General features: G+C 37.1%; 3 protein-coding genes across 4 annotated transcripts; 1 reads left to right on the top strand and 2 right to left on the bottom strand.

Moving 5' to 3' along the window:
* Window positions 1–16,668: 16,668 nt before the first annotated feature.
* LOC145577409 (CBS domain-containing protein CBSX5-like) lies at window positions 16,669–20,023 on the top strand. The gene is made up of 2 exons (XM_081634828.1): window positions 16,669–17,101; window positions 19,069–20,023. Exons 1-2 carry the CDS (start codon window positions 16,779–16,781, stop codon window positions 19,889–19,891), a joined length of 1,146 nt encoding a protein of 381 aa, XP_081490954.1. The 5' UTR covers window positions 16,669–16,778; the 3' UTR covers window positions 19,892–20,023.
* Window positions 20,024–20,834: 811 nt separating this feature from the next.
* LOC145579424 (uncharacterized) lies at window positions 20,835–24,742 on the bottom strand. Of its 2 annotated transcripts, none has more exons than XM_081636671.1 (3): window positions 22,806–24,742; window positions 22,243–22,333; window positions 20,835–21,451 (listed from the first exon to the last, which is right to left on the bottom strand). In XM_081636671.1, exons 1-3 carry the CDS (start codon window positions 24,687–24,689, stop codon window positions 21,261–21,263), a joined length of 2,166 nt encoding a protein of 721 aa, XP_081492797.1. In that variant the 5' UTR covers window positions 24,690–24,742; the 3' UTR covers window positions 20,835–21,260. The 2 variants fall into 2 exon arrangements, with proteins under 2 accessions (XP_081492797.1, XP_081492798.1); XM_081636672.1 differs by lacking the exon at window positions 20,835–21,451 and adding an exon at window positions 21,498–21,818.
* Window positions 24,743–57,740: 32,998 nt separating this feature from the next.
* Window positions 57,741–61,448, bottom strand: LOC145578227 (uncharacterized). Its single transcript, XM_081635586.1, has 3 exons — window positions 60,911–61,448; window positions 60,494–60,690; window positions 57,741–57,794 (listed from the first exon to the last, which is right to left on the bottom strand). The coding sequence occupies exons 1-3, from the start codon at window positions 61,446–61,448 to the stop codon at window positions 57,741–57,743; spliced, it is 789 nt and encodes a 262-aa protein (XP_081491712.1).
* Window positions 61,449–72,089: the final 10,641 nt, after the last annotated feature.

Here is a 72,089-nt window from a genome sequence, read left to right as displayed (position 1 = left end):
CTACCATTTATGGTTCTTGGGAGTTGGGAGTAGCTTAGGATTACTTATCCTTCCCCTCATTTCCCAATGACTTGTATAACTAGGTTGATTTACTTAGCTTGTGAGAGGTTTCGATCAAGTAGGGTTGTTCTCCTTACCCGTCTTTGTGTTGGTCAGCAGTGTTCATTGTAAAATATACTCCCATAATATAGTGTTTATTTTTATTTACATGGTTTGCAATTAAGACGTATCTTTAGCCATCAATATATCTAAGGAAAAATTGTCAAAAATAATACAAACTTTGAGTGATCCACTAAAAACAAGTCAAACTTTAAATTATTTCTAAATAATACAAACTTTAAGGACTATCCGCTTTAAACAGGATATTTTACCTATAAGCTATATAACCGGTTAACTTTTTTTTTTTTTTTTTATAAATTCGTTTAAGAATTTAATTAACTCCTAAGTAAAGATTTAATCATAGTTAATTAACAAATAAAATAATTCAAAAAAAATTGAAAAAAAACACATCCCTGTCTTACTACTAGCCACCCTTCCTCCTCCATCGGCGGCTCCACCAACAGTTCTCCTCCCCCAGCCTCGGCGGCGCCTGCCCAGCTACCCCACCTGGTCGTCGACCACCGCCCTCCCCATCCCTCGAACCACTATCATCGAAACCCCATTCCCCTCGCCCCAAACCACCATCACTGAAACCCCATTCCCCATTCCCATTCCCCTTGCCCCAAACCACCATCACCGAAACCCCATTCCCCATTCCCCTCGCCCCAAACCACCATCACCGAAATCTCTCTCCCTTCCCACGAAAAACCCACAAACCTGCTCCCCCACCACCGAAACCCCCAAACACTCCTTCTCCGACCGTCGAAAACCCTAGTCGCTAGGTTTTTGGGGGTGGGAATAAGGCGGTTAGGGGTTTTGATAGGGGATTCGTGGGTTTTTCGTTTGCTTTAGGGGAGGGTATTTATGGGTGTTTCGTGGTGGTTGGAAGCCGCTAGGGTTTTGGCTGGTGTCGCCGGCACGGGGGAGGGGGGCTAGGGCGTAGACGTGGGGTCGCCGGAGGGCCGGGAAAGGTTGCTGATAGGGGAGGGGATTGGTTTTTTTTTTATATATAATAATAACAATAATAAAATATTATTTTATATATTTTAAAAATTATAACATTAATTAAATAAAAATAAATTCAAATTAAAATGTCAAACTAATAAAATTACGACACGTGTCCCATGTACCTGTTATTCTGAGTCACCAACCGGTTATGACTTGTTTAAAGCGGATACTGCATAAAGTTTGTATTATTTAAAAATAATCAAAAGATTGACTTATTTTGGACGGACCGCTCAAAATTTGTATTATTTTTGACAATTTTTCCTATATCTAATTTTACATTAACAAAAAATACTAAAAGTTAATTATATTACACATTGAAACAAATTTAACATTATATAACATGATTTTAACCACAAAAATAATACTGAGCATTATATAATAGAACGAAAGGAGTACTTTTTAGTCGCGAGTGGTATGGCTAAGTTGGAGAAGAGTCGGCCAAATGTTTTGGACTTTTGGGGCACTTACATAATTAAAATTATGATTAGTTCCACAGATTTCACTTTAAATGACCTTAATAAACTCCTTTCGTTGTACCAACTTAAATAGTAGTGTACCAAGTGCAAAGGTAAAGGAGGTCATTATTGATCCACAACTAGATCATTTCATCAATATAATCATCAACGTCAAGTATAGGGACTTAGGGAGGGGACAACTTTCTTGCCTTTCTCATCAAAATTATTTTTCACATTAAATACTCCGTATCATGCAGGGCTACTATTGGCCGTTATAAACTTGTAAATTATACTTGTATATAGTAATTGTTTAGATTATTTTAATTCTGAATTTTAGATCAATACTTTTCTGCCTTGCGTAAGGCTATCCCCTATTATTTGAATATAATTGAGTAAAGACTATCCTAATTATAGAGAGGATAAAGTATGAAACATATTCTCGGGCCTCAATCAAAAGGTTAAGCTTTGATGGTTGCTTAAGTTTTAATGGTTGAGGCCCAGGAATATGTTTAATACTCTATTAAGAGACTACATTCTACACACAAAGTTTTGCATGACCATATTGTGTAGACGGGGTTACTTATTTAGGGGCAATTCCTGACCGACTAATTAACCCCTAATCAATCGAGTAACATCTGACCGATTGAGTAACCCCTAAATAAGTAACCTTTGATCGAGTAACCCTTTAATAAGTAACCCCGATCATACAGAAAACGTGATGGTACAGAACATTATTCGAAAATAATAAAAATAGCTTATCTTCCAGTCCAAAAAAAAAAAAAAAAAAAAAAAAAACTGTGTGTGTTGTGTTACACAGATTATGTTAAAACTATAAATGGAGTATTGAATTCTTTTAGGGGGCTTGCCTCTCTTTTTCAAAAAAAAAAAAAAAAAAAAAAAAGAAAAGAAAAGAAAAAAAAAAAAAAGGTATTGATTTAGTCTAAAAAAATTGTCAAATTGGAATCAGTTGTCCAGCTTGTCCCCACGGATTAAAAATATGGGGTGCAGAGTGCAGACCGTGCAGTCAATTGAACGCAATAATCTTTCCACTATAGATTTGCAAAATTTCCACAAATATCATATCATTATATTGTTAGGTATCCTAACACATAAAATTCATCCACTTTTATTGGTTTACTAAGCTACATTTAAGCATATTCAAAAGTGTAGAATAAAGGGTGAAGTTGAATATTTAACACATAAATTGTGTAGTTTGAGCGATGCTCGGGTTGTTAGTTTGTACTTGTTTAATTTGCTAATTAAATTTGACTGTTTAGATAGTAAGACTTGTTGGTTTCGAGTTTAAGTATTGCTATAAACATTTTTTAGTTGTCAAATTCAATCATTACGTAATGAAAACAAATAGTATAATAAGACACAAATTAACTTATCTAAGTTAACTATAATTTTGTTGGATAAAAAAACACAATTAATAAATGGCTAAGATGGTAAGACTTTTAACTTAATACTTGTTGGTTTTGAGTTCAAGTCTTGTTATAATGTGGTGCATATTGCTGTCTGTTAGCTGACCTGAGCTGAACTGAAATGAAATTAAATTGAAATAAACAGGCCCTTAGACAAGCTCTCAATAGCTTTATCAGTATTTTTTTTAATTGATACCGAATATTCCGTATTAAGCTGAGGTAGCGTTTATTAAATGAGCAGTCTCATACTTCGTATTAAAATTTGTGATATTTCTAAGAGCCACCCTTTTTACATTGCCACCATTGAATTTGTTATTGAATAGTAGGCTAGTAGCTATCAGTCTAATACTACAAGACTACAACTAGTATCAACCACTTTTAATGGTGATCACTCGTCACCAAACAAATTACAGTACATAAATAACACGGGGCCTATTTTATTGGCTATATTTGCCAAATTATTATGTCCCATTCGACCAAATTCCATGGACCGTGCTCATACTACTACAAGACACATTACAATTCTGAGCTTACAAATGTGATTGATCAAAGTGCCAAATGTGTTCCCAATTAACGATCATTAGTTTGATTGGATGATTTTGTGTTCTCACACAAGTCAATCCACTATGAATAATTGAATAGTCCTTAAATGAGATTAAGAATGCAATGGCTAACGGCTTTCGGCTTTTTTTGTATTTGGTGGGATACTAAAGTCATCCATACAAAATTAACCTTGTATCTAGATTTGTATCTATTAACCCCCTTCCCACCCTAAACCCTAAATGATACCCCTTGGTATGTTAGCTGCATTTGGGGGAAATAATAAAAGAAGAGGTAGTTGGGGAAGGGGGTTAATTAGGTTGGGAAGGGGTTGGTTAATGGGGCTGGGAAACAAAAATGTGGGCCCCACAAACGGTGAAATTAGACGGAATCCGCTTGTAGGTGGTGATTCCCAAGCTTTTGCAAAAAATGGATAGTTGTTAACAAATTCCTTAAAAACGGATAGTTGTTCACAAAAAAGTCAAATAATAGGTAGTTGTATACAAATTTTCCTATCTTGCATTTAGATAAGTACGTTTTTATTTTTCACATTATTTAATTATAATCCTTCGAATGAGCAAGTATAACATGATTAGACGAGCTTAAAAAACCTGAATGGATCTAATTAAGGGTCTGTTCACATTTACTGAACCGAGCTGAACTAAACTGAACTGATTGGAGCTAAACTAAATTGAATAGTGTTGAAATGAATGTTTTATGAGAGAAAGAAATTAGGTGTTGAACTGAACTGAGTTAAAATAAATATTTTATGAAAGAAGGAAATTAGGAGCTGAACTGAACTAAACTGAACTAATTGGAACTGAACTGAATTGAAATTAAGCTGAAGTGAACAGGCCCTAACTCCCTAAGTGCACTGTGCACACTTGGTACTGTGGTTCTACTGTACCAGATTGATGATCTATAATCTAGCTAGTTAGTAATTCATTTTTCCGTTATCTTAGTAATTTTTTTTATTATTTATTTATTTATTTATTTTTGTTTTTTTTAAGAAACCGTTATCTTAGTAATTAGTGAATAGTATGATTAATAGTAGCATAAATAAGCTTTAATTTTCAAGTTTTGACAGAACATTAATAACATACTAGTAGTAAATACCATCGATACCTCCTTCTCATAACCTTAACATATTTTTGCTTGAGAAAATGAAAAGCTGGTAATCCATGCAGTTAGCTATTGGCTAACAATTGCATCATCTCATACTTAATTTGGTGTCTCTGAGTATCTAACAATCTTTCCTACAATCAAATGGGTCATATTCAACTAAGATATACAAAACACATGCACGTAGTTATCAATAGTGATTGTGAAATAATTGATGGATTTGAGATTTTACTTCATTATTAAGGATTAAATCAACAAAAATAAAATGAGTAACGAGCCTTATTATTATTATTATTATTTATTCATAACTAGTTAGGTCACCGCGTGCTACGCACAAGTCAACCAACTTTCAATGGTAATAAAAATTATTTTATTATATTTCATTGACCAAAATTGTAATTGTGTGAAACAAAATTAAGGTTATGTTCACTTCACCTCATTCAAATAATATTAAGCAAAAATAATTTATATTTAGTAAAATATATTTAAGTTTAGTAAACAAAAGCTAATTTTAGTAAAAAAAAAATGTATAATAATTTAGTTTAAATAAGTTTTAATCATTCATAATCATTAACAATAAATAAGAAAAAAAATAGAGGATTAGTAAAAAAAAAAAAAAAAGTTTTAATCAGTACAATTTTAGTTCGCTAACACTATAATTTTAAGCTCAGCGGAAATAAAGCTAAGACTTGAGAGAATAGGGCCTAAGTACATATTATAAAAAACATAATCACATAATATTACTTCCTCTGTTTTTTTTTTAAACTTGCAACACACCTTTTATCACGCTTTTCAAAGAGGTGATTAAACTAGGTAAATGAATAAATTAAGCTATGAAATTTAAATCGTAGCAACTTATCCCTTTCTTCTTATAGGTGGTAAACTTTTGTAAATTAATTTATCCGTTTACCTAGTCTAATATCTTCCTTAAAATGTGTGACGAAGGGGTGTGTTGCAACTAAATAAAAACGGAGGAAGTATAATAATGTACTTTTTTTTTTTGTTTTTTTATCTTTTCCTTATAAAGTTGTCTTCTGTTTTCTCAAATTTTTGTGTCATTACATACATAGTACATACATACCTTTGTCTTTTTTACCCTATTACTTTCTAAGCTTATTGAATAAAAGTATTACATTTTAAGAATATTACATCCTTTTTCATTACCCTTAATTCATATCCTATTTTCCTTTTTTTTTTTTTGACTTAAGCTTAATAGATTACATATAATTATTAAAAGACGAAAGACTACTGCTGGCTATACTAGCTAGGTCATGAGCTTTTTGTACCATGTCCCGTTGAACCTTATGGACACAACACTAATCAAAACCTGTTTTCAAGGTTAAAAAAAGCGTGTAATATATCTATAAATTTCATTTATCATTTTTTATCAATTTTGTTCTTGGTAAAAACAAAGTCATACCGTCATTTACAATTCTTCTCCCTCTATATTTAACGAAATTATAATTATTTAGCTTTTTAAAATATGACCAATATATATTCAGTGCATAACCATGAGTAACAATAGTTAGAAATGATTTGGAAAATTCCCTAAAATTGTAAATAATTGTAAAATTCCAATTAAATACTCTAATTTCCAATCATTACTCTCAAAATCTTCAAATTTCATAATTTATAAACTTTTGTTTCAAATTTTTTTCCCTTGGCCTCGATCTTTAACATAAATAAGGGTCTGTTCACATTTACTGAACTAAACTGATTGGAGCCGAACTGAATAAAGCTGAAATGAACTGAATTGAGTGGAGATGAATTGAAAATAAGCTGGAGTGAATAGGCCCTAAGTTAAATACCTTCCCACATAATTTCTTCTACGATAATGAGATTTATGTGTAATATAATATTATTTTTTCTAAGCGTAGATATTTTTCATGCATTAGCACATGTATACTCTATTGCTATTGAGATTTAAAGTTGATCACCTTAAACCAAAGATTATAATAAAAATCTAAAATCAATGCAAAATCAATAAAGCTTATGATATAAATAGTGTATATATAAACTATAAAGTCAAAACATGTCAACTAATAATAAAAAAGAGGAAATAAGTTAGAATAATTTAAAACAATCCTTCAATTTGTGGAAAGTCACAAAGATTCTTAATATATATAGGAACATAGAAAAATAAAAGAAATAACCAAAATTCCAATCAACTTTTGTTTTCATAGAGTTGTATCCACTTTTAAATTATTTGCATATTATTATTATTATTATTATTATTATTATTATTATCTCAAAAACAAAAGCCATACAACCTACAATAAATTAGTGGGAAGCCGAGATACAATCTGGGCCCCCACTCCTCTAGCTATTGCAAATCCTACCCTAGTGAAGATATGAGCTGCAGCACGAGCCCCAATGTCTTGCGTCGTCGAGAACCTTTGAATCCGCTTCAGTAACGCAACAGCCTCTTTCTCTAATTCCCCAAGAGAAGAAAAGGAGAAGGGAATGAAACCATATCCAATCGCCTGACATCGAGCTTCATACTTAACCCGCTTCCGATGAGCTGCATCAGCCACAACCCGCCCAGGAATGAAGTCAGATAGCCCTGACTGTGTCAAAGGAGAAGACCCTGTCAAATCAACACAGACATCGCGACCACGATCCCATGAATAAAGTAACACATCCGCGGGTCTGAGGGCCTCGTCGTTCCCTCCGGCCAACCCAATGTCAACCTCTTTTCTCGCTGAAATCCCAGAACGAAAGCAAACATCAACAAGGGTATCCCGAACAACATTATGCCGATGTTTAATACCCACAATACCAGCACAAGACACTGCGTGATCACCGAAAATATCTCCAGCAAAAACCCTCGAACAAGCAGAGCACAACGTCGAGATAGAGAACAATGGTACACCCAACCGATAGGACAACACACAACGATAAGTCTTGGCGTTCATCGTCTGACCCAACCCTGAAATAGGAACCGCTCGAAGCCAATCAGAGGCGTGATCACCTTGCTGTGATTTCCATAATGCTGATTGTCGAGGAGTTAAAGAATAAGCAGATTCTGCAGAAGCGGTAACCTTTGTGAAATATATATCTGCCAATTTCTTCATGAGTTTAGGGGCAGCGACATTATTATTATTATTATTATTATTATTATTATTATTATTATTATTATTATTATTATTATTATTATTATTATTATTATTATTATTATTATTATTATTATTATTATCTACTACCTCACCAGCATGAGTAATCTCATTCCTATTCAGAACATATATATACTGACATGAATGATCTCATTTTCACCTTTCCTTGTTTTTGTTACTATAAGGGCATTTATATACTAACATGAGTGATCTCACTCTCACCTTTCCTTGTTTTTGTTTCTACAACAACACACACGCACATATATAATTGCAGGCATAAATTTATTGACTTATAATATAATATTAATAGTATAAGCATTTATAAATTTATCCTTGACACACAAAATGATAATAATTTATAAAAGTGCTAAGTAAATTGTATAGTTGTTACCTCACACTTGGCAAGTAATTCAAGAGCGCTTCGGAAAAGCTTGTGCCCTTTTTTTTTTTTTTCCCCATAGGATTTTATATAATCATCATCTTATAGTAGTCTAATCACGCTATTGTTACTATTATTCATTTATCTAGCTATTTATGATTTAATTTTACGTATTTTTCAAGTTTCAACTATTTAATTTTATGTATGATATTCATTCATTAGTGGTTACTTTCCTAAGATACATGCATGTGTTATTATAAAGGTTATAGGATATCTCTAAACAATTTTGGATTTTATGTATCAATATGTAATACTAAATGTATACTCCCTTCGTATTTAAATAAGTGAAACGTTTTGACTTGTTGCACTATTCATCTAATTTAATTTGACTAATGATTGTGATTTATACATAAGAATAAATTTAGTTTTGTATAACTTGTTGGAATCGTATTAATGAATAGTTTATTAATATTCAATCGTTATAATTTTTACTTATTGATAATTAAAGATACTATAAGTCGAACTTTTACATTGGCATGAGATACGTGCGCAAATGTATATTAATATGAAGATACATGAGAAACGTACTCCCTTCGTGTTTTTTTTATAAGCTAGAGTTACTATTTTCGTCCTTTTTTTTATAAGCTGGAGTTCCATTTCTGAAAATTTCTTACAATTTAATGATATATTTTTACCCACTAATATCCCACTTTTTTTTTTTATTTTATCATTTTTCACTTCTCCAATGGTCCCCATTCCTTCTCACACCATTTTACTTTTCAATAAAATAATAACTTTATCTACCCACTAACATCTTATTTTATTAAACTTCCAAAAACTTTGTAATACCATCTCTAGCTTATACGGAGTAAAAAAAAAAAAAACGAAGGGAGAATAACTTATTTTATGGAGAGATTATATTAATACGAAGAGATTGTGCACAAGAGAACATTTCACTTATTTAAATACGAGAGATTATATTAATACGAAGGTACACGAGACAAATAATGTATGGTAGTTATATAAATTAACTACAGTATAAATTATATATGCTTTCTTCGTTTTTTTAGTTGACGCGTTTTGACTTTAGTACTATTCACACACTTCCCTTTGATGACCTTGTTTTGTGATTTATACGTAATGGAAAATATAGTCATGTGGGATATTGTTAGATTCGTCACGATATATATTTTCAATATACCAACTTGTTATAATTTTTGATTGCTTATTGGTAATTAAAAATATTAATAATTGATTTTGTGCATTAACAAATATAACAAAAGAAATGTGTCAATTAAAAAGAAACGAAAGTAATATACTCCGTATAATACAAATACAACCCGCCGCCTTTTTTAATTCTTACTTTGATTTTTTATGGTAATAAAATTAAAATTATTACTCCGTATAAACAAATGTGATTGTATTATGTGTTTAACCGAACAAAAATGTTGTTCACAACTGATTATCTATTTTGACAAGACAATATTATCTCAAAACTCATTTTAGCTCAGAATAACCTTGATATACAAAATGGGTTATATGTCGGTCAGTCGGTCATCACTATCTTTTACGTACAGATTTATACCAATAAAGGCCCCATATATTACTAAAATAAAAAAAGGACATAGAAGGAATTTTGTCAAAAGATATTACTGTACATATGCCCTTTTATCATAAACCATGAATTCTCTTTTTAGTATGTATAGATAACATAATCCGTTCACACTACTCAATCAATTTTTAACTCTGAAGCTTTAACTGCTGTTCTTAATTATCCGTGTTTAATTTTATTTTGAGACAGAAGAAGGTATGTATACGTTATACATTTTCAAACGCGGAAAAATGTATCGGATCGCCTTGTTTAATCGCTTCTGTCACCATGCGCAGCCATGCTACAGTAAATGCGCTTACTTAGGGTAAAAAGTAACATATGATAATAAATAATAATGCCTCATTCAACCTAGAATTGAAAATGTCGGCTCTTTGGACTAATCTGATACGAGTATAAACAATTCAATTCAATATTTTCTGCTTATCCAAAACAAATTATAAAATATAGTCAAGCTTGCTTTCTGGACCGAAACATGCCACGCTCTACCGCATCTTCGTACTAATTTGCATTATTAAGCTAATAAAATGACATATATATATATATATATATATATATATATATATATATATATATATATATATATATATATATATATATATATATATATATATTTATTTATATGGTGAATGACTAATATTATAACTCATCCATTTCCCTCCTCCAATCAACATTAATACAAAATTTGTATAAAATGATGGGGAGATGTGAGATCAAAACTAGCTAACTTAGATTATACTCATAATATCAATATATTGGTCAATATTAAAATATACAAAGTAATTACGGAGCTGTTTAGTTCAGTTTAATTTCAGTTCAGTTCAATTCAGTTCCAATCAATTCAGTTCAGTTCCTAATTTCTTTCTCTCATAAAATATTCATTTCATCTCTATTCAGTTCAGTTAAGTTCACTTCAATTCACTAAATGTGAACATGTCCTAAGATAATGGTCTGAGATCAAGGGGTAAGGGCCTTAGGGGTATGTAAATAGATTAATGAGCTAAATTTAACAAATGGAATAGTACATTAATGACCATCATACTATTTTAATGATAAACAATATGAGCAATTTATTTTTTCACACTATAAAATAAACACAATTCGTATTCTAATATCTACAATGCAAATATGATTTTTGAAATTTTTTATCTAATACTCCACATATATTTTTCAAGAAATTATAAAATAAAAATAAAAAAATTACTTAAATAAAACTAAAATATTAATAAATTAAAAAATATTAATAATAATATTTTATATTAAAAATAAAATAATATAATTAATTACTTGAAAAAAAAATACGATAATTATAAACTATATAATTATTAAAATAATAGAATAATCATATTTTAAATTTTAAATGACCACTCTGGAATTTTCGGTTTTTCGTGCTCCACAGTTTTGAAGCAAGATATACACAACGTGCACAATTTTGACGAGCTATCAGACATCGGAACTAGGGATGAGGGCAGCGTACTTCACAGTGTACGTGCTGTTACGGCCTCATGGGGTTCAAGCAGTGACTTATCCTTAAACTTTTGCCTTATCTAGCTATCTTATCCTTTTGTGTGATTCATCCATTACACAAGAATTTTACTACCGAGTATTTGCTTTTTCATGATCATTAGTGCACAAACACTATTTTAATTTGATTATAAAAAATTAACTACCGAGTACAAATTTAGTGGCACAACATAATCGGTACACAACTATACACACACATAAAAAAAAAAAAAAAAAAAAAAAATAGTACTCCGTACTTCATATGTAAAATTTAGTTTAGGCACCTAACTACTACCTCCGTTAAATGTTAAATGCAACTTTAAAATATTTTATATTTTATAAATAATACCTCAAATTTACACATAACATTTAACGGAAGTAATATATGTATACCTTTTAAAAAAAAAATAAAAAAAATGGCACATGGCCCGGGTTTGGACTTTACATATAACGTCTTTTTTAAAATTGTAGTGTGACATGAAGGGAGTGAGCTTAAACATAAGCATGGTCTGTACCATTGACACTCCCTCTTTTCTTTTCTTTCCTTCTTAGGGTATTTGAATACACATAGGAGGTAATATGTGTTTATTTATGGGGATATAAAAAGAAAATGGATAGAAAATGGATAGGAATAACATAATTATAATGTTTGTTTAGAGGGATCGAATAATGGAAATTACAGGTTGGATGAGAATAAAGGGATAATTCCCTCGTTATCTCATAGATCCTATACTTGTGGACTATGTGGAGAGGTCATGGATGTTATATGGAGGGATATGGATTGTGAATAAAAGGTCTTATTTGCCTTTAATGAAAAGTAAAGGAGGAAAGTAGGAATGAATTAAGGGTGAATTAATTATGGTATACTAGTGACTTTGCTACTTATCTCATTTTGTTAGAGCAAATGGTTGATAATTGAAGTAATTAGCAAAGAACAATTAAAAAACTTGATAGTAAAAGAGACAAGAAATTGGAAGGTGGGAAAATCCTTCAAGCAATTACTTGAAGACTATAAAACCCACCCAAGAACAAGGAGAATGTTGTATTGATTTTAATTAGTGTTTACAAGAGTAATCTCTCACTAATTTCCACTCTAAAGCACAAAGGTTTCAAGAACAAGAACCCTAACTCTAATTGTGTTTCACTCAATTTGGGGATAATGAACAAAATAACCCCAAATGGGTATTTATACCCACGACAGATCGGGACAGAGCATCAGGTAGGCACGGGTGTGCCAAGAATGGCACGAACGTGCTAGTCCAGATAAATCAGACCAGAAGCTATTGGTCGTCTGGAACTGCAGCTACACGGACGTGCCAAAATTGGCACGGACGTGCAGCCCCTGTTCAGGTTAGCACAGATAGCTCGTAGTAAAACAACTATAACTTCCTCGTTTCTCATTGGAATTAAGCTTATGACCTATCATTGGAAAGCTCTTGAAACAAGCTTTCACCTCCAACTTGAATCACTTCAAAACTCCAAGTAGTTTGAGAGATATGACTAGTTGAAGTTTACCCATCCAATGTTTCCTTGCTCAACACAAGTAATTCATCCCCTTAGCTTATATGCCAAGCCTTGATTGATTCTCGAGTCACATTCCAACACATTTTCATTCTTAACTCATATCAAACTTGAGATTTTTACTTTTTTTTTTTTTTTTGAGAAAAACACTTGAGATTTTTACTTATCCTTTGGATTTTTATCTTTATCTCACTCACCAATTTCCTATCTTTATTACACACGTTTATATATCTCTCTTGTAATTTTATACCTTTATGTCAAATGATTTGATGTATAATAAGTAGGTTGCCAAACAATACAAGGCCAAAATAAAGTTAATAATTAAAAAAAATAAGTTCATATATACTTAAATTGTACTCCTTCCGTCCCTCAATTAGATTTTTACTTCTCTCTATTATGTGAGGAATAAATGCTATAAGTAGGAATTTAATTAAGAGACGGAGGAAGTACATAACTACATACTTTCATAAAGACTAGATTAGTGCTGGGCACGTGCCGTGCCGGGCCTGCCGTGGGCCGTGCCTAGGCGGGCCTGGTACAGTGTCGTGCCGGGCCTGGCACGGCCCACGGTGGAGGCGGGCCGTGCCGTGCCGGGCCTGCCTTCAAGCATCCCTGTCCACGGCACGGCACGGCCCACCGTGCCGGTCGTGCCGTGCCGGGCCGCCCGTCGTGCCGGCCACCGTGCCGGCCCACGGTGGAGGCGGGCCGTGCCGGCCCACGGGCCACGGCTTACCCTTTTTTCTTTTTTTTTTTTAAAAAAAAAAATTAAAAAAAACTTTAAAAAAACTTGAATTTTTTTTATGAAAGAAAAAATTGAATTGAATAATTATACAATTTAATATTTGAATATAATAATTATTAAATTTTTTATGGAGTTAAGTTATATTAAATATTGTTTAAATTATATTAATATTTATTGTTCATTCATAATTTACTATATATCATATTATTCATATAACTATATAAGTATTAGACAAAAATTAAATAACAATATAACATATTCCATAAAATTAAAAGTTGAAAAAATTCATTCATAAAAATTTATTAAGTAAAAGATAATATGAAGTACAAGTGTACAACTAACAATAATTGATGAATAACTTATTTTGTTATTTTATTATACGGCTAATGTTAATAGAGTACATAGCCAACATAGGATATACTAACATTTTCACTAATTAATAGAGTACATAGGAAATACTAGAATTTTCGCTAATTAATATTAATTCTCGAGTTGTTGGTAATCTTCAATCAAGGTCTTCATTATCTTCTTCGTCTTCATCTTCGGCTTCATGTTCACTAGCTAATGCGGAGGAGCTAGTTGAACCAGAACGATCGGAACCATCGATGTTGTCGTTGGCCGTAAAAGTACGATCTTGGATGCGTTCTTGGGCATCCATCCAATCCTTCAAGCAAACACACATTTCTAGTGTTTCGGGCTTCAAACTTGTTCTTCTATCGTCTAGAACCCTTCCCGAAGCACTAAAAGCTCGTTCCGAGGCAACGGAGGAGGCTTGGATGCTGAAAATATCACGTGCCATTGCCGCCAAAATTGGATGCTTTGTGCTTTGGGATTTCCACCAATCTAGGATGTCCATCCCCAACCTCGAATCTTCGTCCAAGCCTTTCATGAAGTCGTAGTTTAAGTACATTTGCAACTCCGAAACATCGCTTTGTGTTCGCCTTGATGATGATCCACTACCTGAAAACTTAGATAACATGTTAGCAGCTTGGGCCGCCAAACTTTTGCCCGTTTTACTTACGCTTTTGGATGTTTGAGAAGGGGCAAAATGAGTGACGGTTCCATATTTAGATTCATAAACTCTATATAACTCAAAAAATTTATCTTTCACATGATTTTTATATTGTTCGACACCATCACCGAGTTGCATGCATTCATAGTAAATATCAATTAGCATAAATGTGCCATCATACTTTGATCTAGGATCTAAAATAGAAGCAAACATATAAACCATAGGAAGCTTAGTGTAATATTTACGCCATTTAGCCTCCATTTGTGGAACATAATCATTGTAATCTTGTTGTGATCGATGTTCATAAAGAAGTTGAGCAAATAAACATGCATTTTGAAGGAAAGAATGAATGCAAGGAACATAAACAGAAGAAAAACAGTGAGTCATACTATATAATAATTGTAAAAATTGCATATATTTTTCACAATTATCCCAATCGGAGTCTGCTATCATGAATTGTGGATACTTATTATTGTAAAACAATGAAAATGGAACTCTATACGAAAGTGCCTGACTCAACATGTCATAGGTGGAGTTCCACCTAGTTGGACAATCCGTTTTAATTCTAATAGGCTTTATCTTATTTTGCTTAAGATATCGCCTCCATTCCTGATACCTACTGCTAGAAGACATAATAGACAAAACAGCATTTCGAATTTTGGAATAGTATGGACCAATTGCTTCTTGTCCATCCTTAACACACAAGTTTAAAACATGACAAATGCATCTAATATGTAATGCATCTCCATCCATTATGACATTATGCAAGTTTGGTTTAATTAGATTAGCACTAGCTGTCATGGATGTTGCATTATCAAACGTCATGGACATGATTTTGTCCCTAAGACAATATTCATCAAGAGCACTCATAATACAATTAGAAATATTAAAGGCCGTATGGGGGTATTCAAGCAATTTGAAATAAAATAGAAATTAGTTTTTATGTAATTAAGTAGTTCCAAGTATACAATAATAATAATAATAATAATAATAATAATAATAATAATAATAATAATAATAATAATAACAACAATAATAATAACAATAACAATAACAAATTAAAATAAAGTTGAGTTAGATCTTACAACGACGCTTCAACGCTTTCCCAAATTTATAATTTCTCGAATTTATAATTTCCCGAAATTATAATTTCCCGAATGTAAATATAACAAAGTATTTTTTTTTTTTTTTGGTAGTAGACTAATAATATTAAAAATGTAAAATTTATAAGAGAATAAGAGATTAAGAAATATTAAGAGATTATAATTTATAAATTATAATATATGAGAATAATGAGATTATGAGAATAAGAGAGTAAGAGAATGAGATGAGAAGTTGAGTTGTGGAAAGAATTGGAAGTTTAGGGTGGTATTTATAGGTGAAAATATAGCCGTTTATAGCCGTTTATGGCCGTTTATGGCCGTTGGAGGGAAAACACAACCAGCCTTATAGCCGTTAGCCCGCGGGCCGTGCCTGCGGGCCGTGCCTGCGGGCCGTGCCTGCGGGCCGTGCCTGCGGGCCGTGCCTGCGGGCTATTGGCCGGGCTCGTGCCGTGCCGGGCTGTTTTTTGGTTTTTTTTAACCGCAGCCCGCACGAGGCACGAGGGGCGTGCCATCGTGCCGGGCCGGGCCTGCCGGCGGGCCGTGCCGTGCCGGGCCATCCTCGTGCCGTGCCCGGGCCGCCCGCGTGCTGACCCGGCCCACGCCCAGCTTTAGACTAGATCATAAAGAAAAGAGAACCAAACTTGTTCAAATCAATCTAACTTATAGTCATAAATAATTTAATTCTAATCAATTCAATTACAGTTTTTAAATTAAATTATCAACAAACAACCCTAGCAATAAAACCTGGATCCAAAACGCGTCTACTCCGTATAACACTATTACCATTTCCAAAACTTACAAGTAAAACGAAGGTGATTAGCATGAACACAACACATTAGTACATTAATTAAAATAAACAATAGTTAAAAATAATTTTAAAAAAATAGCCAAAAAAGATGTTTACAAGAAGAAGGGCCCACACCTTTGATGACCGTAGTACGTACCTGTCGTCCACCCTGTGACAAAAAAAAAACCCAAACATCCCTTTATAAATATCCTTCTTCATTTCTCCTCTAAATTCTCAAATCCTCTCAAAAAAAAACAAAAACAAAAAACTTCATCTTCAAGCTTTGTTTCCGTCATTAATCTCCATTAATCCTTCCTTCAAGCTTTCTCTCTCCTCTCACTTTCTCTCTCTTCTGTAGTGTATGGCAGTACAACTATTCTCTCATGAAATATCTGACCTCTGTCTCGGGAAGCCGCCGCTGAGGCCTCTCCCTGCCTCCGCCACCGTCGCCGACGCTCTTTCACTTTTCCGGAGATCGTCCGGCGATCCTTCGCTCAGCGTTTGGTCTTCTCCGGTCGCCGGAGAAGCTTCCAAGTGCATTGGCAAGATTTCGATTGTTGATGTTTTGTGCTTTCTTTGTAAGGAAGAGAACATCTCGACTCCTTTTGTTGCTTTGATTTCTCCAGTTTCTGTTCTTCTTCCTGACGGTCCTCCTCTCGTCAGGCAATTGGATCCTACATCTAGGTAATTTGCATTCTAATTCTCTTGTTAAATTGTTTTTTTTTTTTTTTTTTTTTTTTTTTTTTTTTTTTTTTAAATTGATTTGTGATTTTTGTTTTGAGATTTGTTAAGAGTTGAATTTGTTGGTGTTTAATTTTTGTGATTAAGATGTTAGATTTGATTTAATTGGATTTGATGCGATGCGTTTGATTTTTCAAAGTATTATGAATCAATATTAAATGCGTTGTACTTGTATAGTTGTATATAACATTGATCATTCTTGATTTTGTGTGATTTTGATATAATTTAATACTTGTATTGATTTAGGAAAGCAAGACAAAATCATAATGGTCGATTAGTGATTTAATATTTGATCTAGCTACTCCGTTTAACTAATTTGAAAAATGTGAACTACTCGTAGTTGTTTTACATGTCGAGGCCTATATTTTTATGTTGAAGATTACAATTATAGATTTAAGAAGTCATGAGTTTAGGCAAATCTTGTTGCTAATTGATTGATTGGTATTTTGAGATTTATTGGTGAATTCGGAATAGTGAGTCGATTATTAGATGGGATAATTGATTAGGCTTTTTATGGACGTAATTATACTACCTCTGTTACAAAATATGTGGCACAGTTACATTATTAGATTGTAGGGTTAAAATGGGGTTATCAAAGTAGCTTTAGACCTAATTGATAGTGATTTGATGGGTTATATCACTTTTATGTGCAAGCATGCAATGGATCACATAGAAGATTAGTTGTTCTAAATAAATGTCATTTTTAGCTTTAGTGCAAGTTTGATTCATATTTAAAGTACTTTTTAATTACAATGTTCTCGTATTAATTTTAACGATTCTATACTTTTTTTAAAGAGCTATTTAGATTCAAAGTTATTATGACACTTATTTGACTCAAAAATATTAGGACACTTATTTAGATTTACGATAGGATGTACCTACGCTCTAGGTACACCCACTTATTGTAACCTTATTATAAGTGATGGGGGATCAAGTTCAACCTTTTATACTTGTACATCTTTTAATTGGCTTTTCAAGGCTTTTTTGGGTCAAAATTATCACAATTTGAATTATTGTTGTTGTGGATCGCTTTTTCGTGACTTTTGGGTCAAATTAGTGATAAATATTGTAATTTGGATGTCGTACCACATAAAATAAAGTTCACATGATGGAACAGAAAAGAAAAAAGGACATGCATTCTCAAAAAAATCAGTGACCTTGTCTTATGAACATGAATGCATCATGTTCCCTGTCAACTGTCTCCCAAGTTTCATAAAAAGTCCATAATGACAGCTGTGTATCATACCAGAAGATGACAATTCTTTGATGTTTGATTTGAAATTTTGCAACATTTGTGGCTGTGAAAAACAAAATTTCATTTCATCTTTTTATATGGAAGATTTATGCTAGCTTTAATGGGAGTTTTCCTCTTCATTTCCATCAGATAGTAACCAAATATGAGAGAAGCCATCAGGCTAGTTTATGAAAGTCTGGTGGTGCATCCTACATTGGTTCAAGTACGTCTTCTTGCATACTTCTCGTAGTACTTGAATTTCAATTGCTCCATCTGTCCTGAAGTAATTGTCACTTGTACAATTTTCCAATTTCTTGAAAATTAAGGCGATATTTCATAGATTTATATCACTTGTCGGATCTTGGATTCCCATGACACCCGAAGTTGGAATAAGTGAGGAGTATACAGTGGGAAGGGACACGCCTACACAACTATTACAAATTGTATATTGAACCTTTGTTGGTAAACTTATAAAATTATGATCAATTGGGACAATGTGACAATTATTTCGGATGGAGGGACCAGTTATCATCCTATGAAATATTGTGCTAAATTATTCCAAGCCTCTAATTGTGAAGATGACATTCAGCAAATTTTTCCTGGATCACCATGTTTATACCTGTATGCACAGAATTTTTATCCTGACATTGCTCTTGTTTATCCTTTGAACTTGCAGTATTCTCGATGCTGTAGATTGCATCCTCGAAGGAGCTCAGAGTCTCATAGTACCAAGGAAGAACCGCAACTCCGGCAGCCCGAGGCAGAAGCTTTCTCAGAAACCTTCTGTGGGCCGCACATACTGTTGGATTAGCCAAGAAGATATAATTCGCTTCATCTTCAATTCCATCAACCACTTCTCTCCCATCCCATTTAACTCAATCCAATCTGTCAACATAATTGAGGAGAAAATCCCATCTGTACATTACGACGATCCAGCCTTGTCTGCCCTCAGAGCAATCAACAACTCACTCTTTGGTCAAACTGCTGTGGCAGTGGTAGACGACGAGGGTAGATTGGTTGGTGAGATTTCACTTTATACACTCGCTTGCTGTGACGAGACTGTTGCTCCTGCAGTTGCGACCCTTTCTGCTGGCGATCTGATGGCTTACATTGACTATGGTGGGGCGCCAGAAGATCTGATTCAGTTGGTGAAGGCGAGGTTGGAAGAGAAGAAATTAGATGGATTCTTGGAGCTCTTAGAAGATGATCATTCGACATTGTCAGTTTCTTCCTGTTTAAGTTCAATGTCTTCTTCCTCATCTGATGATGAAGCTGTTGTAAAAAGCATGCGCTCCAGATCAAATTCAGCACGATTTGCTAGGGGAACTGAGCCCATTGTTTGCCATCCAGGGAGCTCTTTGATTGCGGTGATGATACAGGCATTGTCACATCGTTTGAATCACGTATGGGTTGTCGAAGAAGATTATAGCTTGGTCGGCATTGTCACTTTTACTAGTATGTTAAAAGTTTTCCGGGATCGTGTTAATTCCTTTTCCTGATTTACATTACGACTTATCAACCGTTAATCCTGTCATATTATGACAACGAGATTTATTGTATTATTAATATTGTTTGATTATTATTTGTTCGAATTAAGTACGATATGATTATGATATTGTGCTGTTGCTGTTGAGGAGTTCATCCGTAAAAGCTTTTGTCGTCATTTTAGAAGTAACTCCAAATGTCATCCTCCTTTCTAACATTGTAGAAGTAACTCAAGTTGTCATTCTTCTTTCTAACTTCATCTTCAATATTTGAGTTAATATTGAACTCTCGTTTTCTTTGTTAGGTTTCTGTCATACTCGTAACTGATTGACAATAGTACAAAACTGAATTGTCATCTTCAACAAAAAAACCCATTTACGGCTAAACATTTATCCTAGAAAATTCGAGATCTTCCTAGAGCATTTTACGAGACTATTCCTAAGTACATCTCAGTCTTTTTCTTTCATTTATCAGATTCACCAGAAGCAGTGTTTTAATCATACATTCATGATTCATACAATTTATAGATATTTTCATGAGTAGTAATACACACCCATCCGTCCCTTGAAAATTGTCTTGGTTGATTGGTTCCTTGTTAGTTTATACTTTGGAGTTTTACATCTAGCTTCACAAGTTAAAGATTGAAAGTTGAGGCGGCTTATGAGGCAAATATTGAGGAACAAATGGAGTGCCAAAATTTCTCTCTAGTAAAATAGTAATTAGATGCACTTAAAAACAGACAATAGTGTATACCGAGGCTTACATTCAGATATCAGATAGATACCGTCTGCATCAAGACCCTTGGAGCTTAAGATAAAAGAAAATGGTGTAGTTGACATTTGATAGAGCTACTCAGCTACTAAACAGTTCATCGGAAAAAGAAGAGTGATTTAATTTGGATAATCTATAATGTAACAAACTAAAGATCTATGTATAGTTTTAAAGTCACGAGCATCTTATAACAAACCAGTGCAATGTTTACTTGCAAGATCTGGCAAAATGTTTACTCACTGTTCTCCATCATAAATACAGTTTGCTATAACAATATTTAACCAAAAAATTATTTCTGCACAAAAGAAATCCTGTTATGGAGTAATTAAATTATCTAGAGGCTCGAGCAGCAGCCAGAACTTGATTTGTCCAGCAGTAGTAGTGCTCAAGATATGTCCATCTTATTCTACAGTATACTTGTTACCTATGTTTATGTGTATATGATGTATATCTCTAGCTTCATACCATGCTAGCATGGAGATATTGACAAATAATGACTGGAATTGAAGAATGGGAAAGAAGTATGGAGGTCTTGCCAGACGAGACTCATGGGAGTGTGGTAAAAGATGCTATAGCTCAACACTAACTACTGGCTTGTGATCTGAACGAAGATCACTTGTCAGTAAAATTGATCTCAGATATGCATGAAGATAAGGCTTTTCTTACTTGGAGATTATTGGACCCCATATTGACAGCATCCTCATAAAGCCTCTTAGCTTGCTGTAATAGCTTCACCTTGTCCCTAATGTTGTCTGATCGCAAGCGAGACCTTTGCTGCAAGGCCATACCCCATCTGAACAGAGCTGCAGCGTTTTTGTAAAATAAATAGAAACTTTGAATTATTATGTAAATAAAAGTTCTTGGTAATTTGAGATGAACATTCACCCAAACCTCACAGAATTTAAACGTAACATTATAAGCTTGTTTACAGAGGTTGCCTAATTAGTGTGAAAGCCCCGCAGGAAACATTGTCATGAAAGTTTTCAAAATTATCTTCAAAAGCAATCTTGAAACGAGACTAAAGAATTCAAATACCCCAGCAACAGAAGTACCCATCACACTAAAGAGGTCATCTAGTTTTTTGACTGGTTGATTCTCACTTCTTGAGCATCAATCGCCTAAGAGCAATCGCAGCAGCATGAATATGCAGAATGCCAACACTACCAAAGACTCACAGAGATGCACGAAAGAGAACATGTTTAAGTCAATCATGATCTAATTATTCAATAAGTAAGAAACGCTCTAAATTATAAGTTATGACAATCATAGACACTATTATGATCTTCAAGTTTAACTTACAAACACAAACATAGCACACGTCACAGAAATAATAATTAAATATATTAAGAGGTGGTAATTAGGAGCCCATCTAGATATCTCACCTGCATAATCCATGCACATTGTGACTAATAACATATAGAACTCAAAAAACATAATAATAACATTGTGACTGAACAATAACAATAACAAAGAAGATGAAAACTAATATATACATGCATATGGCGTGTAAACATATATAAATCACACAGACATGCAGAGACTCACACTTGAGAGGCTCCAAGATCTACATAAAGGAAGCAGAACCTTTGCTTACCTTCTGGAGCATAGTCATTGCTTCTTGACATCATGGCATTAAATTTGTCAATAGCAGCCAAGAACAACTTGTCAGCATCAAGAGCTGCTTCCTGAATTTGGGGCAGAAAAGACAAACCCATTTTAAAATCTTAATAGAATACAAAAATCTATAATCAATGATCTACCTAATAGCAAAATGCATGTTCAATGGACTTTCCGACATGCAAGTGACACATATGAAGCTTAGAATCAGTTGATCATCCCATTTTTGGGACCTATTGCCCAAGTGTCAAGAAGTTGTAATTCACACCTCAGCAAATAAGAAAGGTTTTAGTTTGCATTTGTTCAAATCAGGATTTCCAAGTTCATTCAATAGCTAACATAAGTCCACATATGTAATTTTAGGTGAAAATCATGGAGCCCAAGTGTCATACTCTTGTCAGAATACAGAGTAAAGTGTCTAGATAAGTATCTTAAGGAGAAAAAAAAAAAACCGTGTATCATAGAACAACAAACTTGTAGAAATAGATATAGGAGTGAGATAAATGCACAAAAATGGGTGACTTATGAGAGAGTTCTTACTGGACCAACGTCAGCAATCAGTTGTGCGCGGAAGGAAAGAGCAAGCCCCCAATTATACAAGGCTCTCACATCATTTCCATCAATTGACAGAGCCATCCTATATTTCCTTCCTGCTTCAACAAGAAGTGATTCACACTCTTCACATGCACTAATGAGACTATCTTCAATACGATCTTTGTTCTCCTCTAAAATGAATAAATTACTCCTTTGTACATCAAAATCATTGCTACTAGACAGATGAGCTCTCAATTTTCTGCTAATCTTCAATTTCAGCTCTCCATGAAGAAGGTAAGTATTTCCCAACTGACCTATAGCCAGTAAACTCATAGGTTTCAATGCAATAGCTTGACCGAGCAACTTGGCAGACTCTTGAAGCATTTCCTCTGCGAGGATTTCATCATCTCTAGCCCTCAAACACTCCTTGGCTTGTTTCCAAAGATCTGTAGCTTTTCTGAGGCATTTATCAAACAACATATCGTCTGAAACTGCTGATGAAGAAAAGGAACTTGTGTCATTCCTTGATTGAGAACGATACTTTCTCGAATAAAGTTCATCATCTATGTTCATCCTTTCTTCATGCAACCTTTCTCTGAAACGGCCAAAGTTAATATCTTCCCTTCCTTCATAAGATTTATAAGCTCCATTTTGATTTTCGAAAATCTGTTGATTCTTCAAGGAACCCTCATTTTCCAGATGTTCTTTTGTGAAGTCAAATTCTGTATTTCTACTCATACTATCCTCTGACACCCAATTTTGAAATTCTGACATATTAAAACTGAACCGCTGATCACTAGTGAACCTTACATTTTGGTAATTATACTCATTAGAATTGAGAAGATCTTTAGTATCCATATATGCATCCATTGTATTTGTTTTCCCTCTTCGCAAATTTCTCTTTGTTTCTTGGTCTTTACCATCTAACCTATTCTTTCTACTATTACTAATTACAGTTGCCCTATATGGAATACTACCATCCACAGTAGGCACCACCGTGTCCGGTGCTCCCTCAGCAGCTCGCGAGTCCTCTTTGCCTCGGTCAGCCACATCCTTGGCCAAATTTTCCCTCTTGACAAAATTAGTTCTGTTAGATTTCAATTCACCAGCATTATCTCTAAAAAAGTTCCCCATAAATCCAAACAAATCAAACCCTATACCACCATTTTCTTTCTTCCTCCTTCCGTTCTTATGATTCGGATACTTTCCCTTCTCTTGTCCTTCCATCAATATACCACCAACACAATCTTCAACTAAATTTCTGGCATTTGCAATCAAACCATCCATTGTCTCAACTGCATCCACATAACTCTCCAAATCACCAAAATCAATCCTCTCATACTCAATTGCATCCTTCATCTCATTCTTTAAATCACTAATTTTAACATCAAAACCATCAAAAATCTCCACTAAACTTTTCAATTTTTCAGCATAGACCCTTATTTTAGACCCATTTAAACTCAAATTTTTGTGGGGTTTTCCATTAGAAAATCCAAAAGAAAACCCAATTGCAAAAACAATCGCAGCAGCAGGAAAAACAATGATCGATGAAAGTCTGACCCTAGAAATGGCTAATGCACATACAAAACCCAGTATACACGTAAACACATACTTTTTATCATTAATACCAGATGAAATCAGAAATTTTTTGAAGTAATTGGACTCACCCAACTCGTCTGAATCAACCCAGATCCTGTAATCGTCCCACCCATTGTAAGAGGCAGCTGAATTTGTAGTACAAGAGGTTCTGATTGAGCTAAAGATGGTATTTTGAGGATTCGAGAGGCATCTATAATGTAGAATGAAGATGGGTTTTCTGTATTTCAGGGAAAATGAAGGAAATTTGGTGAAGAGTTGAGGTTCTGGGTGGTGGGAAATTAGAGTCCTCATTGGTGGTGGTGGACCGGTGGTAGAGTTCCTGTATTACATTACATTGCGTAGGAATGTAGGATGGTATTATTCATTTTTAAGAGCAACAGTCCTAGTCCTAGGACAACATATCATGATATCACTTATCATTAGGGCTGCTTCATCGGTCCAAGACCGGATCGACCCGGATTGGACCGAAGACCGGACCTATTAAGTTAGGATTGAATCCGGATCGGACGGAAAGAATTGGTCCAAAATCCGGACCGGACCGCTTTGGACCGATTTAAGATTTTTTTTTAAAAAGAATACTAAATTTTAATAAAGTTATGGAAAACACAAAAAAAAAAGTAAAGGAAAAACTATATGTTAACGTCATTTTTACGTTTTTTTTGTATGTTTTATACAAAAAAAACTTATAATGTTATAGTTTTCTAAGCTTATTAAGGATAATTTTAACCATTATTTAAGGTTTCATGCATATTTTTAATAAAAAATTCGGTCCGGTCCAAGACCGTTTTTTATAGGGTTTTGGACCGGAGCGGACCGAAGACCGAAAAAATGAATTTCAAGACCCGAAGATCGGACCGAATAATTCGGTCTGGTCCGGGGTGGTCCAGTCTATTTTTTCGGTCCGGATCGATTTATGAACACCCCTACTTATTATAGTCTCTAATATGACACGACAACACGATAAGAACTAGACACGAAATAGTGGTTTGATGGTTTACATCCTTTTTAATTAAATAGGGAGTACATAGTAGGTCAATATGACACAACCGACCCCTTCACTCAACTCTTGGTTTCTTAGAGCATCAATAATGCACTAGTTCTTAAAATGTAGTTCTTATTCTCTCTCTTATTCCACATCATCAAGAATTCTTATAGGAAAATTGTTCCGTGTACCTTTAAGGTTTTAAAAAATGCACCGTGTACCCATAAAAACTTTCAAATGCACTGTGTGCCCCTGAGGTTAGTAAGAACTTGCACCATATACCCCTAGACTCATATAACAAATGATAATTTTGTTAAATTGAAACCCCATATAGGCTATAAGCATCAAATTATATTAAATTGTTACACTGTAACGCTAGTATAATGCTAAAGCATTTTGATTTGGGGTATTTAATACCCCCAACTGGACCAATGAGAGAATGACACGTGTCATTCTGGGAGGTGTCCAAATGGACTTCCCAAATGGGCGACACGTGTCACTCAAATATGCCCCCTGGGAATGGCGGCCTTCAAGGCCCAAACCCCAAGGGGCGCCGCAAAACGGCGCTGCCCTAATCCCTAGGTCATCAAACCCTAGGGTAGGGCACGTTTTTCTAGGACCCTATAAATGGGGAGATTCCCTCAATAATTGGAACAACTTTGACACCTCAAACTTCATGTCTCAATCATTAAGACATTTATTGCTCTTTAAAACAGAGAACACCTGAGCTAGGAATCTGAGCAGATAACTTACTTTTCGCACGTTTTACTTCGATTCCGTACTAACTTAATCTTCGGAGGCGGACCTTCGACCATTCGGAGCTCCGTTTGTTTTGCAGGTTGTAGGGAATATTTCAAGCCGTCCTACACTTGAGCCCCACTGTGATCATACACTTAAGCATGGTGGCGTCCAAAGGGAAGGAAGCTAGAGCAAAAGAGTCGCCAACAAGTTTTAGGAACTCGTAAACCGTTCAGAGGGTGAAGGTTACACCCCTTAACGATCCATGAGATCGTCAACTCCAATAGGTCTGGAACCATGACCGGTGTTCGGGGATGAGGGTACGAATCCAATCTAAAAGAGAAAGAACTCGCCCTATAAAATAGGCCTCTACTTTATTCTACTCGTATTCATGTGCGCTTTCTGACTAACATACAATCATTAGGTTAACCCTAAACCTGTTTATCTATGTTGGTTGAATATTAATGCACAAACAAAACTATTATTGGCGATCACTTGAATTATAATCATATTAACCTAAACAAGATTATTAATTATCTTATTAAGCGTGATTACAAGTACAAATTCCCTTTAAACCTGCAAGAGAGGGCATGATCAAGCAATAACAATAAATAAATATAATATCAAGCAACATAATAACAATCATTATAATCATAATCGTAATTAAAAATAATCATGTTAAAGCATATTATTATTAGCAAGATCCTAGGCATGATACTAACAAGATTAATAACAAATCCTAGCATGTTACTAAACATCAAAAATCAAAGCTTTAGCCCTAACATGATACTAACATGATATTAGGAAAGAAAATAGGAAGCATCATAGAAATCATAATTGATATAAGAAACTTATTCATTACCCTAAACATGATACTAGGGAGCAATAAAACATCTTAACATGATACTAGGAATCAAAATAACAATCTAAACATGATTTCTATATCATAATATCAATGAAACAATTAAAGTACTTACTTGGACGCCTCACATCTCTTTCTAATAACAAAATACACACGTTAGTAACTTGAAGGAAAAGTATTAAAACAAACAATCAAATTAAATAATTGAAATAGTGATTTGGGACCAAACCCTCAGAAATATCAAACCTTTCACGTCTAGGGAGAAGGCAGCTTCGAACTTGGCTAGGTGTGTCTAGAACTAATGTATGAGGAATTGTGTTTGTAAAAGGCTAGGCTAGAAAGAGAGAGAGAGAGAAAATCAAGCTTTAGCTTAGAGAGAGAGAGAGAGGAATTAGAGAAATCTGGTTATTGAAAAAACGGAGGTCCAGGGACCCTATTTATAAGAAAATAGTCCGGAATCGATAGAAAAGAATCAGAGTTCGAAAAGGAATAAAACACCTCCCTGTCGCCAGCGATAGGAATCGTCGCCAGGCGACGAAATTTTCGTTTGGCGATGTAGAAGGTTTTCCACACTTTTTCAACGCGGAATCTATTTTTCGATAAAATCAAGTCGTAAAATCCGTATGAAGGGTAAAATCGTAATTTCATTTAAAACACTTTTTTTATTCCAAATAAAACTCATGAAACATAATTATCAATCCTAATCCCTTTAGGATTCAAAAGAACCTTCTAGAATATTCTAGAAGACTATAATCAATCCTAATTGTATTAGGAATGATAATTCATAATAGGCTCTCCTCTAGATCATTGGGCCGTATATAAGAACCAAACCGGGCCCAATTTAGTATTTTGGCCATAACTTCCTCATTATTCATCGGAATTGGGCTTATAATATATCGTTGGAAAGGTCTTTTTAAGCCCCATCCAACTACACTATTATTGGACCCATATCATGGATCAAACTAAACTGGAATGCACATTTTTCATAAATAGGGTAAGAAAAGAAATATTTTCAAAAACAGAAGGAAGAGATATTTTAATAAAAACATCCTCGTCACTAGACTTTTCACACTTTTGCTTTGTTCGATAATCAAATGACATGAAAGGTATTCATCACTGGGTTTGGTTTTGGGGAGACACATTTGGGTGTCTACACAGGTACAAGCGTCTTTGTCGAATCCAGTCTTTGAGTTGTAACTCTCTCAAGGGACACAAAAACACCTGAAACATTTGGCGCCGTCTGTGGGGAGAGTACCTCTAAGATGGCTTCATAAGATCTACTTGTGCCGCCTCCAGAGACCAATTGGCCTCCGGAAGAAGTGGTGGTCCAGTCGGACCATGACTCTGGTGACGATGGAGACATCGAAACCTATGTGGCCCATGACGGGTCCCTCATCTCTAAGAGCGTCCGTCATAAAGACAGGTGGGAGCGCAATGCTAACCAGGCGGGTCCAAGTAGGCCCCCTGAACAGACAAGTAAGCCCTCAGGACAACCTGATGATCTATCCCAGGCGGCAAGATCAGCCCCAATCACCTGAGATGAGCCCATGAAACTCATGAGCAGCTTCAAGGGTGAAATTAAAGATTTGATCACCAAGCAGTCGACTGCTCCTAGAAAGGAACAGTCGGCCAAGAAACCAGCTCAGCCTGGAAAGCAGAAGTCGGTCAGGGATCGTCAGCCGACTCCTCACTCTGCCCAAAAGTAGAAGGCTCGACCCCAGATCGACCTTTCAAGACTCTATTTCCTAGAAACGGTGGCAAGAAAAGCCATCCGGCATGTACAACCGGATGGAAGCAAGAAAACATTCTCTGACGCTCGACAGTACATCGAGCAAAAGAAGACCCAGCAGCTGTCAGAGTCGGCATCTACGTCGACTTATCATGATAGCTTTCAGAATACCTCTGTGAGGAATTCTCAATCTGTGCATGGGACCCCGTCAAGCGGCCCTCTCGTCCAGTCGGGACTCCATGTAATCAACTCGGCGCAGTATATGGCACATCCATTATACAGACCGCCTGCTTTGCCCTACATCCAGCCTGCCTTCTTCGGAGGACAGGCGGCATATAACTACCAGCCTATGGACTGGCAGCTTCGGCTACAAAACCTTGGGGAACAACCCTTTGCGTTCTCCAGGGAAATAGCTGAGGCCGAACAACCAGCCAAGGTTAAAAATGTGTTGGTTGGGACTTATGATGGTACCACCAACCCAGAAGATCACCTTCTGGCATACACCCACCTCATGTACTTATAGGGGTTGGATGATGCCGCATGGTGTCATTGCTTTCCAGCCACCCTGAAGGGCATAGCCCAACAGTGACCCCAAACAAATTAGGGAGGGGCCTATTGTCACGAAATGCGCATCGAGGGCCAACAACTATCCTCACAGACCAACACGAGTCCTTCCAGTGTATTTTGTCCTCACTCATGCGCACCCCGGGAAAACTTCCCACGAGGTCACCCATCCCAAGACTACTCCTAGCCAAGCACGCTTAATTATGGAGTATCTTAGCAAATGAGCTCCCTAAAAGGAAGATGCACCTTGTTGATATGAGTAGTATATCAAACTCCTTTAAAGCAATCATGAGGGGTATTACATACACCCCCACTTGAGAATGGCAACTCCCTCGTTGCGCCTGGAAGCCTGAGGACTCCAGTATTACGCCTAATGGCAACTGGGTAGCCAAAGTGTTACATTTAGTCTGGTTATGGCCATATGGCCCCAGAAAAATGCACCTTGTTGATATGAGTAGTATATCAAATCCTTTTTAAAGCAATCATGAGGGGTATTACAGGTTGCATCAATAGCTTCAAGACGCTTGTGTTCTTGTTTGCTTCTAACTTCTCTATGAACATTCCTGCAAGGAAAACGAGCCTTGATCTAGGAAATGTGCAGCAGGGAGATAGAGAAGGGCTGCATTCATACGTCAGGCGGTTTAATATGGTGAGAATCCAGATCCAAGGACTGTCTAATGAAGTGGCTTATACAGACTTCTTCAAATGTCTGAAGGACGGGTCGACCTTCAAGTTCGAACTCGTCCGCAAGAAAATCTTCACCCTCCAAGGAGCCCTGATGGAGGCGGAAGCTTACATACAGGCGACCGAGCTCTACTCCTCAAATAAGCAGTCGGACTCAAAAAAGTCTAACCGACAGAAGGAGAGTTGGCTTGCTCAGTCGTCTCTTAAACCAAAAGGGAGCAAAAAGAAAAAGAGATCTGGGCAGTTGATAACTCCGATCAGCCGGCCCAGAAGAAGAAAAAAAAGTGGAAGCCGTACGTTCCAAGGTACGAGTTCCACAAGGACAGCTACTCCATCTTCATGGAGATAAAGGATTAGCTGACTCTGGAGAAGCCGACTCCTATGAAAGGTTCTGCTGAAAATCGGAACAAAAACAAACACTGCCATTACCATGAGGATGTCGGCCATGACACAAACGACTGATTCAGCCTTAAGCGGACGCTTGACCGTTTGGCTGACAAAGGAGCGCTGAAGTCCTATGTAAAGTCCAAAGTGATTTCCAAGGCGAATCCGGGGTAGTCTAGCAAAAAGACTCCCCAGCCTGCTGTTAGTTCCGAAAGCGATGAGGAGCTGGTCTATACAATAGCAGGAAGATTCGCCGGAGGTGGCCCGACCATACGGGGCACCAAGGACCATCTGAGAAGGATGGTCCATTCTGACGAAGAGGGACAAGCGGCTAGCACATCCGCCTTCCCTGAAGTCATCATCACCGAAAAGGACAGAGGCAAAGTCCGTCGGCCGCACGATGACCCTGTGGTCATAGAATGCAAAGTGGCCAACCAAAAGGTTGGTCGCATCTTAATCGACACAGGAAGCTCCTCAGACATCATCAGCTGCAAATGTCTGTCCAACCTCAAATACAGGCCGGACAGCATGATGGATGTCTCCCATCCCCTTGTTGGGTTTGGGGAGGAGTTGTGCACCCGATCGGAAGGATTGATCTGCCTGTCCGCTTGGGAGAGAAAGAAAGCGGTCGACAAATGACCATCCGATTTCTGGTGGTTGAAGAGCTGACCGCCTACAATCTCATTCTTGGCCGACCCACTCTTAACGAGTGCAAGGCCGTCATCATCCCTTCCCTCATGCTGGTTAAGTATGAGAAGGATGATGAAACTGTTGGCTCCCTGAGCGAGGACTAGAAGACGGCTCGAGAGTGCTACCTCTCGGACGTCAAGCCCGCGGCAGCTGCAACCGGTCAGGGCATAGAGCCAATAGACCTTGATGCTATCAAGGATGACCATCCGACCCCACTAGCAGCCAAGAGAGAAAAATGATCAGCTGGTGGTGGTCAAAAAAGAAAAGCAATAGCAATCACTGACCAGGGAGCGGTCAGATGACCTCCGTCCCCAGCCGGCTAGAGACCACATTGATATTCCTCTGGACGACAGTCACCCAGAGCGAATTGTTAAGGTGGGGACGACTGCTTTTGCTAAGTTGGGGGCAAGCTTGCACCAACTGTTGAAAGAATTCAAAGACATTTTTGCCTTTAAAGTAGAAGAGATGCCAGGCATCAGCCTGGATCTTATTGTCCACAAACTCGCCGTGGATCCTAAAAAGAAGCCCATTCGGCAAAAGAAAAGAAACCACGGCGAGGAGAGAAGTCAGGCGGCAGCCGTTGAAGTAAAAAAGCTGATAGACGCCGGGTTCATTCGGCCTTGTAACTTCCCTGATTGGGTTGCAAATGTTGTGCTCGTAAAGAAGCCGAATGGTACCTAGCGCATGTGCGTTGATTACACTGACTTAAACAGAGAATGTCCGAAGGATAGTTATCCACTTCCGAAGATCGACAGTCTGGTCAACTCTACAGCCGGACATGCCCTGATGAGGTTCATGGACTTACTCAGGCTTCCATCAGATTCCCCTGTGGAAAAAAGATCAAGAAAAGACGCCATTCGTCACTGATCAGGGGTTATTTTGTTACACTGTGATGCCGTTTGGCTTGAAGATTGTGCCTGCTACATTCCAACGAATAATTAATACAGTCTTCATTAGTCAGATTGGAAGGAATGTAGAGGCGTATATTGATGACATGATAGTCAAATCCAAGAAGGAGGTGAATCACCTTGTTGATCTCCGAGAAACATTTGCCATACTCAGGTGGCACAAGGTCATGCTTAATCCAAAAAAGTGTGTCTTTGGTGTTGAGTCTGGGAAGTTTCTCGGATTCCTGATCGACCAGAGGGGGATAGAGGCCAACCCTGAAAAAATACAGGCGGTAATCGACATGCAGTCGCTCCGCACTGTCAAGGAAGTTCAAAAGCTAACAGGTTGCCTGGCGGCTCTAGGGAGATTCCTCAGTCGGTCAGGCGACAAGTGCCTCTACTTCTTCCAGGAGATTAGGAAGAAGGCTAGATTTGAATGGGGGGATGATGCTGAGGTGGCCATTTAAAAGCTAAAAGCACATCTGCATTCTTTGCTAAGGCTGGTTAGCACTCTGCCTAAAGAGACGCTCTATATGTATCTGGCTGTCTTAGATCATGCCCTCAGTGCTGTTCTCGTAGTTGAAAGAGATGTCATCCAGCTCCCGGTTTACTTCATTAGTCATGTTCTTAGGTACGCAGAGCTTCGGTACCCCATAGTCGAAAAATTTGGCCCCGCTCTTTACATGGCAGTTAAGAAGTTAAAGCCTTACTTCTTGGCACATCCGGTTGTGGTCTACACTGACCAACCGATCAAGCGGCCTATGATGACACTGGAATCCTCTAGCCGAATGCTCAAATGGGCTATTGAGTTGCAGGGACTGGAAATCACTTTCGAACCAAGGAAGGCAATAAAGGGGCAAGCATTCGCCGACTTTATTGTCGAAATGACAAGGCCGGCTGAGCCGGATAATATTGATCAAGGTTGGAAAGTGTATGTGGACGGGAGCTCCACTATGAACGGTTGTGGTGCAGGCGTAATTTGTTAGTCCTCTGAGGGGGACAAGTATGAATATGCACTATGGTTCAAGTTCCAGGCCTCAAATAATGAGGCCGAATATGAAGCCCTGCTAGCCGGCATCCGCATGTGTAAGACAGTAGGGGCAACTAAGATTGACGTCTGCTCTGACTCCCAATTGGTCGTAAGCTAATACCATGGTGACTATGAAGCCACCCATCCGGCCATGATCAAATACTTGCAGGCGGTCAAAGCTGAAGCTGGGACACTTGAAAACTTTCATCTAAGCCAAGCACCCAGATCTGAAAACAACCAGGCGGATGCTCTGTCAAAATTGGCATCCTCCGCCTCCTGTGATACGCCTCGGTCAGTCTTCTAGGAAGTTATGGAAAAAAGGAGTATATATGATGAAGAGCCCATTAGAGTACTGGACCGAAGCTCTACCTAGATGGATAGCGTCCGGGCTTATCTTACAGACGGCACGCTCCCTAATTCACCCCAAGAGGCGGCCGTGTTGAAAAAGCGAGCTGCAAGCTTCAAGATGAGACAAGGAGAGCTCTTCAAAGCAGGTTTCTTGAAGCCTCTATTAAAGTGTGTTACCCCCGGAAAGGGGAAAGAAGTTCTCGAAGAATTGCATGCGGGATACTGCGCCTCTCATATAGGCGGCAAATCCTTGGCCGTCAGGGCCAGGCGGCACTACTTCTGGCCAACCCTTGAGTTGGATGCTATGGAGATGGTTAAAAAATGCGACAAGTGTAAAAAATTTGGCAAGCTAATCCATCGTCCGGCCACTGACCTGACGGCAATCCACAGTCCAGTACCGTTTTCTAAATGGGGCATGGACATTCTGGGACCATATACGGCTGCTCCAGGCAACAGGCGCTATATCCTAGTGGTTGTGGACTACTTTACCAAATGGGTAGAGGCAGAGGCGGTCAAAAACATCAAGACAAAGGACATTGTAGACACCCATTTGTGTCTTCCCAAAAACCAAACCCAGTGATGAATACCTTTCACGTCATTTGATTATCGAACAAAGTGAAAGTGTGAAAAGTCTAGTGATGAGGATGTTTTTATTAAAATATCTCTTCTTTCTGCTTTTGAAAATATTTCTTTTCTCACCCTATTTTATGAAAACAGCTAATCCAGTTTAGTTTGGTCCACGACAAGGGTCCGATAATAGTGTAGTTTGATGGGGCTTGAAAAGAGCTTTTCAACGATATATTATAAGCCCAATTCCGATGAATAATGAGGAAGTTATGGCCAAAATACTAAACTGGGCCCGGTTTGATCTTTACATGCGGCCCAATGATCTAGGGGAGGGCCCAATGTTAATTATTATTCCTAAAGTTATTAGAGTTAATTATAGTCTTCTAGAATTCTCTAAAAGGTTCTCTTTAATCCTAATAAGATTAGAATTAATAATTATATTTTGATAACTTTTATTCGGAATAAAATATTATTTTATGAAAGATACGATTTCAGTTTTCATACGGACTTTACAAATCGATTTTGATTGATAAGTGGACTCCGTGTTTGAAAGCGCGTAGGAATCCAGGCTGTCGCCAAACGACAGGCTTTTCGCCACGCGACGAGCCTTGTCACCACGCGACAGACCCTGTCGCCACGCGACAGACCCTGTAGCCTGGCGACAAGGTCGGTTTTGCAGCGACAGAGTGGAGTTTTATTCCTTATCAAATTCTACCTATTTCCGGACTGTTTTCTTATAAATAGGGTTCTGAACCTCTGTTTTTATTCATCGACAATCTACAACAATCTCTCTCTTTCTCTCTAAAGCTAGAAGCTTTCTTTCTCTATTCTTTTTCTAAACCTTCCCTCAAACACAATTCCTCATACATTAGCACTAGACACACCTAGCCAAGTTCGAAGTTGCCTTCGCCCTAGACGTGAAAGGTTATAATTTCTGAGGGTTTGGTCCCTAATCTTTTAATCTTTATTTAATTTAATTGTTTGATTTTATATTTTCCTTGAAGTTACTAACGAGTGTATTTTGTTATTAGAAAGAGGTACGAGGCATCAGAGTATGTAATCTTATTGCTCTATTCTTGTAGAAAGCATGTTTAAATTTGTTTAATTCCTAGCATCATGTTAGGATGTTATTATTGCTTTCTAGTATCATGTTTAGGGTGCCTTTTACTCTTTTCTAATATCATGTTAGTATCATGCTAGGGCTAAAGCTTTGATTTTTATGTTTAGTGACATGCTAGGGTTTGTTATTAATCTTGTTAGTATCATGCCTAGGATTTTGCTATTAATATTATGCTTAACATGATTATGATAATTATGATTATTATGATTGTTATCATGATTATGATTATTATTTTTATCATGTTGTTTGATGTTTATTCATTGTTATTGCTTGATCACGCCTTTTATGCATGCCTAAAGGGAATTTGTACTTGTAATCTTCACCTTGTGAACGGTTTACAAGTTCCTAAAACTTGTTGGCGACTCTTTTGCTCTAGCTTCCTTCCCTTTGGACGCCACCATGCTTAAGTGTATGATCACAGTGGGGTTTAAGCTTGGGGTTAATGGCTTGAAATATTCCCTACAGTTTTTGGCGACTCCACCGGGGAGGATTTCTATTTTAATTCCTGAAATTTATTTCGGCAATGATTTAGAATGAGTGGATGAGACTCGAAAAGTTCTAAGTATTTCATGTGCGTAATTTTGATTAGCATTATTGTCATATGCATAAAAAAGGTCCTCATTGGATAGACCATCCGAAATGAGTCAAAAACATAGGATTTTTACACGTAGGAAATTTGAGAAATATCTTTCACAACTAGAATTGAAATAACGCTGCGAAATCTGGAAAATTCTAAGAACGTAGATACCTGCTGAGGCATGTAGGAACTAGCGCCTAGAAAACAGGATTGTCGCCTGTAAACAGGATTGCGAAACTGATTGGAGACAGTCCCTGTAGTATGGCGCCAAGTTCTTCCAATACCGAGCCAGAACTCTGCCTTCTTGTTTTGACCATTTCTAGCACTGTTGGCTCGATTCTACTTCCTGATTGAGTTTTTCTCACTTTTCTGAAACCCATATGTGTTCTACATATGGACATAACCCTCTGGGGGTTCACGCTCCATCTACCCAATCGAACGCTCCTGGCAACGACGGGTACATCCGAGTTTGTGAATCCACCAAACCGTGGAAGCAAGTTTTTAACTTGAGGGGTCCCATCCACTCGCGCCAACCCTTCCAAAGGTAAGCTTCCGCGCGGTGCATCCGGACTCATAACCATGGACCCTCTTTAACTAACCCATATCCCGAACTTTAGAGAACTAGAGCCATGGTTAGGTTGCAAACTCATTGCATCATGTTGTGACTACTTGACTATTTGTGCATTCTTTGCTTGTGCATACTTTATATGTGCTAACCGTTTGTTTGACTTGTGTTTAAGTCTAATAAACCAATTAATGACTAAAAAGGACTTTGTCTAATTAATGAATTAATTAATTTATTTGACTAATTAAATAATTAATCTGACTTAGTACGACTTTAGACATGTCCCCTTAGAGTAAAATTACTGGAAACAGTCCCAGATTAATGTTCCAGAAATGGCGCAGGAGTTTGGGCTGTGGCGCCGCAGTTTACTGTCTGTCTCCTAGCGACAGGTTTGTCGTCTGGCGACAAGCTTTAAATTGTGGCGACAGTCCAGCTTCTTACTCGAGTCATCACGACAAGTCTAATTAACAGTCTGCTAATCAGTTTAATCAATTTGTTGAGTCCTTAATTGAGTCTAGGCACCTAGTCCCATGGTCATACACAAGAGTCGAAGCATGTCACCTACACTCACTAGTGTTAGCACACACTTTATATAGTCACCATGACCACATCTTAGGTTCATGCATGAGTCGGTTTTTTCCGTCATTTGAGTTATGGGTACATTCTATTCCTAATTTTTTTCCCTTTCCACATTACTTGGTCAAGGAGAGAAGGACGATTAATCAAAGACAACACTTTTATTCAAATTCAACTTTTTGATAAGCCATTCGGTCGAAAAAGGAAAGCTAAGAAGATAATGGCAAGTCAGGAAGAAGTCAACGAACTCAAGGGACAAGTGGCTAACATTGCTGAAATGTTGAAGAATCTGACTCTCCAAATCAATGACCCTGTAAGACCACAGCAAATGGAGCTCATCTAGGAAACTTTGGGCAAATTGTCCAATGACTATAGATTGCAAGGCATTAGCTCACAAGGGGTCTCGGTGGACAAGGATCTTCTTTCGTAGAAGTTCAATGCCAACGACATCCCGAAATTCAAGGCAATGGATAACCCTTATTTTCATTTAAGAGACTTTGAAACTGTAATGAATATTAAGGGAATAGATAAGAAAGCTTTTCATTCTGTGTTCTCTCTATCTTTAGAAACCGTTTGTCAGCAATGGTACTTTTCTCTTGGTAAAGAGAAAACCTCTAGTTGGGAGTCAATAACAAACGCTTTCATAGATAGATATAAGTGCAACATTCAAGACGAAACAGACCACAAACAACTTGAGATGTTAAAACAAAAAGAAAACGAAGGGTTCACTTCTTTCTTCAATAAATGGAGGGAAACTTTTGCTAACATGGTCAAGGTTCCTACCGAGAAAGAATCTGTGAGGATGTTCATCAAGAATCTTCAAGAAAAATATGCAAAGCACTTAAAATATCAACACAACTTGAATACTTTCAAGGCTGTGTATAATATAGGCATTGACATTGAAGATGACCTTCTGAAAGATAATAGTGCGAGAGGAAAGAAGAACAACCATCCTTCTTCTTCCTCTCCCATTAATGAAGTACATGCTACGATCACCTCCAAACCACGAATCCAAAGGTCGAAAAGAGTGTTCACTCCACTTGGTATGAGCTATGAAACAACTTTCGAAAAATTACACCACAAAGGACTAACCATGCCCATAGGGCCTATCAAAGATCTAGTTCCAGAAGCCAGGCCACCCAAGTGGGATCCTAATAAGCACTGCAAATATCACCAAGGAAAGGGTCACGACACTGAGGAGTGTTGGAAACTCAAATAAGCTATTCAAGATCTGATCGATGACAATAAAACTTCCGAGATTCTAGCCATCGCAGAAGATCAAACATCCTTCGATCCTTCACTCCTTATCACACCTGTAGGTAAGCCCATGATCGAGACAGCATATATAACCTCTTTTGATGATGTGGTCGTGATTGAGGAGGATGAAAGTATTATCTTAGATAATATCAGGGAAGACTTGTCAAGTCTAAAAGAAGACGTTCGAAAACTGCAAGATGTCATTGCCATGCTCTTGAATGTGGTAGAAGGATTAGCAAATCGGATGATAGTTGTTGAGCGAAATTCTCACCAAGGATCTAATGAAGAACTCAATGCTCCTAAGCCACGGGAAAAACGGACCATTGAAGTACGGTGGAGTCGCCAAAAACTGTAGGGAATATTTCAAGCATTACGATAACCCCAAACTTGAACCCCACTGTGATCATACACTAAAGTACGGTGGCGTTCCAAAGGGAAAGACAAAGAGCAAAAAGAGTCGCCAACAAGTTTTAGGAACTTGTAAACCCAAAAGACAATCCAAAAGGACCATCAACTACTCCATAAGGTCTTGAACCAAATAGGGTCCGGGGATGAAGGTACGAATCCAATCTACAAAAGAAAGGACCCGCCTTATAAAATAGGCCTCTACTTTGTTCTGCTCGTATTCATGTGCGCTTTTCGAATAACATACAAACATTATATTGAACCTAACCTGTTTATCTACGTTGGTTGAATATTAATGCACAAACTAATCTATTATTGGCGATCACTTGAGTTAAAATCACATTAGCCTAAACCAAATTAATAATTATCTTATTAAGCGTGATTTCAAGTACAAATTCCCTTTAACATGCATAAAAGGTGTAATCAAGCAATAACAATAAAACATAAATAATATCAAGCAACATAATAAATAAAGCAATAATAATAATAACGATGATAATAACATGATAAGGCATAATAAAGCTTAAATATAAATGCAAAATCCTAGGCATGATACTAACAAGATTAATAACAAATCCTAGCATGTCACTAAACAATAAAGATCGAAGCTTTAAACCTAACATGGTACTAACATGATATTAGAAAGAGATTAAAGGCACCCTAAACATGATTCTAGAAAGCATAAAATAACATCCTAACATGATACTAGGAAGCATTAAATACATCCTAACATGATACTAGGAATCATAAAACAATAATAAACATGATTTCTACATTGAAAGAGAGTAATAAGATTACATACTTTGAAGCCTCGTACCTCTTTCTAATAACAAAATACACAAGTTAGTAAACTTCAATGAAAATAAATAAAGAATAATTAAAGAATTAAATTATAATCAAATTAAATAAAGTTTTGACTAGTTCTGGACCAAACCCTCAGAAATATCAACCCTTGCACGTCTAGGGCGAAGGCAACTTCGAACTTGGCTAGGTGTCTCAAGATCTTGTGAATGCGGAATATTGTTTGGAAAAGATAGTTTAGAAATAGAGAGGGAAAGAATAAGAATTAAGTAATTCTTGAGAGAGAATAGAGAGAATTGAGGATGAGAGTTGATGAAAGTTCAAAGAGAATTGTTGAGAGATGATGAAAGTTGATGAATAAAAACAGAGGTTTGAGACCCTATTTATAAGGAAAAAGTCCGGAAAATCATAGAATTTGATAAGGAATAAAACTACACGTTGTCTCTAACAAACCGACCTTGTCGCCAGAAATTTATCCTGTCGCCAGGCGACAGAGTCTGTCGCGAGGCGACAAGCCTGTCGTTTGGCGACAGAAATAGTTTTTACGGATTTTGTTTTTATCATATCTTTTGATCTAGAAGTCCAAATAAGTCATATAATATGTCGTTGGAAAGCTTTTGAAGTCTAATTTCTAATGCAATTAGAACCAGATTAAAATATTTTGTAGATAAAAAGATATGGACGAAATAGTGAAAGGGTGTCAGTTTTGGATAGAGTTTCGTATATCTTTCATATCTTTTTCGTTATAGCTCGGATTTATTATTATAATATATCATCGGAAAGATAATTTCAAGATCTATCCAACCATATAAAATTTGGATAAAAAATATGAGGCACGAAAATAATATCTGACTATCTTTGAACATCTTTAAATCCGAATAGAATTAGGAAAGTTTTAAAAAAGGAAAGTTTATATTCAAATCAAATTCCTTGATCTTATCTTTTCAAAAAAGGATAATTAAGATATTTTAGAAACTTATAGAAGATTCTAATCAATCCTAATTAGTTTAGGAATAGGATTAAACCTTTGGACCCTCCTCATGATCATTGGGTCGTTGGTAAAATCCGGTTTGGGCCCAGTTTAGTATTTTGGCCATAACTTCCTCATTATTCATCGGAATTGGGCTTATAATATATCGTTGGAAAGGTCTTTTAAAGCCCCATACAACTACACCATTATTGGACCCTTATCATGGACCAAAATAAACTGAATTGGACGTTTTCATAAAATAGAGGTGTTTTCGAAAACAGAAAAAGAGATTTTAATAAAAACTAACCGCAACACTTGACTTTTCACACTTTCACCTCATTCGATTATGGTTTGACGTGACAGGTATTCATCACTGGGTTTGGTTTTGGGGAGACACAATTTGGTGTCTACACACACCAATAGGAATGACTTACAATGAAGCTTTTGACTGTCTCCACGATCAAGGTCTCATTCGCCCCATTGGTCCCAGTCAAGACCCTCCGCCTTAAAAACGGTATCTCAATTGGGACCCAAAATCTTATCGCCGATACCATAGAGGTCGTGGTCATACCACCGAAGTATGTCTCGCTCTCAAAGATCGTATTCAAGACCTCATTGATTCAAGTTTCCTCCATGTTCCTCCGCGCGACAAGAAGGCCAGGATTAGTAACAATAATAACAGTGGTTGGAAAGGAAAGAGGAAAGACAATCCTTCTTCTTCCAAAGCTACCCACTCGAACAACGTTAGCATGCTTAACTTGGATGAGGTCCTTGCCTTGAACAAACGAGAGTAAAAGAGAACCTTTACACCTATTGGCATAAGTTATGACACAACATTCGATCGCCTTCATGCAAAAGGTTTTATAACTCCCATAGGACCGTTTGGGGACCCACCTGTCGAGAAAAGAACGGCAAATATCATCAAGGTAGGGGTCATACTACCGAGAGCTGTTGGAAGCTAAACGAAGCAATTCAATATTTGATCGACAATAACAAGCTTCCTATACCTCCAGTCGGCAAGAAGATCGAGTGATGATAAAACACAAGACAAGAGGCGAGCTTCAACGACAAGATTTCATGACCTCTTTTTCTTTTTTTATTGTTTCCTTTCCCCAATAAGTCTAGCATAGGCACTTTTCTTTTATTATCTTTAGATTTACTTTGTAGATTTTTTCTATCTCCCTTTCAATAAAATGAGCATTTTATTTCTTACATATGATCATTACATTGCATTCAAAAAAAAAAAAAAAGCTAAGTTAAAAAACTTAACGGCTTAACTATATCTGAGGCCTTAGTCCGGATGCATTCAAGTTAAACCGTCTGTTCTACATAGCCGTCTGTCGCTTGGTTTAGGGGAATCACCATAGTGATTGATTGACTTAGAAACCATGCATACTCTTTAATGTATCAATAATTTCTAAGTCAATCAATCCATTTTTTCGAAACCAACCGACATCCGGCCAGGGGCAAGGACATTCACATAGTATATAGGTTAAAAATACTTAGCCAAAAATTCTATGCATAAAAAATTGAAAGCTTTAAAAATTTTAAAGCATAAGCACCAATATAAATAAAACCTGTCAAACGACCAGATGCTTCATAAAAGAAACAGCCGTCAAAACTGACGACTGTAAATGTTAACTGGCCATGCCAGGATTTGTCAAATTACCCGACCCTTTGGTCGGTAAAGGATACACAAAATACTCGGCACGTAGGCCAGAAAAGCAAATTCTTGGCCATTCGGCCACAGAAAGTGATACCTAAAAGCTTAAAAGATCAGGGGAGGTTCTCAGCATTGGCAGCCGCCTTGTCCTCTGGTGACTGCTATTCCTTTTTCTCTTCCTCCTTCTCCTCCTAATCCCCTCGTCCTCGGAGGATGAATCATCTGAGGGGTCGGACCCCTTACTGCCGGCCTTGGCCACCGCCTCCTCTGCTTCCCGCATGAGTCGGGCATTAAACTCATCATTCGCCGCATCAAACTTGGCTTTCCAAATCTGGTAGTTGGCGGACGGCTGCAATGCTGCCCAGGCCGCGCGCATGATGGCTTCATTTTATTCCATCATTTTCTTGACCAAGGAATTTTGTCCTCCTCAGCCAAGGACCTATACTTGGCCCTGAGCTGAGTTTCCTGGTTTTGCAGCCGACCTTTGAGTTTTTTGACCTGACCCTCTAGGTGGTCAGCCTTGTCCTGCGCTTCCTTGAGGGGCTCCATCTTCTTCTTGAGGCCCTTAACTTCATTTTGGAGCTCATTGATTCGCCTCTTCGCCGCATCCAAATTCTGCTAGACTTTCAGATTGGCAGACGCCTGGGAATACATCATATCAAGTGTCAGAATCTCATTTTGGGCAATCTCAAATTGAGCTTTGTCTAAGGAAGAAGCGGCTCGAGCATTCGCTGCCTTTACCTTTTAGTCTTGTCGTTGAGTGGCTTTTTAAGACCACTCACATGCAGCATAGCCTACATTTGGCCAAAACAAAAAGAAGAAATTAGAAAACATTCGGCCAAATCGTTACTCAAGTCAAAAGACGCAAGTCTTACCTCGCAAAGAAGCGCCAGTATGGCGTCTAGATCGAGGGGTCCCGACTCCTTTAACAGACGCCTTGTCATCAGGATCAAGCGTCCTGTGCATCTCCTTTGCCATCTATAGGACAGTCGGCCTCACTGGAACCTCTGTCAAAATGAGTAAAATAAGCTAAGTAAGAATTTTGAAAAGACAGTTGCGTTTGTGACCAATGTTATCTGATTAAATTAGTGGAGTATGGCTGAATGTATTACCCTCCTCCTCTCCTGCGGCATCGCTGCCGCTTGCTGCTGAGTCGATAGTAGTAGTGAGTGGTTTGCCACTCTTTGCTGAGTATCCGGCTTTGTTGGTGTCTAGATAGGGGTGGAGGCGCCGGTTGAAGGATTTATGTCTTCGTCGTGTGCAATTACTAGATATATAAATGGATCAAATTATGGAGATAATTAAGTTCGAACATTTGGGTCGTCGTTTTATCATAGCTAGAGGTACTAACGATCTTTGGGCTAGTAAAATAGCCCAAAGCTCAATTGGACGGATCCTATAAGGTCACACAAAAGGTCTAGATCGGGCACGAGAGGACAAGGCCCATGATGGGCCTCATCCTCTAGTATGGCTGGCCACATGGAGTGGATTGAAGGGTTTTGGGCTTCCTAACCCTAGTCTAATTATAATATGATTATAAATAGACTAGGTGCCTAGGGTTTGCGAAGATGAATGCAATTATCTGATTAGTGAGATCAAACCCTAATTAGCAAACACGAGATCAACCCCTCTCAAACTCTCCTCTCTCTCACGGCTCTCTCCTCCCTTGGCGCCAGTGTGGTGGTTCGTGGTGGCGGTATATCGTGGTGGTCGGTTAGTCTAATAAAGGTGGTGATCGCGGTTTTCCTCAATCACTCGACCAATCTAGTATTGGTGGACGGCTCGTTCGAAGCTCGTGGACTAAGTAGAGGAGCAACGCTTGGGGCTCTATTCTCTCCCTGATTTGTCAATCAAATTGCTACGTGGAATTCACGCTTCAAAGGTATGATTATGTGTCTTGTGTGTTATGCATGTGTTCTTGGGATTAGGTACTTTTATGAATATGATTCATGATTTTCCGCTGCGTAGTACCTATAAACTCCTTCACCGGTCCCCTTCCTTGGTTTATTGGCGATGTGCTTTCTTTGTTTGTCGACGTCGCTACCCGACTGCTTTCGCAGCTTAGGGTCTGGTTGTTGAGAGGGAGAAGGCTTGGTCCAGCCTCGTCTAACGATAGACCTTTTATTTTTCAACCCATATCTACCTAACCTTGGGATGGGATGGTGTGCAACTTATGCAATTTTCAAAGAACGAAAGCTTGAGTGATTTTACATAAAACTCAAAAATTCAAAAAGAAAAAATGATAAAAGTGTACAAAAGGGCAAGTGTTCCAATGTCATTGATATGAACATGTCTTTGATATGAACACGTCTCAGATTGCGTTTCTTATCGAGTGCTCGATATAGTGCCTGAGAAACGTGAATGCCAAGTGAGTGATAGACCGCATGATCGGGATTGCCCACACTTATAAAAAAGAGATTTGAATTTGAAAAATGATAAAGAAAAAAAGAGAGAGTAAAATATAAAGAGTTCAAAAGTGAGAAACCTCAAGCATAATAATACAAAGATTCAAAATCAAGGTTGCACACCTTGGGGGGGGGGGGGGGCTTATGTAGGGTCTTGAGCCTTTATCCCTTTCTTCTTCAACCTTTAGCCTAACCACGTTACAACCCTTAAAAGACCTTTTTAAGGTATACACACTTGTGCGAGGTTTGGCTAGAGCTACGTTCGGCCTGATTCCTAACGGATACGTAGGCAACCTCACATTGGGGTGCGACCGTAATAAAAATGCATTTATATTCACATTCACACACTCACACCATGATCATATCAAAGGATCTCCTATGCTCATCCCTATCTATTTTGAGCTAGACTTGGGGGCTTGATCCTTACATTATTAGCCTACCTAGCCTAAGAGTCACCACCATTTGACTCTTTTCAATATATTTTTCCACACACTTAGCCCTTGCAGCCTAACTTTAGTGTCACTATCACACACATCACAGATACATGACCAAATAATCCTACCTTTAGGAACCCTTTGTCATGAAATCTTAACACAACGCTGAAGCATGCCTTGTCATGTCAAAATCAAGATCAATCATCATTGCATCACAAAGTATGAAGTACTTAGCCTCCGTACCTAAGCTACCTAAATACTTTCATTATCAAGTCAACTAGGATAGTCTAAGATGTTACAATCCTTGTACTATGAGATACAACGTGGGCGCATACATTTGACTAAGCTCATTCAACATGCACCATCAAAAACTTCTTTCTTTTTTGTGTCTTTATTTTTTGGGAGAAAGCCGGTACCCTCCACAAAAGTGACGGAAAATTTTTGCTTTTCACAATACAATGCACACACGGGTCATGAGTCACACGTGTCATTTCACTTCGAGTCGAGTCAACCTCGAGCCAATCACAGCGAGTCAAGTTTATACCTTGAGTCATGTCAAGTCATTGAGTCAAGCGACATTAAACCTTAGGTCAACCCTAAAATAATTAAAGAAATTAGCAAAGTCCTATAGTCAAAGATAAATACAGGTGCATCCCAGCGGCAACAAGAGTAGAATAGGGAAGACCCTACCCCAGTGCCAGACGACAACATCTAGCGTCTGGCAACAGATTTCAGCGCCCGGTGCTAGATTCCAGCGTCTAGCGACAGAGCCAAATCGCGGCGCCAGAGGCATTGCAGCGGCGACAGAACGCTTAACCACTCAGAGCAATTATTTCAATATCTTTCATCAATTTCGGGTTCCTTGGTACGCCAATTAGCCCATATAAGAAATTTGACATGATTAAGTAGTCGGCTTGATTAAAATCGCAATAAGTGATTGACCTAATGAAAGATCGTCTCACTTAGCTTAAAGCGCCTAAACATTAGCTCATCGCAAGACACCGACATATTGGTTCATAAACAACAGAGGCACCGACATAATGGTTCACAAGCAGCAAAAGCGCCGACGTACTGGCATAGCGGAAGAAAAATTTCAAAGCGAGCTTTAAAGATTGACAAGCGTTGGTCTTCGGAAGTTTTCTTCGGAATATTATCGCAACAAACATTCAAGTATCAAAGCTCTATTGTTCAGAGACGCGTGGACATTTCATTCAAAGCTCTTTTGTTCAGAGACGCGTGGACATTTCTATCAAAGCTCTATTGTTCAGAGATGCGTGGACATTTATTTCAAGCTCTTTTGTTCAGAGACGCGTGGACATTTATTTCAAGCTCTTTTGTTCAGAGACGCGTGGACATTTCTATTAAAGTTCTTTGCTCAGAGACGCGTGGGAATATTATTAAAGCTCTTTTATTCAGAGACGCGTGGACATTTCTTTTCAAGGCTCTTTGTTCAGAGACTCGTGGACATATATAAAAAAAGCTCTTTTGTTCAGAGACGCGTGGACATTTCTATTAAAGTTCTTTGCTCAGAGACGCGTGGGAATATTATTAAAGCTCTTTTATTCAGAGACGCGTGGACATTTCTTTTCAAGGCTCTTTGTTCAGAGACGCGTGGACATATATAAAAAAAGCTCTATTGTTCAGAGACGAGTGAACTTCAAAACTGAAGATGGCTACAGGCAGAGTTATCTTCGATCGTGTTCCCTAGGATGTGGAAGATGGTCACAAGCGGCGGAGAATGACTACAAGCAGAGTCGTCTTTGATGAAATAGGAGGCAGCTATAAGCAGAGCGGTCTTCAACAAGTGCAACAAATCGGTTACCTTCAGAAACGTGTGCTCGACGGTGCAAGATACGCGTTTCTTAACTCTCTTATCTGTTTTAACTAACGTTAGTTTGCAGGTATCGGTGTTACAAGAATGATTTAGGATCGCAGAACGTTCTGAATCATTCTCCGTCCCTATCGCTACTTTGACTTTCGTTTTCGAAACTTGCGTTTCTCCAAACACAGTCAAAGTGGGGGCTTCTGTAGACACCCATTTGTGTCTCCCCAAAAACCAAACCCAGTGATGAATACCTTTCACGTCATTTGATTATCTAACAAAGTGAAAGTGTGAAAAGTCTAGTGATGAGGAGGTTTTTATTAAAATATCTCTTCTTTCTACTTTTGAAAATATTTCTTTTCTCACCCTGTTTTATGAAAACAGCTAATCCAGTTTAGTTTGGTCCACGACAAGGGTCCGATAATAGTGTAGTTTGATGGGGCTTGAAAAGAGCTTTTCAACGATATATTATATGCCCAATTCCGATGAATAATGAGGAAGTTATGGCCAAAATACTAAACTGGGCCCGGTTTGATCTTTACATGCGGCCCAATGATCTAGGGGAGGGCCCAATGTTAATTATTATTCCTAAAGTTATTAGAATTAATTATAGTCTTCTAGAATTCTCTAAAAGGTTCTCTTTAATCTTAATAAGATTAGAATTAATAATTATATTTTGATAACTTTTATTCGGAATAAAATATTATTTTATGAAAGATACGATTTCAGTTTTCATACGGACTTTACAAATCGATTTTGATTGATAAGTGGACAAGGCTTGTCGCCACGCGACAGACCCTGTCGCCTGGCGACAAGGTCGGTTTTGCAGCGACAGAGTGGAGTTTTATTCCTTATCAAATTCTACCTATTTCCGGACTGTTTTCTTATAAATAGGGTCCTGAACCTCTGTTTTTATTCATTGACAATCTACAACAATATCTCTCTTTCTCTCTAAAGCTAGAAGCTTTCTTTCTCTATTCTTTTTCTAAACCTTCCCTCAAACACAATTCCTCATACATTAGCACTAGACACACCTAGCCAAGTTCGAAGTTGCCTTCGCCCTAGACGTGAAAGGTTATAATTTCTGAGGGTTTGGTCCCTAATCTTTTAATCTTTATTTAATTTAATTGTTTGATTTTATATTTTCCTTGAAGTTACTAACGCGTGTATTTTGTTATTAGAAAGAGGTACGAGGCATCAGAGTATGTAATCTTATTGCTCTATTCTTGTAGAAAGCATGTTTAAAATTGTTTAATTCCTAGCATCATGTTAGGATGTTATTATTGCTTTCTAGTATCATGTTTAGGGTGCCTTTTACTCTTTTCTAATATCATGTTAGTATCATGCTAGGGCTAAAGCTTTGATTTTTATGTTTAGTGACATGCTAGGGTTTGTTATTAATCTTGTTAGTATCATGCCTAGGATCTTGCTATTAATATTATGCTTTAACATGATTGTGATAATTATGATTATTATGATTGTTATCATGATTATGATTATTATTTTTATCATGTTGCTTGATGTTTATTCATTGTTATTGCTTGATCACGCCTTTTATGCATGCCTAAAGGGAATTTGTACTTGTAATCTTCACGGTTTACAAGTTCCTAAAACTTGTTGGCGACTCTTTTGCTCTAGCTTCCTTCCCTTTGGACGCCACCATGCTTAAGTGTATGATCACAGTGGGGTTCAAGCTTGGGGTTAATGGCTTGAAATATTCCCTACAGTTTTTGGCGACTCCACCGGGGAGGATTTCTATTTTAATTCCTGAAATTTATTTCGGCAATGATTTAGAATGAGTGGATGAGACTCGAAAAGTTCTAAGTATTTCATGTGCGTAATTTTGATTAGCATTATTGTCATATGCATAAAAAAGGTCCTCATTGGATAGACCATCCGAAATGAGTCAAAAACATAGGATTTTTACACGTAGGAAATTTGAGAATATCTTTCACAACTAGAATTGAAATAACGCTGCGAAATCTGGAAAATTCTAAGAAGGTAGATACCTGCTGAGGCATGTAGGAACTAGCGCCTAGAAAACAAGATTGTCGCCTGTAAAGTGCTTCTGTCGCCTGGCGACAGTTCTGTGGCTTGGCGATAGGGGTACTTTTGCGGCAACAGTCCCTGTAGTATGGCGCCAAGTTCTTCCAATACCGAGCCAGAACTCTGCCTTCTTGTTTAGACTATTTCTAGCATTTTTGGCTCGATTCTACTATCTGATTGAGTTTTTCTCACTTTTCTGAAACCCATATGTGTTCTACATATGGACATAACCCTCTGGGGGTTCACGCTCCATCTACCCAATCGAACGCTCCTGGCAACGACGGGTACATCCGAGTTTGTGAATCCACCAAACCGTGGAAGCAAGTTTTTAACTTGAGGGGTCCCATCCACTCGCGCCAACCCTTCCAAAGGTAAGCTTCCGCGCGGTGCATCCGGACTCATAACCATGGACCCTCTTTAACTAACCCATATCCCGAACTTTAGAGAACTAGAGCCATGGTTAGGTTACAAACTCATTGCATCATGTTGTGACTACTTGACTATTTGTGCATTCTTTGCTTGTGCATACTTTATATGTGCTAACCATTTGTTTGACTTGTGTTTAAGTCTAATAAACCAATTAATGACTAAAAAGGACTTTGTCTAATTAATGAATTAATTAATTTGACTAATTAAATAATTAATCTGACTTAGTATGACTTTAGACATGTCCCCTTAGAGTAAAATTACTGGAAACAGTCCCAGATTAATGTTCCAGAAATGGCGCAGGAGTTTGGGCTGTGGCGCCGCAGTTTACTGTCTGTCTCCTAGCGACAGGTTTGTCGTCTGGTGACAAGCTTTAAATTGTGGCGACAGTTCTGTTGTTCCGGCGACAGTCCAGCTTCTTACTCGAGTCATCACGACGAGTCTAATTAACAGTCTGCTAATCAGTTTAATCAATTTGTTAAGTCCTTAATTGAGTCTAGGCACCTAGTCCCATGGTCATACACAAGAGTCGAAGCATGTCACCTACACTCACTAGTGTTAGCACACACTTTATATAGTCACCATGACCACATCTTAGGTTCATGCATAAGTCGGTTTTTTCCGTCATTTGAGTTGGGGGTACATTCTATTCCTAATTTTTTTTTTCATATCTCTCCATCTAAATCATCTTTCCATTCTCTACATGCTTTCCCCATGTCGCAATATTCATTCTTCCTACCTTTTTCCATCTATTTCCTGTTGAATAGAGTTAAGTCGAATAATTAACAACGAATATCCCTTAATTTCCCTTTCCACATTACTTGGTCAAGGAGAGAAGGACGATTAATCAAAGACAACACTTTTATTCAAATTCAACTTTTTGATAAGCCAATCGGTCGAAAAAGGAAAGCTAAGAAGATAATGGCAAGTCAGGAAGAAGTCAACGAACTCAAGGGACAAGTGGCTAACATTGCTGAAATGATGAAGAATCTGACTCTCCAAATCAATGACCCTGTGAGACAACAGCAAATGGAGCTCATCTAGGAAAATTTGGGCAAATTGTCCAATGACTATAGATTGCAAGGCATTAGCTCACAAGGGGTCTCGGTGGACAAGGATCTTCTTTCGCAGAAGTTCAATGCCAACGACATCCCGAAATTCAAGGCAATGGATAACCCTTATTTTCATTTAAGAGACTTTGAAACTGTAATGAATATTAAGGGAATAGATAAGAAAGCTTTTCATTCTGTGTTCTCTCTATCTTTAGAAACCGTTTGTTAGCAATGGTACTTTTCTCTTGATAAAGAGAAAACCTCTAGTTGGGAATCAATAACAAACGCTTTCATAGATAGATATAAGTGCAACATTCAAGACAAAACAGACCACAGACAACTTGAGATGTTAAAACAAAAAGAAAACGAAGGGTTCACTTCTTTCTTCAACAAATGGAGGGAAACTTTTGCTAACATGGTCAAGGTTCCTACCGAGAAAGAATCTGTGAGGATGTTCATCAAGAATCTTCAAGAAAAATATGCAAAGCACTTAAAATATCAACACAACTTGAATACTTTCAAGGCTGTGTATAATATAGGCATTGACATTGAAGATGACCTTCTGAAAGATAATAGTGCGAGAGGAAAGAAGAACAACCATCCTTCTTCTTCCTCTCCCATTAATGAAGTACATGCTACGATCACCTCCAAACCACGAATCCAAAGGTCGAAAAGAGTGTTCACTCCACTTGGTATGAGCTATGAAACAACTTTCGAAAAATTACACCACAAAGGACTAGTCATGCCCATAGGGCCTATCAAAGATCCAGTTCCAGAAGCCAGGCCACCCAAGTGGGATCCTAATAAGCACTGCAAATATCACCAAGGAAAGGGTCACGACACTGAGGAGTGTTGGAAACTCAAAGAAGCTATTCAAGATCTGATCGATGACAATAAAACTTCCAAGATTCTAGCCATCGCAGAAGATCAAACATCCTTCGATCCTTCACTCCTTATCACACCTGTAGGTAAGCCCATGATCGAGACAGCATATATAACCTCTCTTGATGATGTGGTCGTGATTGAGGAGGATGAAAGTATTATCTTAGATAATATCAGGGAAGACTTGTCAAGTCTAAAAGAAGACGTTCGAAAACTGCAAGATGTCATTGCCATGCTCTTGAATGTGGTAGAAGGATTAGCAAATCGGATGATAGTTGTTGAACAAAATTCTCACCAAGGATCTAATGAAGAACTCAATGCTCCTAAGCCACGGGCAAAACGAACCATTGAAGAATACACACCAATAGGAATGACTTACAATGAAGCTTTTGACTATCTCCACGATCAAGGTCTCATTCGCCCCATTGGTCCCAGTCAAGACCCTCCGCCTAAAAAACGGTATCTCAATTGGGACCCAAAATCTTATCGCCGATACCATAGAGGTCGTGGTCATACCACCGAAGTATGTCTCGCTCTCAAAGATCGTATTCAAGACCTCATTGATTCAAGTTTCCTCCATGTTCCTCCGCGCGACAAGAAGGCCAGGATTAGTAACAATAATAACAGTGGTTGGAAAGGAAAGAGGAACGACAATCCTTCTTCTTCCAAAGCTACCCACTCGAACAACGTTAGCATGCTTAACTTGGATGAGGTCCTTGCCTTGAACAAACGAGAGCAAAAGAGAACCTTTACACCTATTGGCATAAGTTATGACACAACATTCGATCCCCTTCATGCAAAAGGTTTTATAACTCCCACAGGACCGTTTGGGGACCCACCTGTCGAGAAAAGAACGGCTAGCTGGAACCCCAATGCACATTGCAAATATCATCAAGGTAGGGGTCATACTACCGAGAGCTGTTGGAAGCTAAACGAAGCAATTCAATATTTGATCGACAATAACAAGCTTCCTATACCTCCAGTCGGCAAGAAGATCGAGTGATGATAAAACACAAGACAAGAGGCGAGCTTCAACGACAAGATTTCATGACCTCTTTTTCTTTTTTTATTGTTTCCTTTCCCCAATAAGTCTAGCATAGGCACTTTTCTTTTATTATCTTTAGATTTACTTTGTAGATTTTTTCTATCTCCCTTTCAATAAAATGAGCATTTTATTTCTTACATATGATCATTACATTGCATTCAAAAAAAAAAAAAAGCTAAGTTAAAAAACTTAACGGCTTAACTATATCTGAGGCCTTAGTCCGGATGCATTCAAGTTAAACCGTCTGTTCTACATAGCCGTCTGTCGCTTGGTTTAGGGGAATCACCATAGTGATTGATTGACTTAGAAACCATGCATACTCTTTAATGTATCAATAATTTCTAAGTCAATCAATCCATTTTTTCGAAACCAACCGACATCCGGCCAGGGGCAAGGACATTCACATAGTATATAGGTTAAAAATACTTAGCCAAAAATTCTATGCATAAAAAATTGAAAGCTTTAAAAATTTTAAAGCATAAGCACCAATATAAATAAAACCTGTCAAACGACCAGATGCTTCATAAAAGAAACAGCCGTCAAAACTGACGACTGTAAATGTTAACTGGCCATGCCAGGATTTGTCAAATTACCCGACCCTTTGGTCGGTAAAGGATACACAAAATACTCGGCACGTAGGCCAGAAAAGCAAATTCTTGGCCATTCGGCCACAGAAAGTGATACCTAAAAGCTTAAAAGATCAGGGGAGGTTCTCAGCATTGGCAGCCGCCTTGTCCTCTGGTGACTGCTATTCCTTTTTCTCTTCCTCCTTCTCCTCCTAATCCCCTCGTCCTCGGAGGATGAATCATCTGAGGGGTCGGACCCCTTACTGCCGGCCTTGGCCACCGCCTCCTCTGCTTCCCGCATGAGTCGGGCATTAAACTCATCATTCGCCGCATCAAACTTGGCTTTCCAAATCTGGTAGTTGGCGGACGGCTGCAATGCTGCCCAGGCCGCGCGCATGATGGCTTCATTTTATTCCATCATTTTCTTGACCAAGGAATTTTCTCCTCCTCAGCCAAGGACCTATACTTGGCCCTGAGCTGAGTTTCCTGGTTTTGCAGCCGACCTTTGAGTTTTTTGACCTGACCCTCTAGGTGGTCAGCCTTGTCCTGCGCTTCCTTGAGGGGCTCCATCTTCTTCTTGAGGCCCTTAACTTCATTTTGGAGCTCATTGATTCGCCTCTTCGCCGCATCCAAATTCTGCTAGACTTTCAGATTGGCAGACGCCTGGGAATACATCATATCAAGTGTCAGAATCTCATTTTGGGCAATCTCAAATTGAGCTTTGTCTAAGGAAGAAGCGGCTCGAGCATTCGCTGCCTTTACCTTTTAGTCTTGTCGTTGAGTGGCTTTTTAAGACCACTCACATGCAGCATAGCCTACATTTGGCCAAAACAAAAAGAAGAAATTAGAAAACATTCGGCCAAATCGTTACTCAAGTCAAAAGACGCAAGTCTTACCTCGCAAAGAAGCGCCAGTATGGCGTCTAGATCGAGGGGTCCCGACTCCTTTAACAGACGCCTTGTCATCAGGATCAAGCGTCATGTGCATCTCCTTTGCCATCTATAGGACAGTCGGCCTCACTAGAACCTCTGTCAAAATGAGCAAAATAAGCTAAGTAAGAATTTTGAAAAGACAGTTGCGTTTGTGACCAATGTTATCTGATTAAATTAGTGGAGTATGGCTGAATGTATTACCCTCCTCCTCTCCTGCGGCATCGCTGCCGCTTGCTGCTGAGTCGATAGTAGTAGTGAGTGGTTTGCCACTCTTTGCTGAGTATCCGGCTTTGTTGGTGTCTAGATAGGGGTGGAGGCGCCGGTTGAAGGATTTATGTCTTCGTCGTGTGCAATTACTAGATATATAAATGGATCAAATTATGGAGATAATTAAGTTCGAACATTTGGGTCGTCGTTTTATCATAGCTAGAGGTACTAACGATCTTTGGGCTAGTAAAATAGCCCAAAGCTCAATTGGACGGATCCTATAAGGTCACACAAAAGGTCTAGATCGGGCACGAGAGAACAAGGCCCATGATGGGCCTCATCCTCTAGTATGGCTGGCCACATGGAGTGGATTGAAGGGTTTTGGGCTTCCTAACCCTAGTCTAATTATAATATGATTATAAATAGACTAGGTGCCTAGGGTTTGCGAAGATGAATGCAATTATCTGATTAGTGAGATCAAACCCTAATTAGCAAACACGAGATCAACCCCTCTCAAACTCTCCTCTCTCTCACGGCTCTCTCCTCCCTTGGCGCTAGTGTGGTGGTTCGTGGTGGCGGTATATCGTGGTGGTCGGTTAGTCCAATAAAGGTGGTGATCGCGGTTTTCCTCAATCACTCGACCAATCTAGTATTGGTGGACGGCTCGTTCGAAGCTCGTGGACTAAGTAGAGGAGCAACGCTTGGGGCTCTATTCTCTCCCTGATTTGTCAATCAAATTGCTACGTGGAATTCACGCTTCAAAGGTATGATTATGTGTCTTGTGTGTTATGCATGTGTTCTTGGGATTAGGTACTTTTATGAATATGATTCATGATTTTCCGCTGCGTAGTACCTATAAACTCCTTCACCGGTCCCCTTCCTTGGTTTATTGGCGATGTGCTTTCTTTGTTTGTCGACGTCGCTACCCGACTGCTTTCGCAGCTTAGGGTCTGGCTGTTGAGAGGGAGAAGGCTTGGTCCAGCCACCCTGCAAAAAGTTCACGTGTTAGTTGCGACTTCAACAAAATTTTGACAACTCAAAATAAAAGAAACATTATTCACCTGGGGAGTGCTGCTTGGTGGCTGCTCCTCATTCGTCCGCTTGCCCAGAACGTTCGCAAGATAAAGGCTGCAAAGTGAACAGCCGGCTTCTTGTGAGAAGGAACCTTTGACATTGCTATGTCTGCACAATAAAGAAAAGGAGTTAGAAACTCAAACAAAAATAATAATCATTATGAGCAGCTAAGTAATGTAAATGCATGCGGCCTACTACCTCTCGGCTTCTCAGAGCTAGGCTACAAGCGGCCAAGTATGTCTCGTCCGAGAGCCACTCGAAGCGGGGAATGTAGCTCTGGGGGGTTACCTCCTTAATCCCCGTCTCCTGGTTGGTTCGGACGGCTACTGAAAACAAGCCTCGGTCCAAAATCTCCTCCTGCGCTCACCGTGGGACAGGCGGCAAGGCTCTCTTCCCAGCAAGGAAGGGAGGCTCCTTGTTCCAGCGGTTGTACCGCCTGTTTCTTTGGAAATCTGGGGATGAGACGATATAAAACTTAGACCTCCAGTCTTTCCATTTATTCTCCTTCCCCAAAGTCATCATGAAGCCTTTTTGGCTGGTCAGAGTAAACCAGCCAACCCCGCTTGCGTGTGGAGTCTTGCTCAAGTAATGCATGTGAGCAAACGCCTCGAAGTTGGGCTCCACCTCCTGCATCTCACAGGCAGCAACGTAGCTCAAGATGTTAATCCAAGAATTGGGGCTGGTTGCCAGATACCCAACTGATATCCGTCCAAAATTCTCTCCACGGCCGGATGGAGAGGGAAGCGTAGTCCAGCCTGAATAGACGCCTCGTAGCATCCAAAGCACTGGTCACCATAGCTGGCCTTCTCTGGCCAAATGACCGTGTCCTCACCATCCGGCATGGACAACAGGTAACCATGTCCCATGACTAGAGGTGGTTATTGGACAGGGTAGCCCAATGATAATAGGGTCAGGGCCAAGCTTATAGGGCTTTTAATGGACAGGGCTATTAATGGACAGGGCCTTATTGGGTAGGGTCAATATAGGGCCAACATATTTTTCAAATTTAGTTGATAAAGAAAATACATAATGTAAAAATAATTATATAGATTAATTTGTATTCATATGTATTTAATAATGGCTTTGTCCAATATTTATTTTAATTGATATTTTGTAGGCCCGCCCATTATCGGCCCGCGACCCGCATTGGCCCGACTCTATATTGACCCTATAAAATGTGACCCTCTTTGACCCTGACCCGCAACCGACCCGCACCGACCCTGACCCGACCCGCCCAATAACCAGGTCTACCCATGACATGGGTTGAAAGAAATTTGCTGAGTTCGACTGTCATTGTTTTCCGCCTGCTCTCGGCGACGTGCAAAAAATAAGGGGCACGCTCCTTTCGCCGCAAAGCAGACGGCTCCGCCCACCCCTCTCCCATTTCAAGGGCATCCGTAAGTTTGGACCGCGCCTCCTCCGAGTCAACGGAGGTGCTGTCAGAAGATGATGACTCAGAGTCATCATCAGAGTTCTCCTCAGAGTTGGGGGCCTGTCGGTTGGTGCTAGCAGTGTCCTCCCCCATCTCAACATCCGGCACCGATTCGCTCGGCCCGGGGGTTTGTTGTTCATCATTCGAATCCCTTAAAATTGAGGAGCTCGGAGTACTAAAGTTGCTTGGTGGGTCATGGTGAACCTTAGAAATAGGCGCCCTAATGGAGCCATCTGAGTAGACCGTTGAACTTTCTGAATGGTACTAGGTACCATCCGTCCTATACTGCCGACTAGTTTGCTTTGTTCTTGCCATGATGTCCTGTAGGGGCACAGACACGGTCAAATTTGGAGAAGTACTCAAAGGGGAGACCTCGAACGAGCATTCGACACTCCTAGTTCTAGATTCAGCCGTCGCCGGTGACCGGCTGATCGCTAACCTAGGCCGTGCCGGGTGCGTTTGGAAAACCATTTTTGAAAAAGAAAAATGCTAAAATAAGGCAAAGAAGGGATCAGGCGGTTACCTTAGAAGAAGGTACTAGAGGCGCTTGGTCTTTAAAACTGTTGGAGCAGGCGAACGGTTGACCGAGTGTCGGATGCTAAAGAAGTCAAAGTCTTTGAAAGTCAGAGATTCAAGATTCTCCCAAAGATTCACGTAAGTGTGAATCCAAAGGAAGTCAACCTTCTATTTATAGAGGGGGTGAAAACCTGGGGTAAAAACACTAGATTCCCCTCAATAGTAAAAAGTAAAAATTCGGCCAATTAGAGGCCAACACCTGTCACAAGTGTCACGTGGCATGCCACATCACGCCTGTGAGGGGCAAATGATTTGGGGTATTTAATACCCCTAAGTAGACCAATGATAGAATGACACGTGTCATTCTGGGAGGTGACCAAATGGACTTCCCAAATGGGCGACACATGTCACTTAGATATGCCCCCTGGGAATGGCGGCCTTCAAGGCCCAAATCCCAAGAGGCGCCGAAAAAACGGCGCTGCCCTAATCCCTAGGTCATCAAACCCTAGGGTAGGGCACGTTTTTCTAGGACCCTATAAATAGGGAGATATTGGGACAACTTTGACACCTCGAACTTTACGTCACAATCATTAAGGCATTTATTGCTCTCTAAAACAAAGAACACCTGAGCTCGAAATCCGAGCAGATAACTTACTTTCGGCACGTTTTACTCTGATTCCGTACTAACTTAATCTTCGGAGGCGGACCTTCGACCATTCGGAGCTCCGTTTGTTTTGCAGGTACATGCGTCTTTGTCGAATCCAGTCTTCGAGTTATAACTCTCCCAAGGGACACAAAAACACCCGAAACACATTTAATTATCAAGCAAACTTAATTGATAAATCAAATTCTAACACCTTAAAGTTAAGGATTTAGAATGATCGAGGAATTCAAATTTTGACGTAATTTATGCTTTTAGGCGGTTTTACTCCATAAATATAAAGTACTAAAAATGAGTCAGTGTGTGGGCATAATTTTAGTTTGATAAGTCAATGATATATGCATTTGTAAGACGATCGGGATGTGGTGCATTTTTTTACAAACCTCAAGGGTACATGGTGCATTTGAAAGTTTTCAAGGGTACACAGTGCATTTTTCAAAACCTCAGGGATACACGGAACAATTTCCCTTCTTATTAAGAGTTACCCTCAATGTAACCTAAGAGCATCAACAATACATTAGTTCTTAAAATGTAGTTCTTATTCTCTCTCTTATTCCACATCATCAAGAATTCTTATTAAGAATTACCCTCAATGTAACCTAAAGAAATGCACTAGTTCTTAACATTATTGTTACTATATCTTAATCTCTCTCTTCTTTCTCTCTCTTACTTTTAATAATTGCTCCATCATTACTTTATTTCTCCAATACTTTTTTTGAAAAGAATTATTATTATTATTATTATTATTATTATTATTATTATTATTATTATTATTATTATTAATGCAAATATAAAAAATGGCATAAATGCTAAAAATAGAGGTAACAATTTTTGCATACCTGCAGACACCCAAATGTGTCTCCCAAAAAACCAAACCCAGTGATGAATATTCTTCACGTCATTTGATTATCGAGCAAAGTGAAAGTATGGAAAGTCTAGTGATGTGAATGTTTTTATTAAAATATCTCTCTTTCTGTTTTTGAAAATATTTCTTTTTACACTCTATTTATGAAAATAGCCAGTCCAATTTAGTTTGGTCCATGATAAGGGTCCAATAATAGTGTAGTTGTATTGGGCTCGAAAAGAGTTTTCTAACGATATATTATAAGCCCAATTCCGATGAATAATGAGGAAGTTATGGCCAAAATACTAAATTGGGCCCGAAATGAATTTTATATGCGGCCCAATGGTCTAGAGGAGGGCCTATTAATTATTATTCCTTAAGTTATTAGGATTGATTTTAATCTTCTAGAATAATCTAGAAGGTTCTTTTAAATTCTAATGGGATTAGGATTGATAATTATATTTTAAAAGAGTTTTATTTGGAATAAAATAAGTGTTTTATGATAAATTTGATCTTAAAACTGTTAAACTCGAATTCTAATTACTTAATTATATTAGGAAAAGGATTCCGTACAAAGCGCGTTTTATCTTTTAGTTAGCGCCAAACGACAGAGTCTGTCGCCTGGGTCGCCTGGCGCTGATATCTGTCGCCTGGCGACAGATGACAGTTTTATTCCGTATAGAATTTGAAGTATTTTCTATCGTTTTCGGACTATTTTCTCTATAAATAGGATCCTTGACCCCCGTTTTTAATCATCAACAATTCACAATTAACAATCATCTCTTTCTCTCTCTCTAAAAGCTAGAAGCTTCTTCTCTCTATTCTTTTTCTAAACCTTCCCTTTTACAAAATTCCACATACATTAGTTCTAGACACACCTAGCCAAGTTCGAAGTTGCCTTCGCCCTAGATGTGAAAGGTTTATAATTTCTGAGGGTTTGGTCCCAAGTCTCTATTTTATTTATTTAATTTAATTATTTGTTTTAATATTTTCCTTGAAGTTACTAATGTGTGTATTTTGTTATTAGAAAGAGATACGAGGCATCCAATTAAGTAATTTAATTGTTATTATTTTGATATAGAAATCATGCTTTGATTGTTTTGATTCCTAGTATCATGTTAGGATGTTTTATGATTCCTAATATCATGTTTAGGGTAATAACTAATATTTCTAATATCATGCATGTTTCTATGATGCTTCCTATTCTTTCCTTATATCATGTTAGTATCATGTTAGGGAAAAAAATTTGATCTTTATTGTTTAGTGACATGTTAGGATTTGTTATTAATCTTGTTAGTATCATTTCTAGGATCTTGCTAATATTGTTATTGCTTTGGGAATGAGATTATTATTATTAATATGATGATGATGATTGTTGTCAATTTATTATTGTTGCTTGATATATTATTGTTTTTATTGCTTGATCACACCTTTTATGCATGTTCAAAGGAAATTTGTACTTGTAATCACGCTTAATAAGATAATTAATAATCTTGTTTAGGCTAATATGATTATAATTCAAGTGATCGCCAATAATAGTTTTGTTTGTGCATTAATATTCAACCAATATAGATTAAACAGGTTTAAGGTTAATCTATTGATTTCATGTTAGTCAGAAAGCGCACATGAATAAGAGAAGAATAAAGTAGAGGCCTATTTTTAGGACAGGTTCAACCTCTTTTAGGTTGGATTTGTACCTTCATCCCAAAATATCCAGTCATGGTTCCAGGCCACTACGGAGTTAGCGATCTCATGGATCGTGAAGGGGTGTAACCTTCACCCTGTGAACGGTTTACAAGTTCCTAAAACTTGTTGGCGACTCTTTTACTCTAGCTTTCTTCCCTTTGGACGCCACCATGCTTAAGTTTATGATCACAGTGGGGCTCAAGTGTGGGATGCTTGAAATATTCCCTACAATACCAACACCCTAACAATTGGAAAAATAAGATACGTACGCAATAAAACATAACAAAGAAATACATATACAAAATTAAAAGTAAAGGGAATAAAAATACATTTTACTCATCACCACCATGACGAAACCGATCCCAAATATATACTGTCAAGTCGTCTCGCAGTTGATTATATGTTACCCTATTTCGAAATCTCATTCTATTCCTTAGGTATGATTGCATATCAGCACGCCAACGTATATTATAATTAGTGGGTGAGTCACCATCATCTTGTGCTTGATCAAATTGACTAAAATCTCCATATTCTTTGTTATGAAGGTAACCTTGTCGTTCATCTTCCACAATCATGTTATGCAAATATAATACAAGCTATCATTATTTTTTGCACAACTTCTATTTTCCATATTAGTGTCGGGTTTCGAATAATAGCAAATCTTGCCTGGAGAACTCCAAAAGCACGCTCAACATCTTTTCGCGCCGACTCTTGGCGTTGTGAAAATAATTTTGCCTTTGGACCTTGAGGAAGTCGATATGCTTGTCCAAAAGTTATCCAATCTGGATATATACCATCTTCTAGGTAATATCCCATATTGTATTGGTGATCATTTACTTCAAAATTCACTGGTGGTGCCCGTCCTTCAAATATATCATTAAAAACTGGCGAACGATTTAGTACATTAATGTCGTTTAATGAACCCGGAACTCCAAAAAAAAGCATGCCATATCCATAAATCTGCTGATGCAACTGCTTCTAATATGATTGTAGCTTTACCATCTCGACCATGAAATTGTCCTTGCCAAGCAGTAAGACAATTTTTTCACTCCCAATGCATACAATATATACTTCCCAACATGCCTGGGAATCCAAACACCTCTCCAATGTGTAGTAGCCTTTGTAAGTTATCTTGATTTGGCTTTCTCAAATACATGTGTTGAAACTCGACAATTATAACATCAATAAATCTACGTAAGGCATTGAGTGAGCTTTTCTCACTAATTCTAACATACTCATCGATTTGGTCAGCTGCTACTCCATATGCCAACAATCTCATAACTGCAGTGCATTTTTGTAATGGTGAAAAACCGGGATTACCAACTGCATCATATTTTTGTTGAAACCATGGATCACATTGTTGGACTCTGTCAACTATATGAAGAACTAACGACCTTCTCATTCTAAACCTTCGTCGAAATTGATCATCAGTGTATACAGGATTATCAGCAAAATAATCTAAGAACAAGCGATTGTGACCAGTAACACGATCTCTTGGTTGATTGGGAGAACGATTCTTCCTTTGACTTCGAGAAGTTGAACCCGTTCTAGTGAGCTCAGTAACTATTTCAGCTACAATTTCATTGCAAAGTGGCATTTCCATGACCCAATTATGAACCATTTGTCGAACTTGTGAACGGGGGTTTGGATTTTCAAAATCCGAGCTCCTAGACCTTGAACTTGAACTAGAAGGAATAATTATTTTGAGAATAGATTATATTGTATGTTGTGACAACATTGATGTACAAGAAGATGGTGTTATATAAATTTGAAAAGTATAAAATAGTTGTAAATAATTGATCTGCCATGAAAGATACTTGACACACCATGCAATGTCACACCACTGTCATATCAGGTCTGTATATTACTATTCATGTCAGCGAAAGTGTTCACAGACTGCATCAATAAATCACCTGTAAAAGGTGATATGACAAAGACAACACAATGTCACAACAAGATAATAGTAGCTAATACATTATTTTTTGCAATACAATGTCAACTTACAAGATTAAGAGTTAAACTAATACATCCACTAGTGATAACTAATTTAACATAACAATAACTAGTGATCTACAATTACACTGAATTAACGATGATATTTAATGCCATCATATGGTCATTAATTTGTTCCATAACTTATTTTTACGAGCTTCATCTTCCTCTGATAAATTATCTCGACTTAGTAACACTTGTAGTAACTGATATTTTAGTTCTCTTTCTTTCAGAATTTGGGCTTGTTTTTTATTTTTTTTTCTTTCTTCTCTAATTCGTTCAACTTCAACAAAGTCCTTCATCGCCTTTGCAGTTTCTTCATTTGAATGTTGCATACTTGCAAGTTTTTCTTGCAAAGGACCAATACCATAAGTTGCCTTCATTTTCAGTTTCCTTTTTGCTTGCTTTTGACCCCCTGGTCATGTTAGGGGGTTAGCACTTTGTGGTGTTTTTTCAGCAGATAACGAAGAAATATTTCCACTTTCATCTAGTCTTAATCTTTTCTCATTCCCCTCACTACCTCCAGATTGATTGATAGCACTTGTAGTTTGATAATTTAGAGGATCAAATAAGGGTGTTGAAGAATTAGTGGTGTAGACAAATGCATTCATATATTTAGGTTGGTTTTTTAACCTTTCATATGCAAAGTTAAACTTAAAATCTTCCTTCATATCAGAAAAATAAATTGCATTAGCTTCATTAGTGACATCTACACTCAACGATTTTCCATTGTTTGCATTGATCAACACATGCTGCATATTTTGCGACCGCGAGTCGTAATTTTTGCCAACGACTCTTGAGTTGTTGAAGTTCTCTTGGCCTTCCCCCGTTGCGATGCTTGTTGTAGTAGTTTACTATCTTAGTCCAAAATGCTTCACTAGTTTGATTTGTACCATGTATCTCATTAGGCGCATAATTGAGCCACCCACTAATTAGAAGGTTATCTTGGGATTTATTCCAAGATATCCTCCTCCCCTTATTATCTGAAGGTGTTGGTGTTGATTGATAATTATCAACTTCATTTTCTTCTTGAGATTCCATGACATTAATGTTACTAAGTGAAATACCGGACCTCGAACCTTCACCACCATGATCAGCGCCATCTTCACCTTGAGAATCCCCGGCATTTGGTAATTTTGGACTGTTTAACATATTTGTAAAAAAATTTGAAGAATTTTGTGTGGAGTATGGGAGAAAAATGCTGGGTTTCGATGAGTTTAACTCACCACGGAAATAAAACCCGAGCCCAAAGGAAAACTAATAATTAATATAACCAAAATGCATAAATAACAAGATTAGAGAAAAGACTGAATTACCCTTGTAGCGTGCTTCACTCGACCACTGGAGCTCTTACTTGAGAAGGCTAAGCCTCGCAAGCGCAACGGCCTCCGACGATATCCGCCCACAACACGACCGCGACAGCTCTCTTACTTGGAGGTTAGCCAAGTCGGACCAAAACACTACTCGAGTAATTAATGAGCTTAAAGGTTTTCTCTCAAGTGGAGATGCCTTATTGAGCTCTTACTCAAGTGAGTTTTCCCAATTCCCAAGTGGAATATTTATAGGGAAACTCAAGAGAGAAATCCACTTTCTCATCAATGTGGGAGAGTTGGTAAAATCAGTTTTTCCTTTTTATTTTTAAATCAAAAACAAAAGAAAATAGCCAACAACTAATTAATCAACAAGTGGCATTCTAAGAGGAGAGGTTAGGTAAGGACCACAAGGGGAGGGGGGGACCAATACTTGATCCCCAAGGCTCCCAAAAACCGGCTCCCTTAAGCCACATGCGCCAATGGGCTGCTTCCACGTGGCAGGCCAAGCCTTGGCACCTAAGCAGCCTTGCTGGCGCTTGGTGTACGTGGCTGGGCCTGCTGCTTGGCGCAGCAGTGCTGCTGCCTCGGCCCAGCACGCCACGCTTTGCTTGTGGGCTGCTGGCCAAGGCCCCCTTACGCGCCACGCTGCTAGCAGTGCTAGTATGCTAGCGCGCTACCAGCTAGCTAGCACTGCTAGCTTGATGTTGTTGCTGCCCGCACATCCTAGCACAGCTTGCCAGCCATGTGCTGGTAGCCTTACTAGCAGTGGTGCGCTAGCATGCCGTAGTACCAACCAGCCAGCATATGCTCGGCTTGGTGCGCATGCTAGCCACCTTACTATACCAAATGCCCCTAACACTTGGTTTTCTTGGGGCATTCCGATGCTAGGGGTATTTCGGTAAATTGTTGATTAGTTATTGATTTTACCGTCTCGTCTTTTATTAATTCGACTCGACTTGCGACTCTCGATTTCAACGCTCCTAGCTCGATTTCCGACGTCTAAATATTTAATACTCGAGTGACTCATTAATTCCTTCCGAATTAATTCGTCGTGTCGGATCGTTAGTTGCTTGGGTGTGACCCGAAGGGTTCAGTCAAGATTAAGCTGTAATATTAATTATGCATTGATATTACTAATCGGAAATGGCCTCCACCTAGGCATTCCGATCACTTGAACTTACTGAATAATTAGCTTTCTAATAGCTCCGAACCCTCTATCGAAATAATACATTTGTTCGAAGGACACCATTCCTTTCATAAAAGATGAAGGTGACATACTATTCCCCATGTTTTGGTGATGGTTATAACATGTATGCAAATTTCGATGTACTTGAAAATTTGGGTTTGTTGGGTAATTTAGATGGGTGGGAAAATTTGGATTATTAGGATAACTGTGATAGTTAGGGTAATTTTGATTATTAGAGTAATTATGAGTGTTTGGATAATATTAAAAATTTTGATTGTCTATTGTGAAATTTGGATTTGTTGGATAATTTTGATTTGTTGAGTAATTTGGTAATCTATAATTTGGATTATTTTTATCCATAATGAGACATATGTGTTTGATAGAGTTTATCATAAGAAAAAATAAATAAATAAATAACAGATTGAGTATGGTGATTTTGGTGAAATTTCATGAAGTTGTCTACTTTTATATATGAGCAAAAAATAAGTAACCGTTGAACATATTACACTTTGTTATCTATATATATATATATATATATATATATATATATATATATATATATATATATATATATATATATATATATATATATATATATATATATATATATATATATTCTTACAATATAAATTTTGGTAAAAAGTAAAAACTAAAAAAAAAAAATAATGCATGAAAATATCATGCAAATACAACCGTTGTAATTTGGTGGAGAATGCATGCATGCATGCGTATAGACCCACGTAGGATGCAAAGATTCTCCTCTACCAAAGTTAGCTGTAACTTTACTAAAAGAAAGGCAAGCCACACAAAACGCAAATATTACAGCTATAGCAAATGTCGTTTTGATCCCACTCAGCATTGGTTCTTATTTGTAAGAGCTATCCCTTATTCAGAAGCCCCAAGTCCAATTACTAAATAAGAAACTCTCATTTCTCACCTAAGAACTAGTTCTTAGTTTTCTAAAGAAGGCCCCTAACTTTTATTTTTTATATATATTATTTTTAAAGTTAAGATGAAAGATCTTGTCAAACCAACATTTTTTATAAGTTTAGCTAACCCAGCTTTGTAGGTTCGTTTGAGAGTGGAGGAAGTAAGTAAAGTAATCCCTAACTCCCAAGCGAATGTAGTTGATGAGGCTTGAATTGGTAGCTTAATTGGTTGAAACATTTATTGGTGTACGTCATGTATGCACAACAAGCAAGGGCGAAGCTACATGGGGGGTGGGTGGAGGCCCGACCCCCATGGACCAATTTCGTGGCCTATTATCTTAACTTTTGGCCCCTATAAGTTTTTCGAATAAATATTATCTCCGTTTCACATTATTTGCAATGATTTGACACAAATTAGAGAGAAAAAATGCCTAATCGTTGCAGATAATATGAAATAGAAGTACTCCCTCTGTGTTTTTAATAAGTGTTACAATTTGACCAAACACGCATGTCGAGGCACAAGTTTGACTATTAATTTATGTAATTATATATTAGTAAAATTATAGAAAAGTTGATATTATGAAAATATATATTATAACGAATCTAACGATGTATTATACAGTGACATTTGTTTTTTATATATTGGTAAATTAATCAAGTCAAAACCATTATGTAAATAATGAAAAAAAAGTGAAAACACTTATTAAAACACGGAGGGGGTAGTAATATTCTTGTTATAACTTAAGTTGTATTTAACAATTGCCGCAGTGGTTTGAATCCCATTGTTTGGGGTTTTAATTAAATCCTAGGATCAAGCCCGTTTTCACATTAATTTTTTATTAAAGTGTTAGGCCCCGTTCTCTAGAGCTGCTCTACTCTGCTGAAATCTGCTCTACTTAAAAATAATACTTAATATTGAATTATTATGATAATAATTAATATATAATAATAATAATAAATAATTAATATTTAATAATAATATTATTAAAAATTAATATTTAATAATAATTATTATTATAATATTAATAATAATAATAATAATTAATATTTAATAATTTTAATTTTAATAATAATAATGAATATTTAATAGTAGTAGTAGTAGTAGTAGTAGTAGTAGTAGTAGTAGTAGTAGTAGTAGTAATAACAATAATAATAACAATAATAATAATAACAATAATAATAATAATAACAATAATAATAAAATAATAATAACAATAATAATAATAATAATAATAACAATAATAATAATAATAACAATACCAATAACAATTATAATAATAATAGCAAAAATAATAATAAAATAATAATAACAATAATAATAATAATAATAACAATAACAATAATAATAAAATAATAATAACAATAATAATAATAACAATAACAATAATAACAATAATAATAATAATAATAATAACAACAATGTCACAAGTTCGAAATGAATAACAATGTCACAAGTTCGAAATGAATAGGTTAGGTCTCACCCCTTGGTTCTCGAGTCTTGGCTCAACTCATGTTTATGTGTAAGAAGGTTTGGATTTTGGTTAAATACAATCTAATCCGAAATAAAACTTGGTTTTTAATTTTCAAATACAATATATTCCAAAATTCCTCATCAAATCTAATCCGAATTAAAATACGTGACAATTTTTTAAGGCCTAATGCGATTATAAAAATGGAAATGCGATTATAAAATTTCAAATCTTGAAAATATAGTTGACATGATTAATACCAATATTGAAAACAAAATTTTACTTGATTAATATTATATAATTAAAACATAATTTTACATGATTAATATAGACATTTTTATTTTTTTAAAATAACACTTTCATATTTTGATTTTTTGGATCCAAACAAGGTCAATCGATCTAGTTCGAAAATCCAAATTTTAAAAAAATTTCAATCCAATTCGAATTAGTAATTCGATTTGGATTAATAGATTTTCGGTTTTAATCCAAATAAAAAACACTCATGATTTTCAGTTTTTTTTTTTTTTTTTTTTTGCTGAAAAAAATAAAATAAAACGGGTTTTAACTCCCTCCTTGCGCGAGTTTGATGCTATATTTTTAAATTTGTGGGAAAAATAACCCACTTTATTAGATTCGCCACTTTCTACATATGGATCTTTTAATTTAGATGCATTACCTTTTATTTTTAGTTAATAAATTCTCTCTATTTCTCTCTTACCCGTTATCACATAGAATGTTCTTTTTCCTTAATCTCCATCCCTAAAATTTGTCTAAAAATATATGATTATTAAAGTGATGCATCTTTTTTTTTTTGACACATTACACAAATCCTTATAAAAAGGCATCTAAAAAATTGGAGAAAATATATGGCATAAATTAAAACAAAAAAATAATAAAATAACAGGATAGCCTCTGGAACAAGGTTTTTTTAAGGGTTTTAAAGGAGGAAGAGAGAGAAGAGCGAAAATAAAGAGGGAAGGCGGATATTGTCAATAGAGTTAATCAACTATGGACCTCTTGACACCGAAATTTTGTTACTTTTTAGGCATCAGATATATGTAAATAAAGAGATAATATTAAAAAAAAATATGAGACATTTATCTTTAGAATCTCGTAGAGTATATGATTATTATTTCGTTAACTACTCTACGACTCTCTATATAAAGAGGGTTATATCTAGGGTTTAGGCTAGGGATATTCATCGGTCCAAGACCGGACCGGTCTGACCCAGATTGGATCGAAAATTAGAATTTTAAGAACCAAATACCGGACCGATTAACCTGGGACTGAACCAGGAGCGGACCGAAAGAATCGGTCCAAAACTTGGACCGGACCGCTTTGGACCGATTTAAGAATTTTTTAAAAAAAGAATTCTAAATTTTTAATAAAGTTATGGAAAACACAAAAAAAGTAAAGGAAAAACTATATTTTAACGTTTTTTTTGTATGTTTAGTAGAAAAAGCTTATAAAATTAAAGTAATCTAAGCTTATTAAGGATAATCTTAACCATTATTTAAGGTTTCACGCGTATTTTTAATCAAAAAACCGATCCGGTTGTTATAGGGTTTGGACCGGACCGGACCAAAGACCAAAAAAATAAATTTCAAGACCCGAAGACTGGACCGATTAATTCGGTCCGGGGTGGCCGGTCCATTTTTTCGGTCCGGACCGATTTATAAACACCCCTAGTTTAGGCTCCATTCACTTCACCTTATTTTTGCTGAAGTTAAATTATTTTTACTGAACTGGAATTAATTTTACCGAAATGAAATTATTATTATTTTTTTTACTGATTTTCTATTATATTTCTTCTTTATAGTCACTTAATTTTACTGAACAAACTTATCTTTAGTGAATTGAAGATTTTTTACTGAACTGTACTTATATTTTTACTTAGATATTATTTTTTTAAGGTGAAGCGAACAGGGCTTTAATGAGGCTCAGATGGAACAAGTCACAAAGACCCCATATCCTCCCTACTACCAAATATTGTAAGTACACAGTATGGATTAATCCGACAAGACCCCGTATGATTAACATATCAAAACCCTAAACGTCTGGAGAGAGGAATCAAGAGATCTACTACGAGAGTTGTAATCCACCAGCTATCAATAAAATCATTGTTCCCGTATATTTTCTTATATTGCAGGTTTAAATTTTTATGGTTTATATTGCAGGTTTGAATTTTTATATTGCAGGTTTGAATTTTTGATCCCCTCGATCTAAAAGTCGAGAAAATGATTAAATGAAGAACATCAACTATGTAGTAGACTAGTAGATTGCTCTAGTGCATTATATTAAGACAATTTGGGATTTTAAAAATTTAAAATTTAGACACCGGAAAAACTAGAATTTTTATTGAGAAAAGAAAGACGGAATTAATTAAGTGATTTAGTGACTTTTTTTTTTATTTTTTTATTTTTTGACGGGAAGTGATTTAGTGACTTAATGTGCTTGTACTTAGAGGTGAGCTATCCACCACCCACAACTAAATTAATCCAAAATTATGTCCAATTTTATCTCACTACCTACTCTAATCCTAAATTAAACCAACTGCGTTTCTGGTTTCAAGTGTATATGAACTCCTGTTTTCGAATATTAATTGTTTTTTCGTCAATTTTTTTTAAATAATCCGTATAAAAAAGTAGTATATACTTGTATTATGTCAAAAAAAAAGACGTCAGAGATGATGGCATTTGGACACCTCGTAAAGTTGACAAAAACAAACCGCAACATCAGTTGTATAGTTATTTATCTAGTCTAGTATATTCTCGATCCTCCTTATCTAATTTGACTTGCATTTATTAATCTTTGAATAAGATGCCATTCCAAAAAACAAAAAAAAAAAAAAAAAAAAAAAAAAAAAAAAAAAAAAAAAAATCGCATGTAGTAGTTAAAGAATGTTCAATATTTTGAATTTGTAAAATAGATTTTGAATGGATTTTATAATAAAGAATATCGTATTTATGATGAAATTCTGATAGTTTATTTAATAAACCTAGTAAACTTTGAAAATCTATCATTTACCCGTTCGCTTATTTTAGCCCTTAATTTATCTTATCTAATAATAATAATAATAGTAGTAGTAGTAACGGAAATAATATTCTGTCAAAAAAAAACGGGAATAATAATAATAATTATTATTATTATTATTTATTATCATCAAAACCCAACAAAGTCAATAGATTTACAAGAAATTAGTGGGGAGTCGAGATACAATGTGAGCCTCCACTCCTCTACCTATAGCGAACCCGATCTTGCTGAAGGTGTGAGCAGCTGCACGAGCACCTATATCCTGAGTCTTTGCGAACACCTGAACCCGCTTCAATAACGAAACAACATCCTTTTCTAATTCCCCCAAAGAAGAAAAGAAGAAAGGAAGAAAACCGTAACCACTAGCCCTACAACGCGCCCCATACTTGTCCCGTTTCCGCTGTGCAGCAATCGACGCAACACGATCAGGAACAAAGTCAAACAACCTTGATTGTGTCAAAAGGAGAAGATCCCGTCAAGTCAACACACACATCAAGGCCCCTATCTCAAGAATAAAGCAACATATCTGCAGGTCGAAGAGCCCCATCATTGTCTCCCGTCAACCAACGTTAACCTCCCTTCTCGCAAAAATTCCGGACCGAAAACAAATATCAACAAGGGTGTCGCGAACAACATTATGCCGATGTTTAATACCCACCATCCCAGCACTGGACACTGCATGATCTCCAAATATATCCCCATCGAAAACCCTTGAGCAAGCAGAACACGGCGCCGAAACCGAGAACAATGAAACCCCCAATCTAAAGCAAAGAACAGAAATAATAAACATAATAAAATAATAATAATAATAATAATAATAATAATAATAATAATAATAATAATAATAATAAAATTAATAATAGTATTAAAAATAATGCCAAAAATCTGATGTGCTTACCCATGCTATGCTTAGAAACTCAAAAGAATAGGGCCTAACTCGATTTTTATAATAAATCGCAAATTCGCAACCCTAGCTATATTACTTGACTTTTGCATTATTTATATATTTACCTTGACTATCATAATTTTTACCAATATATGAAAAATATATATTGTCATAATGTACTCATGTAAACTTTATTTGGATTAGTCTTTATTTACATTTTATTATATATTCAACTTTTATACTTTCTACAAATGAAATATATTATGACCGATAATAATCAAAGTTGTACATTACACATGTGCCAATCAAACTTTTGCAATTATTATTAAACAAAGAGAATATAAAAAAAATTGTTTTTTATTTATTTATTTTTACCCTAATACCAATATTTTTACCCTAATACCAAATCCGTACGCCTTTGGCCACCTAACCGCGCCCACAAGAAGATATGTCAACTTTAATTATCACTAAACAGGGAGTAAAATTTAATTTGCTTTAATTTTGATAAAGAAACATCAAACATGCACCATGCATGTGCTTCATTATGATCCAAAATTCCCTATAATTCCAATGGTGGTATAATGATGATAGAGTAATTTACAACCCAACTACTAAAAATAACGTAGTGCATTGGAAATCAAATTAAATCGAGTGAAAGACGATTATTCCATGTAACACTAGCTAGTATGAATAATGTAATATATATATATATATATATATATATATATATATATATAGAGGAAGGCTCATGTAAGAACCCTCCTCTATATAAGAACCCATTATATATAAGAACCCATCTGGACCATTGATTATATTTGATCTAAAGGCTGAGATTAATTAGTGAGTAATGGCATTTTTGTAATTTGCTGAACATAAACCCCTAAATGTATTACTTTGACAAGTTGACGTTTCATTTTTTGTATCCTCTTTGAATTGAGCAACCCACTTCTCTCCCTCTCTCTCCTCCATTGAAGCATCTATTTAAAGTTTTGAACCTGCATTAAAGCCGCATCTAAGCTTTCTATCCTCCATTAAAGCAGCATCTAAGCTAATTATTCTCCATTGAAGCGGCATCTAAGGTAACTATCCTCCATGAGAACATATTGTAAGTTAATTATCTTATAATTACAAAAATAAATTTTTTTTTTTTAATTTTTTTTTTTTTTTTTTTTTTTTTTTTTTTTTTTTTTGCAATTGGACATGCTAAAATTATGTACAATTCAAATGAAATTTCCAACCTATGTTGTAAGTATATTAAATTTAAGATTAAATTAGTTATTGCAATTTCAGATTTTTTTTTCGATTTTTTTGGGCATAATTACTAATTACTCTATTTTGATTTTTTTATCGAAATTTCTGGAGTTTTTTTTTTTTTTCTGGCGAAATTTCAGGGGAGGGTGTTTGAAGGTTAATTAGGCTTGTAGCTTGTCATAGTTGGTTAGTAATGGGCTGGG

The sequence above is a fragment of the Chenopodium album genome, chromosome 14 (genome assembly GCF_948465745.1).
Source record: "Chenopodium album chromosome 14, dcCheAlbu1.1, whole genome shotgun sequence".
Lineage (NCBI taxonomy): Eukaryota > Viridiplantae > Streptophyta > Magnoliopsida > Caryophyllales > Amaranthaceae > Chenopodium > Chenopodium album.
This window is presented reverse-complemented; position numbering and strand designations above follow the sequence as displayed.

Excerpts from the sequence above, each read along its gene's own strand:
- LOC145577409 (XM_081634828.1), top strand. The coding sequence starts at position 16,779 with ATGGCAGTACAACTATTCTCTCATGAAATATCTGACCTCTGTCTCGGG. Across the intron at positions 17,102-19,068 it reads CAATTGGATCCTACATCTAG|TATTCTCGATGCTGTAGATT; the intron begins GTAATTTGCATT and ends TTGAACTTGCAG.
- LOC145579424 (XM_081636671.1), bottom strand. The coding sequence starts at position 24,689 with ATGAGGACTCTAATTTCCCACCACCCAGAACCTCAACTCTTCACCAAA. Across the intron at positions 22,334-22,805 it reads TGATTGCTGACGTTGGTCCA|GAAGCAGCTCTTGATGCTGA; the intron begins GTAAGAACTCTC and ends CCCCAAATTCAG. Across the intron at positions 21,452-22,242 it reads CAATGACTATGCTCCAGAAG|CTCTGTTCAGATGGGGTATG; the intron begins GTAAGCAAAGGT and ends AAAACGCTGCAG.
- LOC145578227 (XM_081635586.1), bottom strand. The coding sequence starts at position 61,448 with ATGGTTCATAATTGGGTCATGGAAATGCCACTTTGCAATGAAATTGTA. Across the intron at positions 60,691-60,910 it reads AGAGGTGTTTGGATTCCCAG|GACGGGCACCACCAGTGAAT; the intron begins GCATGTTGGGAA and ends ATATATTTGAAG. Across the intron at positions 57,795-60,493 it reads GTGCTTTTGGAGTTCTCCAG|GTTACATTGAGGGTAACTCT; the intron begins GCAAGATTTGCT and ends TGATGCTCTTAG.